Source organism: Arachis hypogaea, chromosome 3 (genome assembly GCF_003086295.3).
Source record: "Arachis hypogaea cultivar Tifrunner chromosome 3, arahy.Tifrunner.gnm2.J5K5, whole genome shotgun sequence".
In the NCBI taxonomy this organism is placed as follows: Eukaryota; Viridiplantae; Streptophyta; class Magnoliopsida; order Fabales; family Fabaceae; genus Arachis; species Arachis hypogaea.
The window spans coordinates 126727096-126798879 of NC_092038.1; the positions used below are offsets into that span (position 1 = coordinate 126727096).

Here is a 71784-nt window from a genome sequence, read left to right on the forward strand (position 1 = left end):
GCTCAGATTGGCTTGCACTTCTTGCAGCGGCTGTGACCTATTGTACTGTGTTCTTGAGTCATCATTTCTCTCATACCTGTACCAACAATTCTTAGCAGTGTGTCCAGGCTTATCACATACTTGGCAAATAGGTCTTGCATTGTTGAACTGTCTTGAAGACTGATTCCCTCCTTGAGACCTTGAACTATAATATTGTGCACCAGCCTGTCCATTTTCATTATAGGAGCCTCTGACACCTTTTTTGTTTCTGCCACCTCCTCGAGAACCACCTCTAAATCCACCTCTTGTATTGAAGTTCTGCGAGTACCCTTGTGTGCTGTGTGCTACATTCGCTTGCATAAACGAATCTGACTTTCTAAATCTCTCTAACATGCTTTCGTGAGTTAACAAGAGTGATTCCAGTTCTCCAACTGTGATACTTACCGGTCTTGTAACTACAGAAGTAATTACCGTACCATATTCCTCAGTCAAGCCATTCAAGATTGCATTGACATGATCACTTTCTCTCATCGGTTCTCCAACAGAAGCTAACGCATCTATGGTTCCTTTTAATGCTAACACATAATCACTCACTGAATTGCCTATTTTAATTGTGCTCAGCTTGTTCTTCAGCTGAATTATTCTTGTTCTAATTTGTGAAGTAAAATGATCATCTAACCTTTTCCAGATCTCATGTGAGTAAACACAGCCTACCATCCGAGTTGTGAAAGGCTTGGTCATCGAAGCCAGAAGCCAAGATTTCAACAGTGCGTCTTGTCTTTTCCAAATTGCAAATTCTGGTGTGATTTGTCCTGATTCATCAAAGCGTTGAGGGATTCTTTCTCCTGTGATATGGTGAAGTAGATTGTGACCTTCAATTGTGGACTCAGCTTGATCTTTCCACTGTAGAAAGTTATCATCATCAAGTTTCATTGAGATTGGAGAAGAGGTGAAGTTTGGAGCTACAGCTGATTGATTCATTGTAACTTCTGTTGTTGATGAGCTTTCTACTATTAAAGAAGCTCTGATACCATGTAAAGGTATCAAACTAAAGAAGAAGAAGAAGAGTAAGAAAGGTAAGAGCAGAAAGGGTTGTGAGGAATGAAGAGCAGAGTGTGCTCTATGTTTCTGAATTGAATTGAAAGGTAAAGTTGAGAAGCACTTGTGAGTTTAGTTACAATATATATATCACAGCTGTCATCACTCGTGTGAACCTACACGTGCTTAACAAACATGTACTAACAAGACTCTAACTAATCTAACTATATGAATTAGCTGAAACTGTATTGAGCTAATTGTGCTGAGCTGGCTAACTAACTCTCTCAGCTTACTCTATCAGTGACTATCTATATACTTTTTATATTATAAATACATATATAAGAATCTAATAAATAAATTTATTATTATTTTTTTCAAAAAATACAAAAATTATGGTACTATATTATTGTGCAATTAATAATAATAATAATTTTTTTGATGGAGAATTATACTATGTCTAACGAAAAAAATGTTGGGAATTAATTTGTGTATTAATTTTTTTTAGGACATATCCACTTTTAAATCTTTGGGATTGATATGGGTAATTACTTTTTCGAAAAATGAACTTGGAACTAATTTGTCCGTCTGAATAAAGTTTTAGAGATTGATTTGTATATTAATTTTTCTTAATAACTAAAATGTCTACTTTTAAAATCTCTAGGAACTGATTTGCGTAATTATTCTAACTTTTATATTATTAATGTCTATTATAATATTTTTTAAATTTTAAAAACTATTTTATTAAATGAGTGTATTATTGCTTGTGTTTGTTAAAAATTATTTTTAACTTAATTTACTAAATATAAATACTATAATTTTAAAAAGTTATTTTTTAAAGATAAGTATTATAATATTTTTAATATTGTATCTAACTTACTAAAAAATTAAATAGATAATATTTAATAAATTTTAAATATTTTATTTTTATTTTAAAAAAATTAAATAATTTAAACACTACAATAAAAATACCATAAACTTTATCTTTTTTGAAAATTATACTTTTAAAAAGTAAAAATTTTAAAAATTGGGGGAGAGAAGTTGGGGAGGTAGGCATCAAAGTGGTCCCTGAAGTTGTTCTCGAGGATCAAAATAATTCCTGAAGTTAAGATTTGTCTAGATCGTCCCTGAAGTTGATCTCCGGTACTCATAGTGGTCCTTCCGGTGAATTTCATCCACCTGGCGCAACCGAAAAGCTGAGCTGGCATTGTTGGTGACACGTTAGCAGCCCAACGGCTAGCTGACGTGGCCTAGTAAACGTTTTGGAGTCAATTTGGTCCCTAATTTAAGTTTAAAAACCCTAACCCCCAAATTGAGTCTGTTCTCCTTTCTTCTCCGTCGCACACGCTTTTCTCATCTTCTCTCCGTTCCTCTCCATCGCACCAGAGGTGAGTCTTCGGTGTTGTCTTCATCATCGAACACCAGTGTTGATGGCTAGCGCGAGCAACGCAGTTGGGAGCTCTAACAACCCAAGATCATTTGGAAGCATCATGAGGATGATGAATAGAAACAGAGATGCACGTCTGCCAGAATGGTGTGCATGCGGGGCGAGACCAGTGCTGCGATGGTCAGCAACGGATTCTAATCCAGGGAGACCATTTGTGGGTTGCCCAAACTACAATGTAAGTGCTTGATGCTATTCCTTGTGGTAAATCTAGAGGTTGGTTGATTTACTTTCCTGGGTTTAGACTGCAGGTAAGAGGTGGTGTGGGTTGTTTCTTTGGGTGGACAAAATTCTGGAAGAAGATGCGGTGACATGTGATGGTAGAACAAGCTCCTCAAACAATAACGAAGAATGAAAGATGAAGATTGATTGGAAACTTGGAAGACTAGAGTCTGAAGTTAGAGTTCTGAAAATGGGGGGGATTTTCTTGTTTACATGTATGCTGATGCTGCTGGTTACAGTTGTTGTGCTTGTCTTAAGATTGAATAGGCAGCAGAGTCAATTGTATTTAGCCAAAAACTAAGTGAAATGTGATATGCATATCTTGTTCTGTTCATGTAATTTCACTTGTCATTTTGGTTGAAAGGAATGCAGATTAAACTGTTTTACATGACTGTCTAAGAGTAATTTGGAATCTAAATAAAGTAGAGGTTATATGTATACATAACTGTTCCTACAGGACTAATGGAATCCTCAAATTTTTTTAATCGTAATGGCATATTAGAGAACAACAAAAAGAAAATATGGTACAGCTCAAGTTCAATGAGGCCATAATAATCCATAATCATATATTAATGCAGTAAACATATACAAAATAGGCAAGGAAGAGCCAGGGCAATATTGTGCAAGTCTGTCAGCAGTTCTCACATATTGAGAACACAAGTTTTGAACAAAAAAAATCCCCAACACTTGGGTTCTAAATGCAGAAAGTACACTGCTTCATCAAAAAAGTTAAACAAAATAATGTTCTGCTAAACATAATAAACCTAGTCTTCATTTTTTGTTTCTTGGTGGTCTGAATCCAGGATTCGGAACAAACTTCATGAAGTTAAAAAGTCTTGTTACGGTCCCTTGTGATGCACCTTGCATAGGATGAGCCGGAGGAAGAGTTGTGGGTTGAGTGGTTGCTGGTGGGGTGGCAGCAGGTGGAGTGGTTGCTGCTTGAAAGCTGCTTCCTGAAGTTGCCTTTTCTTGTTTGGATGACTTCCTTTTGGGAGGCAGTTTTGGTGGCCTCACAGGAGGAGGCAAGACCTATTAGTGAAGACATGTATAATAGTTACTAAAAGTGGAGAAGAACATGTACATAATAAGATTGAATGTGATATAATTTTGTAACCTCTTGAGAGTCATCGGTTTGTGACAATGGTGGTTGGCTGGCTTCAAGTTGAATTTCGGTGGGGGTTCTGGGACAACGCTGGCTTCACCACCATTAGCAGCTGAAGGTTGGACAGCAGCAGCAGCAGCCACCTCATCAGCAGCTCTCTTTCCGCAATTTCTCTTGGTGTGTCCCGATTCACCACAATAACGACAGTGACCTTTTTGATAGATTCTTTTCATCTTCTTCCTCTGCTTTTTACCCCCACTTGCCTCCTCATCTGCATCCTTTCTTCTTTTTTTTCGTAAGTGGACCTGGTTTCTTTTTAAATTTAGGTGCTTGTGGTCTATTATGTGGTGACTTTTCCCATAGGGTTTGACCTGGAATTGGGTTGATATGGAAGGCATATGTGTTATTATATGCCTCCATTGTCAGCCATTGGTGACAAAACTCATCTGGTCTTCTACCAACCCTTGCCAATGCAGCACAAGCATGCACACACGGCATCCCTAAATAACATTATCATAAGTCCAAATATTACCAATATTAAGCCAACAGTCAAGAAAAAAAATAACAATGGAAGAAACTAGTAAAAGTATCTCACCACTCAATTGCCAAAAACCACATGTGCAGAGCCTCTTTCCCAGATCAACAACCATGTTAGTCGGCCACCCGTGAACCTCGAATTTCTCGTACTCAGAGTCACCAGACCACATCGGGACCCAACTCTTTGACTCCTTCCTTATTTTTTCCAATCTACTGCGCTGTATAGGTGGTAGAATACCATTGTTGGAATTAAGCTTCACTTTGTTCCTAGCGATTGACCTCATTGCATACAGTCTGACTTCCTCTAACAGTGTAATGATAGGTTTGGCTCTAGCTTCTTTGATCCTTGAGTTGAAGACTTCACAAGCATTGTTGCAGATATTGTCTATTTTAGGTGCGTTGCTGAAGAAAGCCCGGCTCCAAGAGTCTCTAAGCCACTTGTTCAAATACTCCCAAGCTTCCTTGTTAACCCTCTCAATCTTTTTTATACTTTCTAGGAACCCATCTTGGCTGGTGCACCTTGCACACTCCCATAGCAACCCTCTCAACTGGAGATCTTTCCACTGCTTATTGAAGTTCTTCCATAAGTGCCACACACAGAATCTGTGATGGACACCAGTAAAAACTTCCTTAACAGCATGGATTAGGCCCTGATTTCAAAAAAGAAAACAGTGACATACAAGTTATCGAGCATCAAACTGATCCCTTTAGTTTTATAAGTGACATCTATTTGGTCCCCTAAGTTTTATGAGTGACATCAACTTGGTCCCTTAAGTTTCATAAGTGACATCAATTTAGTCCTTATTCGTTGCAGTACATATCAGTTCAATATATATATACCAGTTCATCCAGCAGTAGTCCATCTATTTAGGCAAAGCATTTGTACATTACAGCAAAATTATACAACAACACAGCAGTTCATTACAACACAGCAGTTCAGCAGTTCAGCATATGTAAAACAAAATTATACAATAACAAAACAACAAAAACATGGACCAGCCTATACAAATAATATCAGAGCAGCCTATACAAATTATGTACTCTATGCAATTACTCATGTTAAAATCAGAGCAGCCTATACAAATTATACAACAACAAAATTTAAATAAAAAAATGGATAAAACGTACCTTCTGCATATCTAAAATGAAGCAGAGCTTGTTTTGCTTATAATCTCCCAAGTCTTGGTGAAGTAATTCCAAGAACCACCTCTAATTTTCAGTATTTTCAATAGGGACAATTGCATATGCAATCACATATATGTGATTGTTTGCATCTTGTCCAATTGCAGACAAGATCTGGCCACCATGCTGGGTCTTCAGAAAAGCTCCATCCAAGCCTATGAGGGGTCTGCAGCCAGCCAAAAACCCCTTCTTACAGGCATCCAAGCAGATGTACATCTTTTCAAATATTGGTTCATCATCAGGGTTGGGCTGAGGGATAACTCCAACTGTGACAGTAGAGCCTGGGTTACTCCTAAGCAGTGTCAGCCCATAATCCCTTACCATCCCATACTGGGCAGTAGCATCACCATACACAACAGCCCTAGCATCTCCTAAGGCCCTAGTCAGTGAACACTTGCTAAGTTGCAAGTCACATTTTGTCTTAAAATACTGAGCAGCCTCACAGTGTCTTAAGTTAGGATATTTTCGTAGCTTCTTTACCAATTTCCCCGCCAGCCACTTCCTATTAGCCAATCTATTTTTGGTTTCCCTTGCACAAGTGTGATCATCATTGAACGTCTTGATCTGCCAGTAATTGTTCTCAGTGTTGTTAGCAGCATAGACAAGCCATCCACAGTTCTCATCCTTACACACTGCTCTCATCCTTACATTATCATTCTTTTTAAACCAAATCCTCCGACCCTCCTGTATACAATATTCACGCACAGCCTCTTTGAACTCCATCTTTGTAGTAAATGTCATTCCAACAGCAAGCCTAAGCTCCCCAAACCTACCTACATCTCTAAACACAGGGAAAACCTCATCCGAATCAACCTCCTCCAATTCATCCTCAGAATTTGGAGGAGTCTTTAGTTCTTCTGAGTGCCATGAGTCTCCACCATCAGATTCCTCATAACCTTCATCTTGGGCATCATCATATGTTCCCATGGACCCGAACCTAGGAATTGGTCCAAAAAAATGTGCATCATCCTCAGAGCCTGAGTCAGCACACACGGGACCATCATCCTCAACCATTACATCCCTCTTTTGTTTAGAAGTTTTCTTAGCTTTTCTGGTTCTCTCCTTCACATTTGTCTTTTTCTTTCCTGCTAATCTCTCCACACCCACATCTTCGTCACTAGACACTAAATCACCATCAGGCCGATATGGTTCATCCTCCTCACAACCATCACTCGCTTCACTATCTGAGGAATCCTCTGAACTAGACAATGCAACATGTTCTGTTTGGAGCTGTTTTCCTTTACCATTACCTCTTACACTAGCTCCACTAGCAGCTGCTCTTGTTAATGGCCTCCTTCCACATGGTTTTGGTGCTGCAGATTTTACATTCCTAGTCCCTCTCCTTGATACAACAGACTTCTTGGACTCTTTTGATTTCGACCATGGTTTAGGCATTTCAGTTGGTAGCGACATTTTTTTGGGTGGATTTTTCGGCTTGGTCTTACTGGGTTGAGTCACTATTTTTTGGGGTGGATTGGGGTTTGGCATAGGAGTTGCAGTGGGGTGGTGGTGTATTTTTTTGGCTGGTTTACTAACAGTAATTGAAATAGGTGGAAGCTTTGTAGTTGAGTCTGGTTTTTCGGTGGGAATAGTGCTGTGAATTGGTGCAGAGGTTGTAGTAGATGCTGCTGTGGTGGAAATTGGCTCTGCATTATCATTGGTGGTGGGGTTTGGGGTGGGATTCAAATCCTGTATCACCAAGACCTCCTTCCCTTTAGATGAAACTGCCTTTGCTTCCTCAATGTAAAGAGGTTCTGAGACTCCATGTTCATAGTAAACATGAACAACCCCCTTGTTCTGCTGACCAAGGTAGCACATCTCCATCAGCTCCTTGTCATTTGTTAGAGCCCTTAGACCATTTTGCAACGGCCTATTAGGAACCAGCCACCATGTTTGAGTGACCTTGTCATATCCAAGATCCTTGTGGTAGTCTCGGACAAAGAAGACGTCCAGTTTGTCTGTATCAACTCTTGGAAACTCAGAGACATCTCCACCATTGTAAGTCACACCTCCATCATCTGTGATGAATGATCCTCCATGGTGAAATAGGATGGTAAGCAAATCATCACCCATCTGCAATTTAAAATTTTTTTTATCTTATATCAGCCTCCCTAAACTTCAAGCACATTACTAACTTACTACCTCCATAACTAAAACTACAACAGCACTAAACCCTTGGACAAAAAAACAAGTTTCCGTCTTAACAAAAATCCCCTTACTTAGCCTAGCCACTAAGAAACCTCCTCCCGATCAAACCCTAGCCAATACCTCAAAACACAAGCATGCATTCCAACACAAAACACTCCAAGAAACGTTTTTTTCCCTTCTGAAGAATAGATTAACAACAAAATTCAAAAAACAGAGCTTCACCACACATTTAAATTTTTTTTGCGTACCTTTATCAGAGAAACCCGTCTTCACAACTCTCTGCCTGATGCAGATGATGAAGGCGATCCTCTGGAGCTTACATTCTCCACCCAAATACGCTCTGGTGAAGGCAACAGCACTGACGCCACTGAAGAGGGTAACGGAGAAGAAGAGAGCTCTACTTTGTGTTGTGTTTGTGTGTTTGAGTGTGGGAGACGAGACGTTAGTGAAACGTTGAGGGTGGGGGTTTTTTTCGCATAAAACGACGACATTTTATGCCTTTTTGGCGCCACCCAACAAACGACGTCGTTTTAGCCTGCTAACGTGTCACCAACGATGCCAGCTCAGTTTTCCGGTTGCGCCAGGTGGACGAAATTCACCGGAAGGACCACTATGAGTACCAGAGATCAACTTCAGGGACAATCCAGACAAATTTTTAACTTCAGGGATTACTTTGATCCTCGAGGACAACTTCAGGGACTACTTTGATGCCTACCTCAGAAGTTGGGTGAGGTAGAGGTAGTGGCCACCTTGATTTTGGAGCTGAAAATTATGGTGGGATTAGATTTTAGTCTTTAGAGGAGGAAGAGAAGAAAATTAGAAAAGCGAGGGGAAAAACAAAAGAAATTGATAAGGCCGTATAAGATAATGTTTTAAAATAGAGTAAAAAATTATTTTAATTTTAATTTGTTTATTATTTTTATTTTAAATATTTTATTTATTTTATTTTTTTATTTTAATCTTTTGATAAAAATTATTCTTTTTAAATACTTTTTTTCCTTGTGAAGAAAAGATAAAAAATTGTAATTATAGTGTTTATAGTAATTTTTGTAATGATTTGAGAATAAAAATAACAAAATAATAAAAAATAATAATAACATAGGAAAAAATAATATTAAAAAAATAACTAAAAAACTAAATAGGACTAAATAAATAATTTGAAATAAAAATAAAACATTTTAAACATTAGAAACGAAATTAGGACCCAATCTAAATATTAGAGATTATATTGATATTTTATTCTTTAAAATATATAGTTGATATAAATGTTAAAAAAAATATCTTTTATTTTTTTATTATAAGCCATAGAGGTTATAGGTAATCCGAAAACAAAGAAAACAACGAGAAAATACTCTTGGCAATATTTTAGATGCACTTCCAGTAGATCAGGCAGGTACTTCTCCAGTAGAAAATTGTAAATTATCATTTTAACTTTTAAAAAATACATTTTCATAAAATAATCATCTAAAAAATTATATTTTGACATATAAAGATAATTTTAATTTGATAGAATACATTTTGTTTATAAGTAGCAAATATCTTATATATTTTATCTAATATTTTTTGTTGAAAAATTTGAAAAATTATTGAAAAAGTAAATAAAAAACTGATAAAATATCTCAATCCAAACCTACCTTTTGAAGTTGCTTTTGATTTTTTTTTCTATTCACGAAAAAAAATACTGAATATTAAATTACTAAATTTAAATTATGAAAAGATCTTGTTTAATTTGTAAAAAATTATGTCGAAATATGATATTTAGAATCTTCTTTTTTATCTATATCTCTCTATATTTGATGCATTTTATCAAATTAACATCGTTATTAGAGAACCAAATATTTTTTATTTTTAAAAAATTATTTTATCAAAAATTAAATACAACCCTCAATCCTAAATATAATACACACCCACACACTCTTTACATACTTACCAATTTTTTCTTTTTGGATTGCAGCTGATAAGACTCAAATCCAAAACTTTTGAGATGAAAAAGGGACAAATTATGGCTCATTGGCACATATTTTAGAGGTTAAAAAGATAAATTCCTCTTAACAAAAAACGAGATCCAACTATGTGGAAGGCCCACTTATAAAGAAGAAAAGAGCTTCTTTTTTCTGTGTCTCTTCGTAACATTTTTCCATTGCAGATTGGCACACATGTTCGGTGAGATTTTCTTCATGACGACGCTTGGATCCTGTTATATGGTCTCAGCTGCAAATAGCCGAATACATATATCATGGTTAATAAGTATCCAAATTATCTATGTATTACTATCGTAATATCTAAAATGCACAGTTTTATTATTATTATTATTATTTTTGGACTTGCATAGTTTTATTGTTAAAATCCTAAGTTTAGAATTTAGATCATGTTTACCAAACTGGGCTGTACCAAGCTCACTTGTAAATATTTTATGGAAGTTTGTTGACAATAATGGTATCATAACAACCAAGTTGAGTTAGTTTAGTGATTAGCTCATTAGTTTGTTTAAATAAGTATTAAGGTAGCGTTTGTTTTGAGGTACTGAGACAAAGACTGAAAGACTTTCTGTCTCTGTCTCTAAAATTTCAGTATTTCAGTATCTCAAAAAAATAGGGACAGAATACTGAGATTTATTTCAATCCTTGCCTCTTAGTTTCTGTCTCTCAGTATCAGTTTTTTCGTCTCTATCTCTCCACCAAACGCTACCTAAAAGTTCAAATTTTATTTTGTGCATGCAACAATTTATTTACCAATAATAAACTCTTAAATAGAATTTAATTAATCTTTAATATTTTAGACTGAAAAATACAGTAAAAAAAACACAAAAAAAATAATAACATGATACAGTGACAATGACAGCCAGAATAATAAAAAAAACTAAAATTTATATAAATTTTTTTCATTAGTCTAATTAAAAAAAAAAGGGGCTCAAAACCGAGACAGACGATAATACAGAAATTGTTACCTTCGAAGTAGTACCATCAGTTGACAAATTCTATAGAACTACTTTGATAAAGCCAAAAAGTTCCACTGTAAATTTTACACTAATTGGGATGGATTAGTATAGACATCCTATAATTATCCAAGTGATAATACTTAATACAAATCCAATAATCCCTTCAGTTGTATTTTACTTTTTAATCAATTATCCTTTCAGTTGTCACTGTATAAAACATATGAAGGAATATTTATTGTCGATTTTGTCCGACAATTGAATAAAAAAATCAAAAGATTCCTAATTATTATAGTGCATTTATAAGTTCTAATCAGCCCGCAGAGGCGAAAAAACATGTGCGCCGCTAAGCAAAATATATGAAAAGCTAAAACAAGTATTTATTCAGAGACGGCTTAAAACAAGTATCAATTATTATGTCACTTTATTCAGAAAGCAAATGATGATTTCTATATCCAACCAGAAATTGATTCACAGAATTATAAATATTTTGTGTATCCTTTAAGCTTTGGAACAGTATCGAAATAAATCATTACAAGAGATAATGGAAGAAAGGGAAATAAAATAATATTGAGAAATAGAGTTAATCATAGAAGTGGAAGCTTTAATCATTTTATTGAACAGAGCACAAAGAGTATGCAGCATTAAACAGCACACACTCGAACTTATCAGATTAGAAGGGTCTAGATTTCCCTCCAAACAAAATCACTAGAATCTTCTCTCATTTTCTATTTTTTTCCTATAGAGATTTACAGAAAGATTACAGAACAAGCCCATAGCAATCTTCAATGAAGATTTTGAAGATAAGGACTTGTTAAGATTCTTAAGACGTGTGAAATCAGCTCAAATCCCTTCCTAATCTAGGAGTAATCTACTAATTCAATATACAAACAACAAACACAATCTATTTACACAGCAAAGGAAAAAGCTGTGATCATATCATCACTTTGTTCTCTTTTCCCTTGACTTAATACTGTTCATCATCTGATGCAAACAAGGCCACTGAAATTGAAGCCAGCTTCCCACTATTCAGCCTTGACTTGGATTTCCTCAATGGTGCCTTTGGAGTTACAATTTCCTCAAACCCTTTTGCATCATTAAAATTAATGGAAGAATGAAAGGAATCAAAAGTTTTCTTCTTTGGAGTACTGTACTCAAAGTGGAACCTCTTTGCAACTTCAGCCTGCAATAGAATAAAAATCCACCATCAGTTACCAAATTAGAACCCTAAACAAAATTTAGAAACACAAAAAACAAAGAAATCACACTTAGAAATGGTACTTGATACTCACTGCTTCGCTAATCGTTTTCGAGACATGCAGAAGCTGCTCCAAATCCTCATGGTCCACACCACACAGCACCCTAATCTGCAATTGACACAATTAGGGGTTACAAAAAATTCAGAATTCTGCATTTCATTCAAATCAGTGAACTTGAAAATAATAATTAAAAAATAAACACAATTTTTAGAATTACTATTACACCATCAGAATTGAAACTCACCAGAATATCAAGAGGAAGGGCTTCAAGGAGAGACCTTTCAGAGTTAAAGTTGAACCTCCCACTACACACTCTCTTCAATGGAGCCATATCAGTTTCTGAATCAAGAGGAGAACCTTCTACATTGCCAGAAACAACCCTCTTCCTTCCAAGCGATCGTGTTCTTGTAAAATTATAGCCCTCAAATCCTATCGCCATGTCTTCCAGTGAACCCTAGTAATCTCCAAAATAATAAACTTAACAGCGCTAAAACTTCGAACTTTCTTTCTCTAACCTGCAAATACCCAAAACCTTAAGGATCAGAAACAGGCCACGAAGTCACAGCACCGAATGAAGTATTTAATTACAGAATATTGAAACAAATTTTTGAAAAATCCAAAAAGCGGGAACGCTACGTGCCAGTTTCAACAAACTCGGGAAAAAAAATAGGAAGAAATGAGACAGGAAACGTACCTAGATATACGAGGGTTTCCAATGAGGAAAGAAACCGAGGAGATTGAGGGAAAATGGAATTCTCTTTGGTGTTACTGTTGAAATTTTCTGCCTTTGATCAAACTCAACTACTCTCTTTTCACTTGCCTTATTAAGATTCTTCGTATTTTGGGGGAACAAATGAGTCCTGCTCGTTATATATGAACCAACTAATTTGAAAAAAGAAAATGAAAAAATGAAAAAGCTTTTGAATTTTTTTTTAATAAAGCAATTGCCTGTGAACAGTAGAAACGCGTGGAAAATTGGCGAAATTTCGGAGAAAATATCTACTCTCTTTTTTTTAATCTCTTTCTATATCTCTCTGGAAATGGCGGTTAAAAATTAGAGAGAGTGTGGAAAACTAGCCGTTGTGACGGGACACGTGGCGAAGTGGGAAAGCTTTGGGCGACACAAGTGGGGTGATGACGTGGTTCATGGTCGGCTCGAGTCGGCTTTGTCGGTTGCTTCCTGACCACGTTCATGAGTACGTGGACGTAGGGATGACCTGGACCCTCACCGTAGTGGATCACACCCCACTATATTATACTCTGTCTGCGGTGACACGTGTGAAAGGTCCTTGATCAACGGTGGAAAGTGGTTAAACTAACTGGATAGTGGGACCCATTTGAGAAAGTCTTTGGTGTTTTTGAGTTTGACGTTGTATTCCAAGTAGGCGGCTGGCGGCTTTTGCTTGTTTGCTTTGGCTGTTACATGTTTTTATTTCGGGGTAATTTGTGTTAATTGCTTAAGGAGTCAGAGTAAAACAAATGTTGAAGTGCCGATGCTAAGTCAACAGCTGTATGAATGAATGTATGTATGGGAATCAATCATTGATGATGAAACATGGCATCGACATCTTCTCTGGACAGGTGTGGAAAGCAATTAAGCAAAGTGGGAGTGTGGTGAAGTGAATAAAATCAAATGAAAACAATAGATTAAGGAAACTTAGCGGAGAGCAGAGTTTCTTGAATCACATGCCGAAAGCGAGTTTAGGATACAAACAACTTAAATGTGACATTGTATACAAAATAATTAAATCTAATAATAGATTTATCTTCTTGCATATGTATGTTATTATCACAAAGTACTTAAGAGTGTATTATTGAGCTAAAAAAAAATAGTGACATAAGTAGTCATATTTTTTTTCTTTATCTTTTAGGGAAAAAAAAATTTTTGTATATTAATATATAATTGAATATATGTAACAAAGTTAAACTTCAAGATGAAGTCTGGCATCAAACTAATTCCTCAAACTGTGTACAGTTCTAATTTGAAAAGAAAAGATTAAAAGCTTAGAGAAAGATGCTTTACGAAATATCGTTAGCAATAAGCTAATAAAAACTAGAGAAATAATTTGAATATCACTCTGTTCAATTTGAAGTAAACATTTATCCTCTATAATATAAAATAGTACATTATATATATACACACAAGACACAATCCTATTTATCTATATGTATAATCTTTTTCAAACCGAAAATATTACCATATTACCATTTTATAGGATACACTGTTACAGTACTTTCGGTTTAATATTCACATTTTTGCCTTATGTTATTCAATACCGTGTGTAACTGTATTTTTGTATTGCAATTCTTATAAAATTATAATTCAGGAATTAGGCACGCAGTGGAATATTTCTTCTTTTGCATCGGATTCCTTGGCACCTTTAATTGAGGGATTAGGTGGCGGAATGGCATTTTACTTTGCCTTGGATTCCTTTGCCATTTTGTGATCATTAAGAAGCCAACCAATCACCAACTTTATGAGGGTGCCTAGATATCTTATATTTTATGACCATAAAGATTTTTCCTTACTTGTAATCTTTGCAAATACATTCACCCTGCCTAATAGTTTTTGTCAATCAATATCCACCGACGATTCGAATAAAGAAAATAAATAAAAATCCAACCAAGAGCATATATTCTTTCACATAATTACTTTGTTCCCCTTCGCATTATTTGCATTTTTTAATTAGCGATCGGTGCTTCTTCACTACAGTGGAGATGCCGGAATGTCTATCCTATTATTTTTTGTTTGGTTGGAGATGATTTTACATAAGCTTTATCCGAACGAATTCATATGTAAATTTCAGCAAAAAAATAATTTGGATAAAATTTACTTTTTCTTTTGTAATCCTTGTGATCAGGGATTAAAATTGCTCAATACTCACCTAGGAAATTATCCAACCACCAAGCTAAACAAAACCGCCTGTAGTTTACGCGTGAAGGTACTCATGGTTATTACAAAAGGGCTCCAAAGTACTTTCAAATGCCATATATAGCTGAGGCCAGGTGGTTGCCCACTTTGACCAGGTTTTCTTTCTTTCTTTTATTGGTCGCCAAGTCCACCGTCATGAAAAGGAAGACGAACGCGCTGACGCCGGCCGTGGGGTTTCAAGTTTGACTCGTGCCTAGAACTTTGAAAGCAATGGCACATGAAATACCGACCACAAACGGGGTCCATCTTAAGTCAACTTAAAATTTATATTTGTATAAAATTATGTACGCAAAACTTTGATTGGATCAGGCTTTTGTCTAATGAATCAGACAATGAACCGTTTTTATCATTGTCTCCCCAAAACCAAAGGGGTTTTGTTTTCCTCATTGGTACAATGCGGATTAAGAATTTGAGTCCAAGTTTTCACTTTCAGTGATCCATGAAATTGCCATCCTCCTTCAAACCAAAACTCCACACCGAGACGCAGTTTTCATGACCTACATTAGACATTAAACATACTCAAAATTATCAATGAAGAGCAATGAAATTGGCAAATAAGCCTCTACATATATTGAATCTCAGAATTCCATGAAATCTAAAAGTATATCAGCGCAACTGTTAAACTTATCAATTCCATAATTCAAATATTGAATGAAAACCGTATAAAAAATAGAAGAATCAACACAGGAAAAAACCAGTGTCAGGATCAAAATACCACTCAAACTCAAATCTTCATTGTCGTCATCAGGAATTACAAATCTTCGGTGACCTGAGGAAGACACCGCATGGGGCAGAAATGGATGGAACGAGAAGCCATTAACTGTGTCTGCAAAAAAAAAAGAGGGGGGGGGGGGGGGCTCTTATAAACAGTTATGAGAATGAAAAAATGTGCACAAAGAACACCTGCGGCCAACTAGCTGGTAAAAACAATGTTAGTGGACTTGCACTCCCCCCACTTTTGATAACTACCAAACACATTGGGACTTAAAAGAATGAATGAATAACAGAGATTCAAAATTATGTCTCGTTAGTCGTTACATTATATGGGGCTTGCAATTATTAGATTATCTGCAAACAGAGGAAAGGAAAATGGGGGAAGAATTCAGCCTTATGCAAAAATCAGGAAATAGACAAATAGTACATGGAACTAGGATAAATGGGGTAAGCACAAATAATCAGATCATGCAATTAAACCACCATGACTAATTGATTATCTCTCATTAAAGAAAATTCAGTTCACTGCCATAACGCCACTGATATTTTGATGCATGTAACAATCAATCCAGAGTCAAAATACAAGGTTCACAAATCACAACAAAAACATAAATAAAATTAGAAGCTGAACTAAAGGGAACACGAGGAAACAGATATTATCAAAATGGTGGAACCCGACAAGCTATGTGAAAAAAACCCACAATGGGTAAACAAGTGAGATGGTTTCGCCCATTACATAGTTTTAACTCTGAACTTCAAGTAATGGTGGAAGAGGAAGCAAGACCTAATTTTTAGCATGAATGAAACATCACTGAGCATATGCATTGCAGATGTGATCCAAATAAGGCAGCATACTTCAAGAAAACTGATAGGTCAGATAAGTGTAAAAGATGAGTTATCAAAGCCCAACAATCATCATTGAAGAGTACAAGAATTAAGTACCTAATGCAGCCTGGAAGCCTGATACCCACTGCCCAGTTTGAAGATCGTATATATGTACTAAGCCATCCTGAAGGGATTATCATTTAGAACCATAAGCCAAATATTAATTGACTGTCATTGATAGAAAATAGGAATGGTTTAGAAAGAAACCTGGCCGCCTGTACCAAGATGCTGACCAGAAGGGTCAATATCAAAAAGTATCCGCTGATTGGTGCTTTCTGATGATCTGTATAACCTAGTAACATGGTGCATACATGCATCTTAGCATTGAACATGTATAGGTGTGGTGTAAATAGTACATTAATTCCTTGGGGGTGGGAATCTAAAGATCACAGGAAACAAGGTGCTTGGAGTCTGTCGATCAAGATTTCATATGAACGGCAATTTATACAGGCAAAAAAGTGGGTCATCATGAGTTAAGAAATACTGCAGCTATATTAGCTATGGATTTCACAAATTTAACTACATTGTAGCCAAGCAGAGTATGTCACTCATATTATCTGCTTCTTTAAATGTCTAATAATGGGGAGGTCTTGACAATTTCAACAAGTCCTTTGTTTTCAGGGAAGCACTTGCAACTTAAAAGTAGGTTAGACTTTGCTTCAGTTTTGTTCATTAGCATCTATACTCCATACCATTATACTTAATATTTCAATCCACATATAAATAAAACACAGGAAAGAGAACCAAGAGAATAGTACTTGAAGACACAGTCAACAGCTTTGCGCACATCCCAGCATAGTATGTAAGGGTCCTTCAAGAAATTTGAATATCCGATATTGGTGAATAATCATATATATAAAATATATGACAAGAAACAGTGGTAAATGCAACCATAAAATAAGGAATGGGAGCTACATCAGAGATATTTAAGTAAATTAACCAAAAAAAAAAAAATCATTCATCAAGTTGAAAACAACCTAGGTAGAGAAGGAAATATGAAAATCTTACCTTCCGACCTCCAGTATATAGATAATTTCCATCTCTGGAAAACTGGACCTGAAGGAGGGGGAATTTTAGGCTTTCTTCTTTATTTCATATTCAGAACCAATTAGTTACAAGCAAAGGTGACTTACATGCGTAATCCCACCTTCTTGACCATGCAAAACGTACAAGAGTTCCATGTTATCTTCCCTATAAATGCCAGTAGTTTGACTGTATGAACCCAAAGCAAGCATTCCAGTATGAGATGGAGAGAAGGTCATTGCAGATATGATACCTGCATGGTGAAAATTTAGGGTATAGGATGAATTATATGCATACATTTGGGTTGGAGCATGTTCCCATTATTGCACAATGATTACCATATTTTTTCCCTAGATAAAAGATTAAAATCTAATTAATATACCTAATTTGAAAAAATACCTGTTTGGCCTTCTTTTTTATCTTTTGCTGTCGAATACAATTCAAAATCTCTGCCAGGACGATGTAGATCAAACATCCTGATACATTTGTTGTATCCAGCGAATATCCTACAAAATAAACAATAGATTTAGGTTCATCATCTAATTATAAAAGTCATAATTTAATTCATCACACTGATCACCACAATCAGTCAGAGTAAAAAGCTCTACCACATTGTGAAAAACAACATCATGGATGGGATATGTGACTTTAGATAAAACAGGCAGAAATCCGAAGCATTGGTCCATGGCGTTTTAATTAAATAAACCTAAGGGGTGATAAAATGTTTAATTGTCCCGAAGAAAGTCTCTTTTTAGGAGGGGGGGGGGTGACTTTCGTGGATGATATATAAGGTCTCTTTCAGATATATTTAAAAAAATGAAGCACAAGTTGTCAAAGGAAAAATGCATTACGTATATGTAAACTACTGGTCCTCAAAAGAAACATGTTACTTACTTAGTCCCGGCAGGATTAAAAGCAACTGAAAATGCCGCAGTAATCTCATCCATGTTATCATAAGCTCGATACGTACAACGTAGCTGCATGTTGAACCCAAAAAAAGAAAAAGATAAAGGATCAGAAACTCCAATAATAGCACTATAGGAAACAGAATGTGTAACGACTGCTCAACATAAGCTGGAACTGACACTTGGTATGAATCTCATAACCACAGTACACTCGTGATCAATTTGACATGCTTCTTTTTCTTTAAAATGAATAAATAAATTTATCGGCACAATAGAGGTTTAATTTGAAGATTTTGGCATCAAGCAAAACAAATGGAGCAGACGAGCTTCGTAGTTTGCAAATTAAGCTCATGAGTGAAGAAGCAGTACCTGTCCTAAAGTAGCATCCCATAGATGAATAGGATGGTCGCGAGTGGTAGTTGCAAAAACATTGGTCACAGGATCTGAAACATATGCAAATTTTAATGCCAAATCTTCGTTCATATAGACCAATAAGCATGATAATCAATAATCATTCAAGATATAAAAAAAGTTCTGGAGTTTAGGAAGGAACCTGATGCAGACATGTAAGGATACCAACAAAAATCATGTATAGGCTCTCCTTCACTCATAACTAGACTCGCCGCAAAGGAATCTACAACCACCAACAACAACAACAAAATGATTTGACTACTACGCTTGCATGCAAAAGCATTCAAAACAGCAAGAATACGTCAACGTTGCAGGTAGCATACCGTCATCAGATTGTGAAGCATCAACCAGAGTGGCGGCTTCAGGGTCCGGTCTGAAAGAGTAGAAAGTAAAAGCGAATTCGGTGCATTTTACGAAATAAATAGATGATAATGGAGGAAGAAGGGAAGTTATTTTACAGAGTGAAGATGCGGAGAGTGTTGTCGTCGGAAGTGGTGAGGAAACAGGAACCATCGGGCGACCTGAAAGAAAGAGAGGGAGAAAAGATGAATGCGAGGCATGAAAGAGAGTGTGAAGAAGGTGAGTTTATTAGTCAGTTAGTTACCATTTGACGGCTTTGAGGAAGTTGTTAGGGTTAGAGGGAGTGACGAACTGATTATGGAAGTGGTAGGTTCGGTGAGGAGGGAGATCGAAGCGAAGGCGGGGCCACGAGTAGCCGGTGGAAACGGAGTGTTGGATGGGGCTTGCTACTTGAAGCTCCTCTTCTGCTCCCATGGCTCTGCTCAGCGCCTTTTCTGTGGCAATTACAACCGCCAAAACTCACTCTCCTCTTCGTCATGCTTTCTGCTCTGTTCTTTCTCTTTTCTAAACGATTAAAAAAATATTAAAGATTAAAAGTTTTCTTTTTCAACATAATTTTTAAGAAAAAGGGTCAACTAAGTGCAAACGTTTTCTTGGTTAATATTAATAATTTTTTAAAATGTAAATCCTAAATTTTTAACTTTAATCCTAAATCTTAATCTTAAATCTTAACTAATTAAAATTAATTATCTATATTTATTCTCTAAAAGAAACAATATACTATCACATATAGCTAGTTTGTTATTTTATTTATTTCTACAGTTTGTTTAATATTTTATGATCGAATAAAAATCTATTTAAAATTATTTTATCTTTAAAAAATGATTCCTCAATAGTCTTTTTTTCTTTAGTTCTAATGATTTTTTTTCAAAAAATATAAGAAATCAATTTTTAAATAATCAATATTAGTTAATTGTTTATATTATAAAATTATTTTTTAACTTTTATTTTAATAAATTTACGTTGTAGAATATAAAATTTAAGAATTAGAATTTAAAATTAAAAAAATTTAATGTTAAATGAAAAAAAAAGCCTAGGAACTAGCAACTTTTGTATTTTCTAGTCAGCACTTAACCATAAAAAAAAGTGAGTGATTTCTTATTATTAAATATAATCTCACACCATTAAAAATACTATTGATGACCAATTGATGATTACAAAATACCAAAGTTGATGCCTCTAGCATTGCTCCATGAGAGATTATCTCCTTAACTGAACTTTTTTTTCTCATTAGTCATTACTACCAATATTCAAACTTAATTAAAAATATTGTGACGATAATTTTTTAAAGCAATTTCCCATTAAAGCCAAAAGTTCTATACACTAAAGAAAAAGAACAAAAGAACTTGCCTATTATTCTTGGTTGGAAATACATTGGCATTCAACCGTAATTGCCTTTCCTGAATCAAAATGCATACAAGTCTAGTTCCATTTAGGGTGGCAAAAGGACATTGGAAAACATCTTCATAGTTTATTTTAGTACGCACTGTGCATGCATCTTACATGAATTTACAGTACCTTCCTTAATTATCAGTTGATTGTACGATCCTTTGTTGAATTAATACGTGGCAAACTCTTTTTGGAAGGAAGAAGAGGCTTCCAATCTCGAAACAATAATAGCAAACCAAATTCAGGGGGTTTTCCTTAATGAGATTAGTAAAATAAAATATTGCTAAGAGCTTCTTAAATATGGATCATTCTTGTAACTTGAATACAAGGGAAGTTCAAGAGCCTTCTCAGCAATTTCACCGTCTTCATGAATCTTAGCTATTAAGCTTTCAAGGGATGGAAAATTGGCCTATATATGCACACAATGCCAGGTTTTAGCGAAGCTTAAAAAGTATATGCAACACAAGTAACACAAGAAATACTCATTCAGCTCATACCTCAGGACGAATGTAACCAACTATAATGAGCCGAAGTTCTTCCCCATAGAAATCCTCATCAAACTTGTAAAGTATCCAAGGCTCCTGTGTTGATAGAAAGGTATCATCAAGAAACTTATGAGGCAAATAATTCTTTTACTGCATATGAATGATCAGATCAGAACACTTACTATAGTCTTTTCTTTGTTGTCAAAATATGGATTCCAACCAATACTCATGACCATTTTAAAAACACCTCTGGATGATAATCCAGCCCAACCAAAATAAACCCCCGAGGGATGCTCTGCAAGGAGATCTGAATAGCCCTTTGTTGATAAATTAGCTGCAAGAAAATGGTTTTCTCACTACTATTAGTACTAGACCAGAATTCGTCTGCAGATGAGATATATTCAAAGGCAAATTACATCAACCCATCAACCCTCCCCCGCAACCCCAAAAAAGAATGGCAAATTACAAAATCAATACCACATCTGAACCTATACTACAGGAAATGAGGAAACCACAAAACAGGATTGTTATCTCATAGAAACACTTATTCTTTTGGTTCATACCAGAAGTTTGAACTACTCTTGCTTATAAAAAGATGCTTCTTATTATAAAAAGCAAAATAATAGTACGAAAAATCTAATGAAGTGGCATTATGGCATCATTTACACCCAACGAATAATATTGCATTACATCCATTCATCAAATTTAATACTAAATTATTTTTTGCTGGGTAGCAAAGCTCTTTGCTTATCAACCTTATCTTCATTTCAGGTAAATATCACAGTACAACAGTCAATACAAGATGAAATGTACAACTCAATTTTATTTTGCATTTATAGCAGAAGAAGGGCACATACATTTCCACTAGACACTAATTGTAGAATAAGTTCTCACAAACCTGTAGGGATCCCGAGAACCTTTGAGCCACGACCAAATCCCTTGATGACAGGACCCCCAATATACCAAGGATCTAATGGCAAAGTTCCATCAACCCCTGCAAGAATTTACAATACTAGCTCTTTATGAATGAGATACTGAAAAATGAAATACAATATACACAAAGAATACAAACTTAAGGTATTAGGGGATTACAATCTTCAAATGGTGGTAGACCCCACTTTTCAGGTCGCAAATCAAGTAGGGAATTGATGACTTCATCTGCTGCAGTATACAGATGCGACTGTTTTGGAAGTGATGGTACAGCAACCACTTGCATCTCAGCAGCCTTACCTGCAGTAACACCAGGACTGATGTAGCCAGATAAACATTTGTTCAGAAAAACGGTATGGAGGAAAGGCAGCATCTATTAAGAATACAATCTGGCTTGAAAAATCATCATTCATGCAAGCATCCAAAGTAGAAACCTCGCCGGAAATAGGCAATCAGTTTTCAACTATTATGAAGTGAGCTGTCTCAGATAATCAGTTAAATTACAACAGAAGAATAAATGTATACTGGACATATGAGGCTAACTGGGCAAGTCCAAGGCTCAGTTCAGAGCATCATAGTTCGAAAGATATAGAGATCCCTGGGAGGCAGTTTTTTCAGATAAAGATGTGTAAGATCCAAATCAATTAGAGTGGAAGGAAATGTGATAAAAAGTAAGTTTAAATCATAAACCATAATTTACATGAGAATTCAACCTGAGAGCAAATAATATACAAAAGAATATTGTGAAGGAATTTAGCCAGGACGTAAAAAAAGGGGTTCTAAACAGGTTCTCTCTCTTTCTCTCCCTCAAATATGCACTATAATCCTTCACCAAATTACCTAAGCACAGAGAAATTACAGGAATCTGATAAAAGTATGCTTTTAATCCTTAACAACTAGCCATCATCCTTAAAAAAGCAAAAAGATCATATAACTTTGGCTGGCTAAGTTATCACACAACAGTTCTATGCAGCCAATACGTGATGTATTTGAAAGTTAAATATACGAAGAACATAAAACTGTGAGCACTAGGCTACAGAAACCTACTTGACTCACTGGGAAGAGGGGAAAGGTAGTAACATTATCTTCGTATATTATAAATATAACCAAAGGGAATAGTATATTTAGGGAGATGAGAGGTGACCAAAAAGAACGTGTAACCATCAAAGACTTGGAGCTACCACGGAAACTGTATACCAGATACAATCAATACCTGGTAAGAAAACAGAAATTGAGGAACTTACAGAGAATCTTCAATAACAAGACAGCTAGAAGGCTCCATGCTTAATCTCTTAGCGGCTTCAAGGAACCTGATGATATTAGGCACAATATAAAATATTTAGAAATGGAAGAGGAAGAAAAAAGCACAAAGATCTTTCTTATATGGACAAGCAAGCCTCGGTCTCCAAAGCTAAGACCACATTGTAGCATCTCACATGTCAGGAGAAGGCTTCCCTGTTCTGACTTCATCACCACCAATTATGACAGAGAAAGAGCTTTTCCATCCTACACACAAACAAGCTCATTCGTATAATAACACACAACCACGAGCAAAGGAGCACAAGAAGCTAGTGATACTTAAATAAACCAACCATCATGATAAGATATTTTGGCTTCAATGCTCTCCTTTGGAGAGTTTGATGCTAATGCCATTGGAACCCCATGATTCTTTAGATGTTTAAGCAAACGATTGGCACCAGGAAGGGCTTTAATGTTGCACCACCTAAGATGAGAAAAGTGCCAATGTAAGAGAATATTTCCTTCAGCCAATTCGGCAAGAGTTCAATTGTTCAACCAAATAAGTGTATCTATTAGGGAAAGAAAAAAAAAAGTTATTGATGTGTCCAATACATCAAATTTTCAATTGAATCAAGTCCACCAAATCAGGATGAATTTCCCGAACGATTGACTTCATAAGTATTCATGAATTTCATAAAGTGGATGAATCTAATGAAAAATTCCCGAGAAAATGCAGCCAGAGGTTTTAGGGGTAATGGAGGCAGTTATAGTTAATTATTCGATGATAACTCGAAACTTGCGGCACTTCACATTCAAATTTTGATTGACATATAAAAAGAACAATATATTGTAATAGAAAATTACTGATCGGAGAACAAAGGCGAAATTTGGGAAATAAATTCAATAGTTGAGCAGGGAAGTTGATAATCCTCGACAACAGCAGCAGCAGCTTCAAAAGGTGTCTTCCCCAAAATTTTATGAGCTTCCCTTCCATCCCATTGCTTTCCATACCTACTTAGTTGAACCTTTAATACGTTTCCCACAATGCCATCTGTCATTGAATACTCAAATCACAGTCACCTGTGTTATTATCAAACAAGTAACAAAATTGAATCTTGACAAACACGAAAGAATTAAGCATGTAAGCTGAGAAATGAGAAAAGTGACCTGTATTAAGGAGGGTGCCATCCAAATCAAGAATAACGCATCTAACCAACTTGGTCAAAGACGCTGTTGCCATCTTTTCAGTCATAGGAGCATCTGAAACACATAAATAACGATATATGAATACATATATACTACTACTGCTGCTGCTGCACAATTCAATTACCATATGACACATCATAAATTCATAAGAAGAAGAATTAAATGGACCCGTTACGAGGCTGAGTTGCAGTGAGGGAATAACAGCCTCCCAATTTATTTTCTTTTTCCGATAAAACCAAAAAACAGTATGGAGAAAGCTGATCAGGGGTTGGCAACGGGTCCCCATGGAGGCGGCGACATGCCCCCGCCCCCATCCGCCGAGGACCTGGATCTCCGCCAAATCGAAAAGAAAAAACAGAAAAAGAAATTTAACAAATATATCTTGTACCTAGAAGCACGAGGAGATCGAAACAGCTGCGAGCACGGGCAAACAAAGGCCAGGAGAGGCCGAGACGGCAGTCTGCAATCAGGGAGTGGAAGGCTGGAAGCTGCTCTGATAAGTATGCTTTCTTTGGAGAATTCGTTATCGTTATGTGAATTTTCACCCATGTTTTACTCTCTCAATTATTTAATCCATTAGATGCGACACTGGCATGTCCCATAGTAGTAACATTTTCTATTTTTCCATTTTATACTTCTTTATTAATTTTTTTAGTAATTTCATTTTTACTGCATATGATTCCAGATTTTTAAAAACAAAACGAGTGTAATTACACGTCATAGAGTGATAGGATTGAAATTATAATTTTAAATTATAATAATTTGATTAATAAAAAATTAAAATGTTATGCATTGTTTGTTTTTTTTAAATTTAGTATTAATTGGATTAACTCTAAAATAATTATTAATCGATTTTAATAATCTACTTTCTTCAATAAATCAGACATATATATTGAATGTGATAATAAATAATATAGTAATAGTTAAATCTACCCACAAATATATTGGCTATTATCACACTCTAAAACAAATTAAATATAAGGGCTATTAGCACGCACTTATAAATCTATAAAATCGCACCGTCTTTAATTCGTGCAAGGGTTTATTTATCAAATAAATTTAAAATATAGACAAAAAATATTTATAAAATGGACCTAGTATCACTTAAAATAATCATGGAAAATAATCAACTTACCTTATCATCCATAAGAACCATTTCTATGTAAGTCGTGTTGTTCTTGTCAAATTTGAATGAAACTTTTCATAACCTTATCATTCTTGCCTTTATTTTTCAAACTTTTTCATTACATAATATATCATAGGTAATATTGTTGATAGAGTCGTAGTTAGTATCCTTTAGGTATGAAAAAATAATAAACAGAAGAATTTCTATATCTGAGGTACGAATTTTTTAGATGATAAATAATTGTAACAATTTACTATTAATCCTTATATATATATACACACACTAATTATACACAGTAATAGTTAACAAATATTTTCAAGAGATACTTACTCAATATATATGTTATCGACATTAATTATATGCCAATATTTTTAGGAAAGAGCTAAAAGAGGAGATACATGAATATATATAATATTATTGCTATATAGGAAGCATACATAAATTGCTACATTTTTTTATTATATTATACAACTTAAAATTATACTATCATGTTATTATTAATCCTAGATACTTGCTATAGTTATATCAAATTTAATTATGAATCTAAATAAATAAAATAGATAACATTCAATATTATTTTTTTCTTTTTTACATTCAATATTATTGTAAATATAAAAAATAAAATAATTAATGAAAAATATGAGCAGAAAATAAAATATATTAATTAAAATTCAATTTGTTATCTAATTATTCTTGTGTCCATACGATATAACTTTACAAAAATGTTATGAATCACAATCTTTTTTATTCTACAAAAAAGAAAAACACTATATGTAGCCTTTAGTAGTACAAAATATAATTATAAAAATTAATTATTGATATTGATATTAATCATAATTGATTATTAATATTTAATACTCTAATTTTTTAAAATATATTTTACCTTTTTAAAATATAATGCATGTTCCGTGTAGACTTTATTATTATTATTGTTGTTATCCACTAATTGATATCAAATTAAATGGGTCATTATTAATATGTGCATCAATTATCTCCTAATAAAATTGTTGCAGTTGAATGAGAATTAGAACTATATCAATTGATATAATTAGAATGATTAAAAATATTGATGATTTATAAGTAGTTTAATAATGCATTAAATATTATTTTGATATAATTATAATATAATCATGCATTATTCATGAGCTAATTGTAATATAATTAAAATAAATTTATTTGAAAAAAAATTCATGTATAATTTTCAAAAATTATAATAATTTATTTATTTATATATACGTATATATTAATTTTGTTAAATAATTATATATATATATATATTTATAAATAATTATATACATATACATAAATAAAAAATATATAAATTATATTTTGTTAAATTTCATGTTATCAGCTATTAAAAACATTTAAATCACATGTATTAATTTTTTTTGTTATAATTATTTTGTTTTATATATATGATTATTTTTTATTCTACAATCGTGTAATAATATTTTTTTATAATATTATTGCTATATATGAAGCAGCTTTATATTACTATAATTATATCAAATTTAATTATGACTGTAAATAAATAAAATAGGAAACAATCAAAATTAAATTTTTTATAGTCAAAATTTACTGTAAATATAAAAAATAAAATCACTTATGATTAAAAATTTGAGTAGAAAATAAAAATCCATAAGCTAAATTCAATTTGTTAACTAATTAATTTTATGTCCATATAATATTATTATTATTATATATTGATTAAAACTGTGAATACATACTAATAAAATTATTACATACAAATGAGAATTAGAATTATATAAATTATATTAATTATATAAATTCAAAATTATTATTATTATTATTATTATTATTATTATTATTATTATTATTATTATTGAGTAATGATGATAATTCATGTGATAATAAATATTACCTATAAAACATCTAAAATTAAATAATATTCAAGTATAATTATGTGACAATTATAATTAAAAAATTACTGTATATGAAGTCACGTAAATTATTATTATAATTGATATAATAATTACTATAATTACTACATATTCTCAATCTTATCGGTTGTATCAATTTAACTATATCAATTATATTTAAATTAGTAGTCAATTATTTTTATGAAAATTCTTGCTATAATTAGGTTATACTTATGAGATTATCTGGTATTAATCGTTATAATTAATTTAATAAAGATATTTATTAAGTATATATGTTATCTATATTAATTATATGCCAATATTTATAAGAATGAGTTTAAAAAAAATGATATATAAATATATATATATAATATTATTGTTATATAAAAAATAGATTTAAATAATATATTAAATATTAATTTGATATAATTATAATAAAAATATTTTTCTAAAATAATATAATCATACATTATTTATGAGCTAATTATAATGCAATTAAATGTATAATATTATTCTATATTATTTATTTACCGTCATGATTTGATTTGATTGTTTTCTAGTTTATTTACTTACATAAATGATTAAAATATATAACATAATTATCGTAATTATTATAATTTTATAATATAATTATAATTAATATATTTTATCATAATTAAATATTGATTTGATATAATTATAATGAAAAAAGTTTCCTAAAATAATATAATCATACATTATTTATGAGCTAATTATAATACAATTAAAGATATTATTATATCATAATGTTTACTTATTACTATATTAATATAATATCAAAAGATACATGTTTCATTATTTTTTATAGATAAAATCGATTTTTATTGGCAACTAAATTGTGTTTAGGTCAACAAAAACTATATATTTAGGTAGAGATTTTTTGTCAAATATAATGAAAATACAAATAAAGAAATAAAGGATAAAAATAAACTTAAATAATATATATGACACCACTTCATTTTATTAATTATTAAATTATTTAAAAATAGTACATCCACGAAAAATACTCATAATATATAAATTGAGGCAATAATTTAAAATTTTCTAATTATAATTTAATCAAATACTAATATTAAAACCAAATTACTTAAACAATATTGAATCTATTCTAGTTCTTAGTCACGTATAATATAGAGTCATTCTCGTAATGATAACCAACTGAAATAACATCGTAAATATCAACATTTAGAATTCGTGCAAATTCAAACAATTCTCTTGTTAAATAAGCTTCATCATTCGTTATCCATGCAATGCGGCAAGGTATAGAATTGCCACACTAAGAAACCAAACTAACCCTTATTCCTCTCAATGGCATTGCATGCATGCAAAAGAAAGCCGGTAATTTATGAAAAAAAATCACAATATGTTATAAAATTATTTTAATAATGAATAATTTAAAATAAGAAAATTTAAATATATTACCAATCGTTGAAATTGCATATCCGAGTTTGTCACGAATTTAGCAAAACTGAACTTAAACTGAGAGAATTCAATCTCATTATGTACTCCACTTTGAAGATTTTCGGGCAGACGTAAAAAGCATAGAGGGGATGGAACTTGAACTTGCCCTATAAAATTACATGGATGCAATTCCTCAATCAAAAATCGAGCTTCTCCCAAAAAAGCTAACTTTAACCACATTCCATTAGGTTGGTCATAATAGGTGAGTAGATCCAACCATCCTTCGGTAGAGTAGAGATTATTGCCCCTTCTTTGAACGCTTACATCCATGTAGTTGGAACTTGAATTAGTGAAGACAACTCGATGAGGTATTTCTGGATGTGGTGCATTGTAAACGATTGTGGTAAAAGAGAATCGAACTAGAACATTAGACGATAAGAATAACTTAGAGTAATAACAATTAATAAATTATTAAAAGAATAATATAATAGAATGAGTATATGAAAAATATTATAAAAAATTATAAATTGTACCTTAAAATGATCAATTTCAATAAAAAACGAAAAATACATTCTTATTCTATGAAGTAGTAAAAAAATACTAAATATAAAATTATGAGCTGACTCTCAAATTTAGATTCATGTACCACAGAAAAATACTATTTATAGACATTAGTAAAACAAAAATAAATATGTAAATTACTTATTATTAAGGCAATTTTTTATTATATACAGTAATTACGCATTATAATTGATAAGTATTTTAATAGTGCATTAAATATTGATTTGATATAATTATAATGAAGATATGTTCCTAAATTAGTATAATTATATATTATTCATTAAATATTAATTATAATATAATAATATAATTATAATAAAGGTATTTTTTATAAAATAATTTAGAATAGATGAAAAATTTCATTCGTTTTGGAGGGAAAACGGACTCACGAGAGATTGACACGTCACCCTTATTAGATGGGAAAAAACGTAACTCAGTTTTAGTATATTAAGTAGATACCTCTTAAAATATAGAAAATAATTCATATATTTGAATTTTTTTTTTAAAAATATTTAAAAAATGCATAATAAAAATTTAAACAAAATTTAAAATTCGATTCTCTAAACTCTTTGTATATTTTTTTATTATTATTTGTTATTTACGTAAAAGATTACCAAATAAGTCTACTTAATGCGAAAATCATAAAATGTCAAAAATATCCTATTGACTCGGGGAATTCTTTTATTTTTATAAATAAGTTTATATAAAATGTTGTCAAAAACTTGTTTTTAAAGTCATTCTAGAGTATTAAGGGTCCGTTTGGGAAACACCAAAAAACAACTTTTTTCAACTTTTGACTTATAGAAAGTTACATTAATGTGTTTGGTACAATTATTTAGATAAATTTTTAACTTTTTAAAAAGTTATTTAAGAGTTTTTGAAGAAGTTAAAAAATGTGACTTTTCCTATTTTCAAAAGTTATTTTATCACTCTTATTTAATGCACAATTTTAAAATAAGGACTTTTATAATAACTATCCAAACTCAAAATAACTTATTTAAAATTTATTATTAATAAAAGTCCTTATATTTTAAGTTCCTTTTTCAAAAGAACTTATTTAAGAAGTTTAGTCAAACTGACCATAAATCTCACATTGTGGTTTGTATTTATTTTGTCCACGAGATAATTTTTGAGAAATCAAAATATCAATATTTTAGCGTTCATTATTATAGATGTGATTTTGAGAAATCAAAATCAAAATTTGACATTATTATACTGATCCTTTTATTTTATTTTATTTTTACACGCCTAAATCTAAAATGACACTAAAACAGTTCAGTTGAATTGAAACTGTCCAAATATTACAGTTCTCTCTTATAGGTGTGATTTTCCTCTAAAAAACGTTCAAAAAATCTTCTAAGTCTAAGGAGTTAGAATTTATCTTCTTGTGAAGTGATTACATCTCCACAAACTCGAATAACAGTACATGGCATATTTTTATGTTTTAAAAAAAAACCTTCACCAAAGTACATGATAAAGATTTGGTTTAGTTTTAATTTTTATTTTTTATTAAAATCCATATTCACTGTCTGGTGTGTGCATCAAGGAAATATCGTAATTGTAAAAATATGTATTTTTATATGGAGGAATGAATTGTATATCCACAATTTCGAGTATATTGTAATGCATGGCTGAATATGTGTGAGCGAGGCTGATGATATATTGATATTGGAGTTGATCTCAGAGAAATGTAATTTGTCCATTGCACGTTTGTGTTTGTTCTCTAAAAGAATGAATTTGAAAGACCTTAAAGTAGCACGCAGAGTTAAGTGAAGCACATACATTTGTATTATTTCAACATATGAAAGTAATATATGTATATATATAGGAGAAGAAAATTAACTTAGCTTCTCTCACAAAATCTGTGCATACATTCCAATAATCAAATATTTATGAAATAATACTAATTATGAAGAAACATTTATATTGTTAGTTTTCTCCATGTTTATTCGTACATTTTTTATTGTAAACTTGGATGAAGTAGTTGGATTCTTATTAGAGCATGCGTGCATTATTGCATAGAACTCAAATTAAACCAGTTTGCCGTTGACGCAGACCCATTGACCCACAAAGATAGTATTACAGTTGATATTAGGGTTAATTTGAAGGAAATGGGGCATGTCTATGCTGAAGTCTTGGGTGAGGCTAGCGCATGTTTCCCCTTGTTGAACGCCATGAATAACCTTGCATAACGGCACTCCTGCAATATTAATATCAATCAACACCAATAATAATGTAATTAAGGTAAATGCATGCAAGCTAAGGTTATAATAATTGATATTACGTACGTGGAGATGGTGTTGGTTGACCTGCTGCCACCATTGGTGTAAGCAGCATCATGAGAAGAAAAGAGGAAATCAGAATGGAGCTAATGCTGCTGTCAATCGTCTTAGCCATTCTCCCTCTTCAATTCAAACCTCCTCTTTTCTAAATTATATTCTCTGTTGGAATATATATTTATCTCCTTGAATGTTTTGAGTTGTGGTTTTGTTAGATATTGGGGCTTATTAGGTTATTTATATTAGGAGCCTTGTATGCATAGGACAAGTATAGTTCTGGAGGTAAGTTACTATAGCCGGCTTCATCTTCTTATCTTATAAGGTATAATATAATGTTGTTAATAATTGGTAGCATACTTCATAGTTCATACTTGATGTGGCACATGCAGGCCTTAAACTGTAGCCGTTCTACTACCATTTCTTGATTCTACCGAATATATTATTATACACAAAATATTGGACATTTTGTTGGAGCCAACATTATTCTACTTTCTAGGAATAGATTGAATCTAAATTGAGAATGATATTTATACTACTGTAACTTCCTGCTTGCTAACTTTCTTGAACTTGGCCTTGTGCTCTTTCCCTCATGCTTTATTTCTCAATCTCTTGCCATACTTCAAAGTTTTTGCCTATCCTTACTAGAAAAGCACCAATTCAAACAACAAACATATACAACAATATGTGTAGCCTATCCACTTGAGTTGGTCGAATAATTACCTCATTTGTCTAATTAAATAATTATCGGCAATTTGAATATTTTTTATGTATACAACAACATCTTTATCAATGATAAATTATTAAATAAAATTTAAATTATAACAAATTAATTATTAATTTATCAAATTAAAAAATATCATAATAAATATTTTGTTCATAATATATCCAATAAACTTAGAATATTATGTGATATCAGAATTGTATAAATTAATTAGGACAAGATAAAATTAAATGGGTAGCCTCTTCCTTCACATGGTTGCAAAAGAAACACATCGAATTTTCAATGTGATAACTCCTTTATCTTGAATATTGACTTTGCACCGATCAGAAAAAGAAAAAAGAAAAAACGGGTAGTATGTTTCTTGCATTTCCATGTGAAGATTTTAACTTCTGATTGTAATTTTGATCTCCATATATATTTTAATCTTCTTTATTTGTTGTTGTTTAATTTTGTTTTCTTCTTCTTTTTTTTTTCTCTTTGTTTTTTGCTTATTTTTATCATCATTCTCGTCATTTTCGTCATTTTTTTCGCTTATAATATGTTTAAAAATTATATCATAGAAATTTTAATACATAATATATAAATTTTGGTGCATAAAAAAATTTTAATATATAACATAAAAAATTTTAAAAATACATATCTAAAATATTAATATCCAACCAATAAAATACGTATATTACACAAATTTCGATGCATAATACATAAATTTTGGTACATAACACAAAAATTTTAGTGCCAGCAATAAAGTTTTTGAAAGACCACATGTTTAAAACATTTACACTCAACCAACAAAATACTTACAACACATAAAATTTAGTATACAATACAGAAATCTTAGTGCATTATACAAAAATTTTTAGAGAATTACATATTTAAAATATTAATTCACCCAACTAATAAAATATATTCATAGCAAAAATTTATATAATATGTGCAAATTTTTATGTACTGTGTGCAAATATTTTTATATTATATCCATATATCGATAAATTTATAAATTTTTTGTGCTATATTAATAAATTTTGTACTCTTTAAAAAAAATTTCTAAAAATAAAAACATTTTTTCGCTCGACTTATGCCAAGTTTATTAGCTTTAGTTACAAAACACTTGTACATAGGAATGACAACGGGACAGAAGCGGGAATACCTTTTCGCTCTCTGTTCCCGACCCTAGATTTATTCTCCGTGTCTGTCCTAATTCCCGCCATAGAAAAGTATTACCCCGCATCCTCATTTTTTGCCAGTCTCATTTTCCATCTTCCTATATTGATCATTTATATGAAAATTCTAATAAAAAAAATCAAAAAATATTATTATAACATATAAGGACACAGTCACACAGCAGTGAAAAGGAAAAATGACGTCGCGATAAGAGATAATTAGATGGTCATGGATAGTAACTGGGAAGTGAAACGAGGCAGCGTTACGGTGAAAAAAGAAAACACTTTTAAAATTAGGGTTATATTTTTCAATATATATAAATTATTAAAGATATTTAAATAAATTTAATAATTTAAAGATTAGTGGGAATGGGACAGAAATCTTCACTCAACTCTCGACATATACTTCAAAAAAATTTTAGTCTCATTTTTCATTTTCACAGGAAAAATTATCCATTTTTAAAATTTTATTTAAGATCATTTTCACAAAATCTTCGCACTTCAAAGAATTTTGCCATTTCTGCTTCTGCATTAACATCACCCTAATAATAGTTTAGAATTATTTGGGCCTTTATTTATTTATTTTGTCACTTTTTAATTTCAATATGGAGTTAAAATTTGGGTTGAACGCGGTTATAGAGAAGGGGGTGCTTGACTTGTGTGTGGTGTGGTGTCAGCCAAGCCACAAATTGGACCATGCATTTTTAGTCAGCCTTCTCGGACGGTCCGAGTTGTAGTTGGGAGACAGACCATGCGAGTTCTGGCTCTCCATCCACGTATCGCACGCAGATGACTCCCCCAACGGTACGGTGTCCTTATACCCAACATTAACCTATACCCAGCATCCGTTTTCACTTTCATCTTTTTCTCCAAAGAAGAGCCACTACTTCTTCTTCCTTTCTCCACTGGTTCTTGGTTTGTATGGTGGAAGTAAGTTCAAAATGCCAAAAAAAAAATGTAGAGATGTTGATCGTACATTATCTTAATCATTCAAAATATGTAAGTTTTTTTTGAAATTTTTTAATATTTTTTAATTAAAATTATTATTGTTAAGAAGTTAATTATTATTATTGTTGTGAGAACTTAAGTAAGAATGTTTATTATTGGTTTTTACGTGATTATGTTATACTCTTCTTTGAAAATTTTTAATATTTTTTAATTATAATTTTTATTATTAGGAAGTTAATTATTATTATTATTATTATTATTATTATTATTATTATTATTATTATTATTATTATTATTATTATTATTATTATTATTATTATTGTTAGGATTGAATTTAGGAATGTAAATGATTATTATTATTTTTACCTGATTATGTCGGGTTTTTTTTTGGAATTTTTTTTAGTTTTTTATGATTATAATTATCATTGTTAGGAAGTTAATTATTATTATTGTTGTTAGAATTGAATTTAGGAATGTAAATTATTATTATTATTTTTACCTGATTATGTTATTTTTTTGAAAATTTTTTTAGTTTCTTATAATTATAATTATTATTGTTAGGAAGTTAATTATTATTATTGTTGTTAGAAATTGAATTTAGGAATATAAATAGAATAATTATTATTTTTAAAAAAATTTAGAAATATATGTAAAAATAATAGTTAGAATATTTCTTTAAATGTAGTTAGAATATTTTTGTAATAATTTTTAAAGTTATCATTTTTAAAGTTATAATTAGTTAATTAAATTTTATAATTAGTTTTAGATATTATAACATTTTTTTGTGTTACCGTGGGTAAATAAACAACTAAGCTAGATTGTTAATTAAATAGGAGCATTATTAGTTTAATGAGAATTGGAATTATGTATTAGTTGTTATTGTTAATAATTAGTTATGAATAATTTTTAGGATTATTAAGTTAATTTAGAAGTTAAAATTATTTGTTTTAATTGGATTTAGTAAGATAATTTATGATAGTTGTGTGGTTTCAATCAATATGTTGTTGAGTTAGTTGTGCAGATTTTACTAATGAGAGTTAATAAATTGGTGGGTTAGTACATGGTTAATACTAAATGTTGTAATTAGGAAAAAGCTTAGCACGAGTTTGATATTTTAGTTGCTCTAGTAGTAAATTAGTAAATGTTAACGAGTTGACTAATAATAATTTGTTATGTGTTTGTAGAGTTTAAGGATGTTGACATGTGATCACCCAATCCTTCCGGATCGGTACAATGAAAGGGTGGAGGAGCACTTACGACAAACTGGTTTTTATCATGCATCTCAGATTGGAGTAGTCCAATATCAGAAAGCACTGGTGAATGCTTTAATCGAAAGGTGGCACCCAGACACACATACCTTTCACCTTCCGATCGGTGAATGTGCTGTGACGCTTGAAGATGTGGCAATAATTCTTGGTCTTCCGACGGACGGTCTTCCAGTCACAGGGATGACAATGAGTAGTTTTGAAACCTTAGAGGCAGAGCGTTTACACCGATTTGGATTTGCACCTAGTAAGTCGGCATGTAGAGGAAGCTGCATAAAACTGACCTGGTTGCGGGATCTAAAAAAAACTTACAGTTGACTGATGAAAACAGTATACAGAGGTACGTAAAATACCACATTATGTTGTTGATCGGAACGATCTTGTTTGGGGACAAAGTCTGGCGCAGGTGTGCATTGGAAGTATCTACCACTGCTTCGTGATTTTGGGAGTATTGGACAGTACAGTTGGGATTGACATGCCTAGCACACCTATACATGGCGTTATGTAGGGCATCTCGTTATGACTGTAAGGAGATCGATGGTCCATTAACACTTCTGCTTGGTTGGACTTGGATCCGCCTGCCATATCTAGCGCCACTTCCTAGGAAACCCCGCAGTTTTCCGCTTGCAAACAGGTAATATTATCTTACAGTCACCCAGTATCTTATTATTTAGAATCCAATTGTGTTAATGAAATAAGTCATATTAGGTGGTGTAACTGGGAGCATGGAGACCGTCACTATAGATATCTTACGCTTGTTCATTTTAGGAAGGCCTTGGATGATCTTCAGGAAGGTCATGTGTGTTTTCATTAAAGAAGAATTTGTTTCGGGTTTAGTGTTAGTATTAATCTTATTGTTATTTTTACTATTATTGTCATTGTGATTGTGAAGTGGATTGTAATCATGAGTTTACTTTATCTTTTCCAGTTTGTGTGGGTTGCTTATGCTGTCGATCGTGTGGATCCGGACATAATTTCTCCAGACATCTACATGCACTCGGTCTGTTGGAGCTCTACGATGCCGTTGGTTAGTTTCGAATGCATTGAGTGGCATGCAATTGATAGGTATAGACGACAGTTCAGTTTTGTTCAGGGAGTTCTGCATCAGAAACGGATTCTAGACAAGGCACACGGAGAAGTCCTGACTGGTCCTAAGAATCTTAACTAGGCCACGGCCACGACTCATTCATTTTGGGTGATGCAGTGGACAAATAGGTATAATCACGTTCTTACTAAGCTTCCCATGCCTTCACAACATCCCTTGGATACTTACAAGTACTGGTATCGAGCAAAATTTGGGGACCGTTTGAACTTGTCCAATCTTGTGGTTCAAGAGAATAATGAGGGTAATTAGGATATGGATGTTGACAATCAATAGCAGGAGCCACAATCACCTCCACCACCCCCTCCACTTCCGAATCCACTTCCACAAAAACAACATATGTCCTCAAACCAATATGTACCTCAAACACAGTTTACCCCATCGTACCTAATACATCAGCAGCATTGGGGTATGCCACAGTTTGACATAGGAGAATGAGATTATTTTAGCCAGTTGCTTGGTTTCATGGCTGCAGATGCAGGACAATCACAATATGCCTAGCAGCCTGATTACTTTATGGCGGGTAGGTATTCCTTGGATGCGTGGCATTTGTTAGCCACTTCGTCCGGTGCTTCTGGAGAGTTTGTATCTGTTGGCTCTAGTAGGAGTGACGGTGGTCGTGAGATTCTTAATAGTCAAAACCCTAATTGTGTTTCAATGAGTCTTATTCAAGAAAATGCTAACACACTTGAACAATAGACTGATGGGTATCTAGTAGATGAACCGGATGACGAGGACGAGGACGATGAGGATGAAATAGAGGAGTCCGACGAGGATGAAGAATCCCGTAATGATGGTATTATATTTTTTATACATTGCTTTACTTGTTTAATGAGTTGATTATATTGTGATTCAGTTGACTATATGGTATACTTGGTTGGTTTGTAGAACTTATTATTATACTACTATGGTCTTTCTTCTAGTTTGATTACTTTATGTAGTTGTTTAATTAAATTGGATACAGGTAAGGCACGTACTCCAGATGAAGCAGGAAAATGTTACAATCTCAAGGTTGATCTGTCACGTCGTAGCGCTAGTCGATACACTCATGTGTTCAAAAAGACCACCAAGAAATGCAAGAATCTTGTGAAGGATATAAAGTGGGCAATGAGAAAGTAATTGTTGTGTAGTTAACATTTTGTATTTATCAGTAAACTTCTTTATGTATTAATTAACTATTTCAAGTTCTTTAGGTATTAATGAACTGTTCTATGTATAATTACTATCTATCTCATGGACTAGTTGCTATAGTCATAATGTTTCAGATATCGTAACATAATGTTTCAAATATCATAATATGGAGGAATGTTTGGATAATACATAAAGTCACATTTGTCACATGGTAGATTGTCATAGGTTACAAAGGTTCAGATATCACAACGTATTAATCTACTGAGCATCTCTATTGGCATTTGCACTAGCTGTCTGACGGCATCTACTACGACTGTGTCCCTCAGCCCCATATTGCCTACATCGCCTGGGACGACATAACATTCGCGTATCCATCTCATTCAAGAAGCGCGTTATCCTGGGCCGACCTTTGGAAACGCGTCTCAGAAACGGATTCGGTACGAATCGAGGCCCATTGTAAGCGGCCCATGTAGTTGGATTTCCCAGTGGCCTAAACCTAGCTCGGTACACCCGCCGAACTTAGTTCATCTTATAGACATCATGCACATAGGCTTGCCAATCCAGTCGTTGATTTGCACAACATGCAAAGACATGTCGACAAGGAATCCGGTCCACCTGGAACTCTCCACAGTCACATCATTGTTGATGGAGGTCGACGGCATATTCCAGTCCACTTGGCATCTCACGCACCTCAAAGACCTCATTCTGCCGGTCGAAGCAACTGACCTGGATGTAGGTACGGTGCCTTGAATTTTCTCAGAAAATTTGACTCTATGTGATTGATGCAAAACATGTGGAAAGCTCTGGGAGGTTCCCAAGCTTCGTTACTGCGTGCCACAGATGCATTAATAGATTCGTGTCGGTCAAATATCAGCCCCACACCATCCCGAGTGACAACATGTTGTCGCAGGTTACTGAGGAAAAAGTGCCACGCATCAGAAGTATCTTCCTCCACAATAGCAAATGCAATTTGGACGATATTGTTGTTGCCATCCTGTGAAACTGCCATCAAATGCTCTAATGCAGAGATAATAACTCCAAAATACTCTATGCAATACCCGAATATCAATCAGCAAGTCATCGCCTTGATATGCAAGCATAGTCTCGAAATGGACGACAGTTGATGGCTCCTTATGACACATGGCCTCAAACCATATAGGCAATATTTCGTATAATACCCTACCACATAGAGCTTTACGCTTAAGTCATAAAACAGAGGTGATGTGGTATTACGACCTCTAGAATAAAATGTATATATAATAGCAGAAGAATTATAATATGTTAGGAGCTTTGAAGAATAGAGGAAATAAAAAATCGCGAAATAAAAGCGCAACACTCAAGGTACGAGTTAACTTGCATGCTAAGAAAACTAGAACTATTAAATATAAGATAACAGAAGTATGAATAGATTGCCAAAGATACACAATAACAAGCTCCTAACTCAACCCACGAAGTCAAGATTGGCCGGAGAATATTTACACATATATACATACATATCCAAAACCCAGAAGTACATATACACAATCCTGCCTTTCCATAAACCTCTAAGAGGATAAAAAGGAACAAGTTATACGGAGAGAAAGCCAAGTACATATATATACATCATAGCATAACAAAATAAACCAGTAACCACTCCACTTCAATAGTCCAGACGCCTAACGAGATGTCTCTCTATTTACATCTGAAAAACAACAACATAGTATAGAATGAGAATCAGAGGTTCTCAGTATGGTAAATGTGCCACACACATAATACATAAGGTCCTGGGAATGCTAGAGGCAATCCTAGAACGCCGACACTCAGATTATAGAGCTTAAAGTATTAAACAGGAGCCTTAAAAGGTGGTTTTCTAAGAATATTTAAACCTAACTTAACCTTAAATCTAAGTCCTATACTGCCATTCCTCCATACCTCCATCTTCGTCAGCATTTCATAGACAAATAAACAGATAAAGACAGACACAAGAAGGTTACAAATACTGCAAGTAACAAATATACATTTAGCATGGCAAGTACACTTAGGCACACCCAGTTAATGCACAACAGGTATTCAATTAGAATGCATATGATGCATGCCTGTCTTATGGCTGATGAGGCTCATCTGTCAGTTATCCAGCCAACCCGACAAGTCTGAATTGAACTTAGACTGTCCCCCGAAGTGCATCCCCAAGAGTCTATGCATAGCTTTTCTCAAATAATTAATATTGCTCAATGGGGGTAACATTCCCGGGAATTTATATAGTGCCCGGTCACACTTACGTCGCAGGGTAACAGAGTATCGAGCTTTCAACCTGGTACACGTGGTGGCAAGTCACGGTACTTTATCCAGGGAATCTCATATCTCAGATCATTCAAATTCATAAGCCATATAAATAATTCAATTATAATTCATCAACATCCACATCATTCTCAATCGCATCTCATTCATCATCATACATCAATCATATTCAATCATTATCCTTCATTATCGCACCTTCCATTCCGTCCATCAATAGTTCCAATTCAAAACATAATTCATTCTTTTCTAAATGAATCAAACTTAAAACATATTCATTTTCTTAATAACTCAAAATCAAACCATATAACCTTTGAATCTAAATCTTTTTAAATAATCATATAAACAAAATCTCTAATGTTTATAAAATTTCTGCAGCATCTCCTCTAAAACTCAGACTTTGCCACTCTTTTCAGGTCCAAACCTGCATTCTTTTCAATTCAACATACCCTTCCTCATCATCATAACAATCACCACAATAAATCTACCTCAGATCAACAATTAAACTTATACAATATTCAAATCCAACAACCAAATTCAACTAACCAACCATGTTCATCAACAGGATACTAAGTATTAAATATACACATGCAATCTAACTTGTCTTATGGTCATCTAGCCTAAGTTTTCACAAAACATTATATATTAAATGCAAGAAACCTAAACCATACTTTGGTCGATTTTCACGTAATGACCAAAGCAAATTATTTAAAACCAAGGCAGCCCCTTCAAAATTCAACTAATCAGCTTCCTCCAATTTTCAATATTCACAATTTCAAGCTCCAATTATTTATTTACAACCTAATACACATTCATAATACATATATATCCAATTTAATACTCAAAGCTCAAATTCAATGAAAATAAAATAGAATTATCATATCCTCACCTTACCCAAACTTCACATAAGCAAGAGTGAACGTTTTTCTCAAGCTAATTGGATCCTAAAACATCAGAAATCAAAGAAATTCAACCTTCATATTCCTAATTTTGAAAATTGGGGGAAAGAAGAGGTTGAGGTGAAATAATAAGTTACCTATTAAATTGTTCTGGTAGAAACATAGAGCTCGACACGGTGAACATGTGGCCGCAAACAGTGCGACAATCGGAGCTCGGACGGAGAAGTTACAGCTTACGGAAGATTGCTGTAAGGGTTCAGCGCAACTTCTCTTCCCTAGGTGCTTCACGCTGCATTCAGGTAAAATGTGGGAGAGAAGAGCTTTTGGGCTCATTTAATGTGATGGCCTGGTTGGGCCGATGGTCCGATTTGGACCCAGTTCAACCGGTTCGGCCCGTTCGGTCCAATTTTAGATCGTTTTCTTCAAAATTAGTGTCAAAATTCTCGTTTCGATGAGCTCTATCCTAATTTGATATAATATTCACATTTCTAATCTCCCTTATTAAAAACTAATTTATTGACTAATTATCTACTAATTTAACCGGGATTTACACTTTGTACGATGCTTCCCAACCTCCGTATATTTTTTCCACTGCGTTTTGCTTAGCCAACCATACTTTCCGATAACTGATGGTGTAGTTAAACTTCGATTGCACTTATGCAATAACTGATTTTACCTTTAACGAGGGGTCAGCCTCGACCAACAGCTTGATGGCTTCTGCAATTGTGATCGAATCCAGCTTAGAATGATCCTGAGAAATGGTGGCTCTGGCACAGGTGTGACTACCATTATACCTCCTTATAACCCAACAGTGCTTCCTGCTGATCATGCTAACCCTGACAGCCAATCACACCCTGACCCATACTGTGTACACTTGGCATAAAATGTCAACGGCTCCGACTCATACACCCGGTAGTCTACACTTCTTCGGATAGTATATTCTTTCATTGCCTTAATAACAGCTTCCCTGGAACTGAATTCCATCCCAACAGCAAATTCATCGTCTGCGACAATAGAAATTTCTGCGGCGAAGGCAGCCGAACAGAAAATACTTAATAAACGAATATTTAATAATCAAAACTAGAAGTAAATCAATACTCATAGCATCAATTATGATATAAATAAACTGTACATCTGGTCATTATCTCATTATAAACAAAATAACAACACAAACACATAATTAAATACTAATTTTTTAAACTAAATCACTAACTAACTAACAACATTATTACCTTAAACTTAACTAAATAAACCGATAAACAAATGCTAGTTGAGTATCTTTTCACACTTCACTTAACTATTTGGTCCATCGATCAATCTAAATTATTACAAGCTTCTAATCCTATTTATAAATATACACAATCACGTACCTGCACTCATATATTCCGGAAACTCCGGAACATGCATGGCATCTAAATCTAAAACTCGGCATGAAATATGGCTCCTCAAACGGCACTTCGTTTGCAAGTGCATTTGCTACGTCCGTCACATTTGGAGCCATGGTGCCGTCACCTTGATCTTCATCACCGTCTGAATCAACAACTTCGTAATTGCTTTCGAACTCTTTTTCACTGTCACTATTGTAATCTTCGCGTACAAGATTCCGATCGGCCTCAGATTGTTCGAACTCAACGTACAACTCGATGAACGAGATTTGAGCACGACGTTCAATATACGTTAAACATATCTCTTGCAAACTAGCTTCGTTCATTACATATTTTACTTGAAATTAGACGAATCCACCAAACACCGGTATGAGATATCTGTATAAAATACAAGATATTTTCCTTGACATCTCAAAATTTATCTTCTCACAGATCACACCTTTTAGCTCTTCAAATGAGATTGTGAAGGGAATAACATCTAACGGATTTTCACAAATGAATTTTACTCCTTCAAATGTTTGTAACAAAATCTGACCAAAATAATACACTTTTAAAAGAATTCTGTCATCCATTTCTCTCACTCCACTAAATAACAACAGAAACTACACTACCAAATTTTTGAACTACATACCAAGAGGGAGAAAAACAAAAATGGAGGAAACTAGAGGAAGAAGCGAGCAAGATGAAGAAGAAGTAGAAATTTGAGACTCTTCTACGAGTTGAACACTTTTATATATACAATAGCCCTAAATCGGAGCCAACAATTAGGAAGAGCTGATTCAAATTAAATTTAAAAAATTAAACTTGGATCGTGCGACTTCATTCTAATATTTAAACAAAAATTCATATATATATATAAAATCCACAGTCCGATTTGCATGTTATGAAATTCAAATTTCAGTAATTTCCAAATCAAACCCTTCGAATTGTTCAAAAATTTTTTCAAAACAAAAAACTTAGACCATGCGAGTTCTATCTCCTGCCAATCACATAAAACTGTCCCACCATTTATTCTAGCACGCCCTATTTCAATATCCAAGCACATCATACTCATGGTTCCATAACGAACAAAATTGAGCCTTATTTTGTTTATTACAATTATTAATACATTTGAAGTGAACTAAAAAAAATTATTGAATTGAATATAAGTGGCGAAAAGAAGAAAAACCGCCCCAGCCCTTGGTAGAGTTTGTTTGAATTTAGCGGCAGAGGCTTTCTACTCTCTGAGTTTCTCTGCCAATCAGACTCAGTAGTTCAATCTTTCATTCTCACTCATTCTTCTGAACGCATCGTTTTAGGGTTTTGTTTCACTTCACTTCCTCTTTCAGCAGAAATGGAAACGGAGGAGTCATGTCGCGTGGTTCCCTTTCAGCTCCAGTTCGATAAACCCCTCCCTTCTCATGTTACAATGGCGGAGTGGAATCCCGAGAAGGACCTCCTCGCATTGGTCACCCACGACTCCAAGATCTTGCTCCACCGTTTCAATTGGCAGCGCCTTTGGACCATTTCCCCGGGAAAGTCCATAACCTCCCTCTGTTGGCGTCCTGACGGCAAAGCCATAGCTGTTGGACTTGACGATGGAACTTTGTCACTCCATGATGTTGAAGTCATGCTTCTTTTCTTCTGATGCGCTTCATAGTTAATTTTACTTAATGTTTTTATGCCAAAAAATTATCTGATTTTTTTCCTTTTTTTTGTGCAAAGTAGAATGGAAAGTTGTTAAGAAGCTTAAAATCGCATTGCTCTGCTATTATATGTCTCAACTGGGAGGAGGACAATCACCTAGTTAGGGTATGTTTCTTATTTAATAGCTGTTGAGTTTTATTTTATTCAAAGTTGAGCAAGTCTAGTACACGCTAAACAGAAAATCTCGTATATTACATTCAGGCCAACTATACTTGGAAATTGGAATAAAGAAAAAGGAAGCTGGGAAACAATGATAAATCAACAAAGCAATAATTACATTTTGTTGAATTATTGTTTGTCTTTGTCCTATCTCCCCTTGATTACTGAACATTCGTAATAAAGCTAGAAAAATGAATTAGTGTCTATGCATGTTAAATAGATTCACACATTATGCAGTATTAGATCTGAATCAATACTCCTTTTGTCAAGCGTACACTATTTACTTAGAGAATATTCCCATTTCTATTGTTCTGCATTTGTGTTTCTGTGCTCTCTCTTGGGATTTGGATTGCATAATATTGACTGGCTGTGTCTTCATTTTTCTTTCTACTATTTTAATCTTCACATTCCAGTTTGCCTTCTAGGACGACTGCGGTCACACTTCAAAATATGAAGATAGAACCTCGCGTTTCTTTCCTCCTGCTCCAAAAGCTCCTCGGATGCCTGGACTAGTATCAGGAGATAACGGCTTCATGGATGATGGTGAAGAATCATTTCAGGAGTTATCAAATTCTTCTCTCCAGCGTTTCAACATTCTATGCAGTGGGGATAAAGATGGAAATATTTGTTTTAGCATATTTGGTATATTTCCTATATCGAAAATTGTAAGTTATTGTCTACCTGAGAAGCTGTCATTTTTTTTTTTCATTTCTCCAATTCCTATTGTGGCATGATAGAAGATGGCACTCTAATCTTTGTGCTTGTCAAGTTGATGAGATGAAACATACATGATCTTATTGTTAAACACTTCTCTTGCCTTTGGATGTTTCAGAACATATATGATCTTACTTTTCCACTTTCCCGCGAGGGTGCAGAAACTACTTACAAACTTTTAAATGCTTCTATACACAAGGTAGATTCTTCTTCTATTGATCACTCTACTTCATTTGAGGTCCCACTCTCCCATTTATTGGGGACATAAGCATGAAAATGCAAAACAATGCTTTGATGCCGGAGATCGACTAGTATGATATATAAACATAAGCATGTGAATGATTATGATCGACTTAAAGGAGCAGTTTGAAATAACCTTAAGTGGTACAATAAGTTATATCCAGGAGGATAATCGATCTTGGTATTTGTTCAAAATATCACTAGAGGAGTAATGAATTATTGGACCAAATGCTACCAAGTGTACCTCTTAGGAAAAATCAGGTGAAGGAGAGAGTCCATGTTCAACAAAATCAATGCATGAATAAATCAGACAAGAAAGAAGTTGAAACAATAACTTGCATAAGTTTCTTACTACTCTTATAATATACTTGTGGAAGCTAATGTTGTTAATATCATTAGGTTGCCTTATCAAAAGATCTTTGTAGATTGATAGTCATGTGCTCAGGAGACCTTGTTGTGGTTGGTGATGAATTGAAGGATGTTCACTTGGCTGGGCACAATGAGCATGGCCTGCATTGCCTAGCACTTAACACATCTATATTCTGTGACAGGTAAATTTTCTGAGTAATGCATATTCTACTAAAACATGAGATAAGTTAAGATGTGTAATCTAATTCATTATGATATGGTCTTTAATTTCTATCACATTCTTTTATTGTTAATGTAAAACTGTTCTCTGAGACAAACACAAATGAAAATGATGGTACCATGCTTTCTAGGTTTGCTTTTTGTTGGATATACATTCTGCATCATATTTTCTCAATGGGTTTCCCTCTTCCTTTGTGTAGGAAAAATGAGCTTCATCAAGTAGCTCAACAGGCTTCTAGCATTGAGGATTTGACTGAGGTTGTCCGAACATCTTTATCAGTCATGTGTAGGCAATGGTCTGATGCGATGCACACATTTCAGGAGAAGTTCAGCTCTTTGTGTACTCTGATTATAGATCATGGTAACTGAATTAACAATGATATAATTCATTTGCATCATATCTTGTAACTAATTTGTTCAAATCACTCATAATTAGGAATTGATTCCTCTCCTCAAGAGGAGTTTCTGAGTCTTTTGGGTGGTGCAAGGACTAGTCCACCAGTTCATCAATTCCTTGTTAACACTCTTAGTGAAGTGGTATACAGACAACCTTATATAGCTTGTTACGTGTTCGTTTATTACTGAGCAGTTTATGAATGCTGTCTTCATTCAGCAAGTTTATTGCTTTACAGGGTGTCAAGCGCATTTCAAAGGTTATCTGTGGTGCTGGCAAAGAACTCCAAAGTATTGTCTTGGACCACCTCCAGGTATACTATTGTACTCTTCCTTGTGCTGCAATATTTACTGATTGCATAAAAATGTGTTACTAGTTGAAGCAGGTGGAGTTCAATATCTTCCCAAATAAATAAATAAAAATCTTTCACAAAAATGCATGGAGTTCCAGTTTTGATATCCCAAAGGAATCTTAGTATTTTTTATTTATTTATTTTGTTTTAAAGTTAAAATAAGAAAAAGAAAAATTCACCTACTTTAATATTAAAGGTGGAGGTTACAATCGTAGGACCAATTATCAACTGGTGTATGGTAATTTATTGTATCAATTGTCAAGATGTCAAATGTAAACCATGCCTAGTCGCCTAGTTGATTGAAGTTCTAGGATGGTTGGTTTTCCCATTAATGACGTGATATTAGAAGTTAATTGCTGTTTTAATCTACTCAAAATAGTCATTCAATTTCAGTGCAAGCTACTATATATGAAATTGAATCAATAAATATTTTTGTAAGCCTGCTGCGGAAGTCATTGGATTCAGAATGGGAGAACTAAGAGGGCTTTCAAGATGGCGTGCACGTTATAATGGCATTGGCTTGGATGAGTCACTTGTTAACAACGCAACAGAAAAGGCTGGTATGCTACTTGTTCAAGTTGAACGATTTATGAGGATTCTTTCATCTGTCTTGCAGCAGGTGTGCCTTTTTATGTTTGAAATGGATCATAGTAGGTCTACTTTACTATTTGGAAATAGTATTCTGTAATTTTGATAAGTTATATACTTCAATGAGATTTGCAATAATGAGATATGAATATTTCTATGACCAGAGTGTATTAATAGAATGATAGATTGCAGTATGTGACCCACTAAAGTATAAAATGAATGGCAAAAATCAACACATGGTATACCATTTTAATAGCCTATTGTGTCTGTTGATTTTGTTTTTAACTGGCTGCTAACATTTATTTTGCCAGTATGCAAATTTCTTCAACTGGCTCTTAAAATGTATAAAATTGCTCATGTCAGAACCAAGTGACCAGCTTCTACCATATAACAGGTTTGTCTAACTATTCATCAATGCTTTGGGCTTAAAGATGTTATTTATCTGATTTTTCTTTTGGTGTTGGCAGCGAACTTATTGTTATATTCCTGAAGTTTTTATATGAACAAGATCCAGTTAAACAATTGCTGGAAATATCAGATGCAGACTATGATATTGAAATTGATGTGTAAGTTTGTTATCTACCCCATACTCGGGGTTTTTTTTTTTTTTTTAAATCTATTAGATGTAAATTTCCACTGTGCGTGATATTACATATTTATTTATCCTTTTGGCTCAACTATGGCTTGTACAGTTATTAACTTATTATGGGACTTTGAATGTAATTGATACTTGGCAATTGAAATTTTCAGTGAGCAATGTAAATAGTAAGATATTAGATGGTCTTGAGTGTCCTTGTTTTATAATAGTTTAAGTTGACATGACTTCGTGATGTTAGTTGCATTTTAGATTTAATAGAATAAAACTTTTCAGGGAAACAATGCAAAGAATTCGGGAATTAGTTCAGTTTGGAGGATGTTCTGACACTGAATATCTAAGAAGAACATTGGCAAAAGAATTCCAGCAGATGGAAATAAGGTATTATCTTCTTCCGTTCTAGCCACCAGTTTGGATAAGTCTTTGCTTTGACCTCTTCTTGTTTTCATTCTTTGATGATGTGGTGAACAAGATAACAAAAATGCTGAGAAAATGTTGTGAACAAAACTATCTGCTTTCTTTGTCTGTAATTATGCTTCCACCAGAATGAAACCATTGTGAATTTATTCTTAGTTGTATGACGTGGAGAATTGGCATTTGAGTATCATTGTTTGATCCAGTTTACATGCTGAGCTTGAATGGATGGCACCTGAAAATAGCACTAGTGAGGAAGGTGCAGCTTCTTGTTTAGAAATTGCCTTCACTTAAAAATAAAAGAAAATAAATGTCCATAATTTCTCTGCAGAGAAGCAAGTCATGTCCTTAATCCATAAGAGTAATTCTACACATACAAGTGATTTTCAATACAAGTCATTTATATTCACGCCGTTTCACGTATTTTTTTTGTGCCTCTTTTTCTTCTTCTTCTTTCTCCGTGCTTCCTCTTCCTCTTCCTCTTCCTCTTCCTCTTCCTCCGTGTCTCTTTTTCTTCTTTTTCGTAATTTTACTCTCTCGTTATCATCGTTATCAACACCACCTCTTCCTCCCACTTTTTTTATTGAAATTTCTTCTCCTCTTTTCGTTTTCTCTTTCTCCTTCATCAAAATCACCAGAAAAAACGAAGAAACATTATTCAAGGTACTGTTTTACTGTTCTTCTAGATTTTTTTTCTAGATTGTCTCTGTCATGTGCCTCATCCTTAACTAGCAAACATTAAAAGATTTCAAGAAGAAATATACTGTCTCCCCCTATATTGGGTGTATTTTTTAAATCCTTTGGGTGTATTTCTTAAATCTTTTGGGTGTATTTCTGTAATCCTTTGGGTGTATTTCCGTAATCGTTTGGTTTATTTCTGTAACTGTTTGTGTGTATTTCTGTAATCCTTTGGATGTATTTCTGTAATCGTTTGGGTGTATTTTTGTAATCGTTCGGGTGTATTTCTGAAGTTCCATCATCTTCAAAACAATTTCAAAGCTTGATTTCAGAAACCATGAAAATCGAAAAAAACAGAAGGAGATCGAAGGCAAAGAGAGAACGCTTTTCCATACAAATCATACAAGTCATTTATATTCACGCCGTTTTCACGTTTTTTTTGTGCCTCTTTTTCTTCTTCTTCTTTCTTCGTGCTTCCTCTTCCTCTTCTTCTTCTTTCTCTGTGTCTGTTCTTCTTTTTCGTAAAAAAGGAAACGAAGATGAAACACGCGAAGATGATTCAGTAACGCGCGTGTTAAGCCCAACTTGTAAGACTTGTAAATAAAAATGACTTGTATGTGTAGCACTCCTCAATCCATAAATATTCTTCACAGTTCCAATTATGTCGGTGGATTTTATAGATTCTCATTGTGACTATTACAGCTTTAGAGAGGCTTTTGAAATGCCTTTTGTTACGGTCTCAAGAAAAATATTATGCGAGGATTTTCTGCCGTTGTGTCCTCTTCCTTCTCTATCAAAAGCACCTTCATCCATGAGAATTCCCACTTCAGTATCATATTATGAGGTATTTATCTAATCTTCAATATGTCAGTCCCAGTTGTTGGGCCTTTTTATGTTATATTTGATTTGTATTTGAATTTCATCTCAGTTCTCTAATTTGACAGAAGTGCTGTATTCTTATCTTCATTACTTGTTTTCATTCTGTAGGATTCCTCTAAAGCTTCTTTGTCACATTACACCTGTCAAAAGCAATATATTGATTATGTATCTCTCCAAGTACCCGACGAGTCTTTCTCAGATATTGCAAATTGTATATGCATTGTCAGAGGATTTATGCACGACTCACACTGTCTAAAGAACGGCTATAGTTCTTTGGAAGCTGTGCTGTTATATATTCCAGCTGATTATCAATGTGTGGATCTGTCTTTGTATAAGGTAACAACGATAAAATTATAAATATTTCATACAACTTTTTATACTCGGTTTCTTTTATTTTTTCCAGACTTTTTGATCTAAATGTGATGTTTGAAACAGGATAGTCAAATTGTCATGCTGCTAAACAGAGCTACAAAGAGATCAGAAAGCGCTGTAGATGGCTGTATGATGATTATGCACGCAAGTGATCTACCATATGTCTCTATATCAAGATCTGCTTGTACAGACAACTGGACATTGCAAGAACTGAAGGTAAGTCACACCATGCCCATTGTCTTCACGATTGATAACGTAAATTAATAATCTCTGTACTAACAAATACGTGTATATAATGAAAGTACCATGAGTTGCTCTCAACTTTTAGTTTCTTCCAACTTCCAAATTCCACCAACCCTTTTTTGTAATTGTGTGCACCTAGGATTCTGTGGCCCACCTGAACATAGGGGACGAGAAAGCCCGCACCATTCCTCATTCCGTAGCTGCTCCCTTGGCAGTTAGTGGTGAGTACTCTCTTCTTTCTGTATGTGTCACTTAAATGCATTAGAATTCATGCGAGAACAATCAACCTAGTGAAATATATTAATGTTTAGGTCACAAGAATTTAAATGTAGGAAGCATACAACGTATTTCTAATAATAGTCAGGCCCTTGAAAACATATGTTCTCTTTCCCTCCTTATTGTTGAATTTTCCTATAGTCAAGCTGGTTAACATAATGTGGGTAACTGTTCCCTGTTCGTTGATATGTCTTGCTGGCAGCATCAAGAGGCGTGGCTTGTGTATTTGCTGCGAGAAAGCGTGCCCTGGTCTACATTTTGGAGGAAGATGAGGATGAAGTCTCAGATGCAGAATAATATCTAATTGAATTCTCATTCTCAGGATGAAGTACAACTGTCCAAGTATGGTTGTCAGATCTTAATATATTTATTTATGTAATTTAAATTTTTAAAATCATTTCTATTTTATATAAAGTTAATAGTGGAGAACCATTAAATGATGATTTAGTTAACTGATACTAAACTTATATTACTCTTATGAGATTTTAAAATTGATAATTTTATTAGATGATATGAGATATTTAAAATAGATAATGTGTTAAACTTAAAGCTCGAAAATCAATGTTTTTTTTTTCCCTAGTGCTTTGTGATTATGAAAACTCAACTTTTAAATCTAGGAGTTAGAGTTTCTCTTTTGTCCTTTTTTTCCGGATGAACAACAAAACCAATAGTAAAGAAAGAAAACATGACCAACTCCATGAAGGAAATTCTTCCACGCGTGTAACAGACTAACAGTATTATTATTCCGCAGCTAAAATTATTGATTTATTTATCTACAAGTACATCCACTATACAAAGCCGGATTAAGCATCTTTCTCTGACTACATATGATTATCAGCATCATCACAATGCTATTACCTCCCGACATGTTACGCTGACACATACAACTGCTGAAACACTCAAGCTACAAGTACAAATTGATTCCAGCTACGAGGCCACGGGGCCTACTACACAACATCTAAGCTACTGCACAGAATTTAATACATTCTGGTAAATCCTACTTTCCTTAGATTCCTGCAGTCCGCACGAAACTGTCGTCTCTGCGCAACTTGCAGGAAGGAATGTTGAGTGGAAAACATCACAAGTAAAACAGTTACATAAGAGTAGTTGCAGACTTTGCAGACCAACATTCCTACAAAGGCAGAGAATTTTATCGATTGAGGCAAAGTGGAAGCTTTTAAATTAACCCTGCACCAAATAGTAACATGCCTTCGGTCATGCTACAAAACTTCAGCACGATGGCAACTCTGCATGTTAGCAACAAAGACTTGGGTGTGTTTATGAGCATTGAGTTGGGATTATGGAAGTGAAGAGCTTGAAGGGTAAAATGGAGAATATTTTTTTCTTCAAATCCTTTCTTCCATCCCTTTCCTTTCAACTCACAAACACACTCTCAGACGCTAAACCCAGAATAGTTTATTAGATTATAACAGGTGAAATATGTATGCCTCCAATAGCATATTCTATGAGTCATCCAACTCAACAAGCTGTGCCCGTCTCTCAGCAGCCTTCTTCCTAACAAAAATGCCCCATCTCAAAGCTGCCTTAAGCTTGAGCCAGCCAACAACAGCTTTGCCAGAAGAACAGCCTCGCTCATCATCACAATTGTAGCTCATTGGGTTTGCGGCCATGTATGCAGATGAATATGAAAAACCATCTTCATGGGCATTAAGGGAACCATGAGTTTGACCTCCCATATTAAAGATACGGAGCAGATGCTGCATATCTTCATTTTCCAGCATCTCATGACTTCTAATACGAATCTCTTCCTCTGGGAACAATTCCTCAATTCCTCTACTAGGATTTGAACTGCTGGCAGCCTGAAAGCCATGAGTGGCTGATTGTAACAGACCATGTGTCACCATACTGTCATCTCTATGAAGCTGATCTTGGTGTGAAGCATTCAACTGATTTTGTAGCGGGCATGCATTATTATCAAATTGAACACAAGAATTAACATTTTGTGTATGTATCGGAAATCTGGTAGCTGTGCCGTCATGATAACCTGGAAATATTCACATGAGTCAGCAACCAAAAGATTCTTAAGGATTCACCATTTGTTTCAAAGGTAAAACATATCAGGAGTAAAAAAGCCTACACTGAAGAATAAAAGAAGCTTGCTAAATAGGTCATTTGGTTCTTAAACAGAATCATTCTCCTCTACTAACATTCACCACCTGGGTTGTAGTTTTTGCTGTGCAAGACACTACCAAAGCTATAATAACTATTTGATTGCCCAACAATCTAGTCTAAACATTGTTTGCTTACTTCATTGGTCAAATGATGGGAGAAGAAAGTTGGGAGGGAAAGGCTAGAACCTGTTCACCTTAAGTTGGTTTTGACAGAGAAATATGAAGAGAGATTGGTGTTATGGTGTACCTTATATGACAAAAGTAAAGAATTTTTTCCATAATAGAACAAAACAGAACTGAAAAATGCATGATGGACAAAAAGCGGGATATAACAAATAAATACCTCCAACTGTTACTCCTGAATCCACTGAAGGCTGCCCTGTGTTTACTGGAACTGGTAAACTTGGGACTGAAATCTGTTGGAAGGAGTTTGAATATTCATGAGAGCTTATTTGAGCTTGAGGATGAGATGTGTCCAAACTCTTATTATGGTTGTAATTTAGCAGAGACTTCCCGTCATACTCAATAACATGCATCCAATTTTCGTACGCCCTCTTCACCAATGTGTCAACATAGACCTACATAGACCACCAGTATTTTCAGAGTTTTGATCATATTATTTCCTCACAGTTTATTTTTAAATTCTTAATTTTCCATTTTTTGGATTTTTTATAAAAAATGATATAAAGGGGCCACATTTTTTTTTTCCAAAAAAATCTTTTGTCACATAAAAGTCTATATACATGCTACATATAAGAGTTGTACTAAGCCAAAGATGTACCTGTTTTATTCAGACATGCAGAAACATTAATTATAGATGCTATGCTTGAGTAAGGAGTTTATATTAACACAAAGTTCCAAAGAAAAACCGAGCTTTCATTGTATGGCATCAAGAAACATCAAATCATGAAAGAAACCCCACAAGGAGTGGTCCATAGTGAAAAATAAATGCAAAATTTTCTATGGAGATTTATTTACCTTTTGGCTCTCCGAAAGAGAATCAGCTGGATAATATTGGTCATTGGCAATTAAGCCACTTAGCTCATAGATGTTATTGAAAACAACACCGACGTTTCTTGCTTCGTCAGGATAGTATACATAAAGATTTCCACTGAGAACACAAGTCTTTGCATGCTCAACAAGAATATCCCACATCTTATTTGACATGCCACTCCCAAGAATCTACAAAAAGAAGGATAATCAACCAACAGAAAAATTCGACAGATAATTATAAATCATTGAATTAACATAAATTCAAAGGATCTCAACATTCAATCAAAAGATTGCAGTACTAGGCAACAAACTAAATGGACAAAAGTCTTATCCTTACATTGCGTAATCTCTGAGGGTCCCTGACCACAAGTCTTAGGAAGTCTTCAACGGTATATATTCCAGCTTTATTTAGCCTTTTGTGAAAGGAACCATCCTTGCCAATCTTCTCTAGTCTCCATACCTCATCAGTCAAGGCGGGAGGGTAGTGTTTCTTGTATACTGTAATTTCACAGACGTTTAATTACTATGAGAATAGAGGAAGATATAATATGAATAGACTTACATTCTCCACGATGATCCTTAACAGTGAAAGCTTCAGTTTTGGCTTCACGAATACGCATCCTCTCGCAGCAACCGGAGGCAACTTTCAGCCCCAGCCTGAATTTCCTACTTCTTATCCAGCTAGAATTATCTGTAAATGAGAGCTCACCCAGTGTTCCTATACCATCCTTCAGTGTAACTTGCAGATCGCCAGCAAGAAGAGGCCTTTTTCCTTCCCTCTCTTTCACAACATGACTCTCAAAGTCTTCTTCAGTCCAATTATCATCATCCTCATTATTGAAATCACCTTCAAGCACAATAACATCTAGTTTGGCACATGACTCTGGGCCTGATGTGACAATCTGGCCTGTGTTTGCATCAATTAAAACAATATGTATGGCGGCAGACCCTTGCTCGCCCTCCACTTTTCCACCAGTAAAGAGAGGAAGGGATAACCTAGTTTTGAAGTGCAACTGTAAATTTTTGCCATCTCGGCCTTCAATGCGCTTTGGAGAAGACCTGAATTTATTAGGGAGAACCAAAGTATAAATATCAGACATATTTCAGTCAACCTTGAAAAACATACAAATCATCATGAAAATAAGGGTCACTAAATTTTGAATTTTATGTTTGGATCTACAATGGCATGTGTCTAATACAATCATTCTATAGCAATAATGTTGTAGGATTTCTTGCCATGAAAGCAGTGAAAGAAAATAAAAGGGTCAAATTTAAAATGGTCATGCATGATTAGTTTACCTAATAAAATCATTCTATAATAACAAGCTGAGGAACAAAAAAAGTACCTTCCAGTAAGCTTGGCAGGGCCTAGTTTTGCCAAAGCACGCTCAACTTCTTCACTAACCTAATAAGCAACGAGCAAGAAAAATAAGAAGACACGTTTAATTTACTTATGAGAGAGAGAGCCTTGGTCAAACAATTTTTAAGCCAAGGAGCAGAATTCAGTTCATTTACAGAGTTCTATGAAATCTTATTTAACAACATTAAAACATATTTAGAGAGAGAGAGAGAGAGAGAGAGAGAGAGAGAGAGAGAGAGAGAGAGAGAGAGAGAGAGAGAGAGAGATGTAATTCAGTCTTGTCCTAAAAAAAATAATAAAACTAAAAATAAAAAATTTCAATCTTGTCCTAAAAAAATAAAAGTAAAATATCAGAGTTGTCAGATTCTAATATTGAGTTAATACCACAGTGACAGTGAAGTGAATTTTCTTACAACTCTGCGAAGAATAGGTTCCAGTGATGAACAAAGCTTCTGCAGACTGTCAACCTTCAGAGCTTCAACAATTACACTGCAAATGAAGATAAATGCATTCATCGGTCAGTGTAAGACAAATTAAGGTTTAACAGATGAAGATAGCGTGACTCAAGGCTACTTTATTCAATATTTTTTTTTCTGCTATCAGACTTCGTTTTAGCTCTTTAGAAGCATATTTCAAATAAATTTTGATATTCTCGCATAAACAACCGTTTTTTCCATCAACTTCTTTTTTCATTAACAGAAAAGCAGTATGATATAAAATTGAAAGCAGATAAGGTGACAAACATACATTGTACAAATTTCTCTATCATTTGCATGCAAACATTGCAAGTGGATAACAATAATTTCGAAGAAGAAAACCAATCCAGCTCAGCGAAGCTGAAGAGTAGTGAAAAATGTCAGAAAGCGAAGTCAGTAATACCTAGCCAAAGCAGGTCGCTTCCGATCAGGTTGTCCTTCGTCAGCTGAAGCTGAATCCAAACACCGCTTCTCTCTGCCGTGCATTGTTCCAATTCCTCAAACCGAACGTTAACCTCCCTGTTTATTAGTTGCTGAGAAGGTGAAAGAAAATAGTAACAAACAGCACGCAGCAGGCAGCACACACAGCCACGTAAAACTCAGCACTCAGCAGTTGAGTTTGATCTCGTAAATTCGGTGAAGCCAAAAGAAAGATGCGGAAAAGAACAAAGAAAAAGAAAAGAGAGTGCGTAACGAAAATTAAAGGAAAAATCTGCAGTTTGTGATAATTTTGCTTGGTTTTCTCAGCAGCCAAATAGACCGTGCCGACGGTGCAAAAGAATGAGAGGGGAGAGAGAAAGAGAAAGAGAAAAAGAAGTGCGAAAGGATGAAAAGTACGGAATCTGAGAAATTTCGGGGAAACGTATGCGAACTTTCTGTTTTGGCTTTAAACGCGATTTTTTGGCAATGGGGGACGGACGCTTATTCCCTTGTCGCACAGCACAAAACAAGTTAACAACGACACTCCCACTCACATCGCAATCTCCCTCCCACAATATCACTTTTTATTTTTCCTCTTCTTTTTCCTTTTCGCGGACCACATCATCGCCACATCTGGACCTTCCACGTGGCACAATCCTTTAGCTTAGGTCACACCATCAAGATAAAGAAATATGCCAATTAATTAATTAATTGCCTTCTCAACAAATAGAATTTCCTCAATCCACATGTTAGACGGACAATTAGGGGTGTCTATGGATCGGATCGCATTCGCAGATCTGCAGTAAATATCTGCATCCGATCCGAAAATTGCAGATACAATTCGATTTACAAATTGATCAGATCGGATCGGATCTGCATTCTTTGCGGATCGGATCGCGGATATCTTCTCTATATCCGCGTATCTGATCCGCAGATCCGCAAATCCGCACAATAATAATTAAAAATAAATAAATATATATATGTTTGATATTATATTTACTTGTTTGTATGTTTTAGTTAGTAATTATTATTCATATATTGTATTATTTTATTTTTGTTATTTAGAAAGAGGTTGATTAAAAATATTTTAGGAATAAATAAGTTTAAAAATATAAAAGAAATATTTTTATTGAATTTGTTTACATAAAAATATGATTAAAGAAAGAAGGTTTAATTATGCGGATATATCCGATATCCAATCCGATGAAAATTGTGCGGATCGAATAGAATTTTTGACGTTATCCGATCCGATCCGATCCGCATACACCCCTTCGTATGTTAATTGAAATATTATTACAATTTAAAAAACTAATGTTTATTCATAATTCAGATGACTTCTCAAATAAAAATATTTTTATATAGAATAAAAATCGTTAAATAATTTGATATATAACTAAATAATTTAATATCATAAGTATTAACCTCTTAACTATTATATTATATAAAATTATTTTATGTGGGGTTTTGATCAATTTGTTGAGTCGAGTTTCAAGCCAACACATGCTCGCTGCGAAAATATTCAATCCAACGACAATGTATTTTAATGGGACCAGCAACTCAATTGATCATTAATTACCACTTCATATTTTGAAAGCTCTTTGGCAAAAGATAAGGAGATTTGGGGGCCGCCGGGGCCCGGGGGCATGCAAAAGATAGGGAGCTCTGGACCCACATAATCACTATGAATTTGGGCTTTGTTATGTGTAGTTTCCTTAGTTCTATAGAAATATGTGGTGTATAGATACACAATAACACGAGCGAAAACAACATTGGAACCGACATGTCGTGATATAATTGTATGCCTCGTAAGTGGTATAAATGTATAATTGTATCCCACATGTATTGGAATTTCGGACCCCATAAACAAAACATACACAAACAAGCAAAAAATAATTAAAAACGTGCACTAAGAAAGCAACAACTGTTCCAACAACTAATGGCTTCCTATTTAATACCCAACACATTAATATCATAGGCCCATTGTGTTTAACGCTAACCACACTCGGATGGAAAATGGAGGTGAAAACAAGGGAGATCTTTGTATTATAATTATTATTTCTTTTTTCCTTTCTAAATTAGTAAATTTTCATCCTTAATGAGCAAAATAAGAGGACACATTTTTTTTTTTTGGCCATGAAGAGGACACATTTGAGATTTGAAAATAGATTGATGGGCCATCTGGATCATTTAGAATTTAATGAGGTGGCCCATAAGCGTTTGTTAATGTGGGCTGTATTTATAAGGGTCGAATGTGAATTAAAAGCTATGCACACACTCAGCCAACCGCAAACAAGGACCGTGGAATTGTTATAGGAAAAAAAAAACAGTAATGCGGCGCCAGGTGTCAATGATTCATTGGCACATAGAGGACCAAGACAACATTATGGAGTGTAGCTTATCATTTGGCAACCGAGTATCTGTCGCGACCCCTATAATATAGCGACTTTAAAGATCCATGTTACTGTGCATGCTATGGTGGAGAGTTAAAATAATAAGAAAATGAAGAATTTTTTTTAATGAATGATTAGATAACTATTACATAAAATATTTTATTTTTGGAAAAAACCTCTTTACCTTAAAATTGACTCCATATTAGCCATTTTTTATTTTTGGAAAAAGCCAATACTTTTGTTCTCTTTCTATTATAACAATTCAAATTTTTTAATATTCTTAAATCTATTATTCTATTAGAGTAAACTAACATCCATAAAAATTGAAAACACTGTAAAAGATAGAAATTACTATTTATACAAAATCCTAAATAATTACATTGTTTTCTTTCTATTATAACAATTCAAATTTCTTAATATTCTTAAATCTATTATTCTATTAGAGTAAACTAACATTCATAAAAATTGAAAACACTGTAAAAGATAGAAATTACTATTTGTACAAAATCCTAAATAATTACATAAAATTTTTAAACTCTTTTTGGTGAGTCTCATTTTGTTCTCTCTCTCTCCTCTATCTTCGCATTTTTTTTCTTCCTTTTCTTTTTTATTGATGTTTCTCTCTTCTCTTTCCTTTGTGCATTAATAGTAGCTCCTCCTTTTGCTGCCATGAGCTCCATCTTCTCCTCTCCTCTCCTTTTTCAAAAGGTTTTTGGCTTCAAGAAGTAACAATTTTGAGTCCTCCATTTTCTTCAACTACAGCTTCTTTAGCACAATTCTAAGAAATTAGGATTTTATTTTGAATTTATGTACGTTCTAATCTTCGATTTAATCTGTGTTTGTTCCTTTTTGTAATTTTGAAGAGGATAATGGCTAAACTATGTTGATGTTCAAGAGGTGAAAGAGAAAAAATGAGAGAGAGAGAGAGAGAGAGAGAAAGAGAGTAGGAAGAGGAATGGTGCTGCGACATTGATGGTTCACGGCTGACAGAAGTGCTGCAGATAGTGAGTGAGTGAGTGAGTGAGTTAGATGGTAAGTGAGTAAAAGAAGAGAAGGGAGAAGGAGAAATTGTGACAGAGGGAGAGAGCTTTAGACGAAGAATTGAAAAGAATGAAACTCATCAAGAGTTATTTAAAAATTTTATGTAATTATTTAGGGTTTGGGTAATTTTGTTTGCAAAAGTCAATCTTACATGAATACGAACAGTAATTTTTATTTTCTATGAATAGATATAGATATGTCAACGTTTTTAATTTTTATGGATAAAAATAATAATTTATTCTTTTATTAGTTGATTATTTGTAAAATAAAAATAATTTAATTTTCTAAAATCTGTTATATATATATATATATATATATATATCAATTGAACAAGTGATATTTAGGTTTTATTATTAAAAATTCGGTTGACTTTTTTTGTAATGATTGTTCATAAAAAAATCGTACGTTTTGGATTCACCGTTTTTTTTTTTGGGTTGAACGGAGGCCAAAAACCTCAATAGAAAAAGCACGAACTTAGTGCAACTCTTTTTTTAAAGAGTAATACACTAATATTCCATATTCAAATTTTTTTATGAACTAAATCTAATTAAATTAAACAATAAATTATAAAATAATATTAGTTATAACTGATTTTTATTATATTAAATTAAATTAATTAATTTAATTAACAAAAAAAATTTAGATGCCTAATATTTTTATTTTTTGGGATTGACCCGTTTTAAGCCGGTGAATTGCAAAGTTCTAGAATGACAATTTATCCCAATTAAGAATTATGAGTGAGCTTGAATGGGTTAGAATTGTAGTGGTGGAATTGCTTGCCTAACCACAAGTGCTGCTTGTTGGGCTTGGCGTGTTTGTGTAATAAAAACCTTGGACCAAAAATGAAGAGGCAAAGAAATTATTGTGCGAGTCAGTTTACAACGCCAGCCCAAAATAAAAAGTCCATCAACTGAACTAAGGCTGCGTTTGTTTTTAGAGACAGGACAGAACATGACATTGAAACGGAGACAATAGGACGGAGACACTAAAAATTATCTTCTGTGTATTGTATTTGGATGCGATGGACAAGACACTAATGTAATGTCTAGTATTATGTTTGGATACACATGGACAAGACTAAAATATTATATGAAATGACTAAAATAGCCATGTGATTCCAAATTTTCTACATCAATACAAATTAATTTAATAAAAAATGAAAGTACGTAAGAGTACAGACGGAACTTGAAAAAAATATTTGATGAGGCAAAAAATTTTAATAAAAAAATATATTAGTATTTATATTAAAATAAAATTTATAAATATAATTATTTTATTTTAAAATTTATTATTAATATGTAGGAATACATATGGTTAAAATTAACAAAAAAAATAAATTTGAGTTTGATTAATAAAAAATTTTGTTTAAGTTAATAAGCCAAATTAATTTTAAATAAAAAATTAATTTAAAAAAATCCATTTTTACATGAAAAAACAATTAGTTTTTGCATATAAAAATCTATTTTTATTTAAAAAAACTAATTTTTTTTATCTAAAAACTGATTTTTCTTTATAAAAAAACTGATTTTTCTTTAAATTATATAAAATCAATTACAATTTATAAATTATTTTTTAGCATTTTAAAAGATCAATTCTACTTTTGATAATATTTATCTTTTAAAAGTTTTAAGATTAATTATTTTTGTTATTATTTTTATTACAAATCAAATAATATATTATAAGGTTAAAATGGTATTGAAGTAAAACGATAAAAAAAGAATTATCTACCCCTAATAAAAAATTCTACAGAAAGGAGAGAGTACTTGGAAAAAAAAGAGATAGAGAAAGAACAGGAAAAAAAAAGTATCTCTGAACAACGCGATAGGAAAAATAAGAAGGGGTAACAGTGGAAAAAAAAGAAAACAAAATTTATAAAATTTTTCGTGTCCACTCTTCCAAATCCCGTGTGCATCATTGTCCTTCGTGAAAGAGTGGACACAAAGGTATAAAAAACTGTCTCGGAGACAATATGTCCACTGTCCATGTCTCTACTTCCAAACACTTTTTAAACAAGTGTTGTCTATGTCTCCGTGTCCTGCCCTCGCAAACAAACGCTACCTAAGAGATTTTACACCACTTTCTATGATTTCATTATAACTGCAAAAGAATAAAAGAAATCCTGGAGGCCATGTAAACTCGCCATATGTCGTGTACCTAAAGGTGTGGTCACCATTATTTATCTATATTGAGCTCTTATGATTTTTGCAAACATGTAGATATGAATAAAGACCTTTAAAAAATAATTTGAAAAATAGTATATATTCATTTTAGTTTTTAAAGAATTTTATACCAGACACTTTAATTCTCAACTAAAATTAATTATTCGATTGGTCCTTAATAATTAATTCTGTCAGTTACTTAAGCCCTTGGCTCCGTCAACTCTAACGGAAGATAAAATGGTCCCTGACAACTCGAACAGAGGACAAAATGATCTCTGACAACTCTAACAAGGGACAAAATGATTCCTAACCCCTTTATTCAAAAACGACACTGTTCTTCCCCAATTTTTATCATATCTCGCATAATCCCAACATTTATACTCTCCTTCTTCACATTCACAATCTTCTTTTCCATCTTTTTCTTCCTCATCTTTAGCTCCAAGATTAAGTCATGGCGTAATTGTCACACGTGTTGCACCTACCTCAACATGTCATGAACCACACACTTTCTAAATCTTTGTGACTGGTACATCCACCTCCCCTACACTTCACCCACTAGAAGCATCAACTTCCACGTCTTCGATAACATCACTTCCAACCCCGATAACGTCCACGACATCCTCAAGACTAAGTTCCACAACTATTCCAAGGACATGCCTTTCTCCACTCTCCCGCAAGCAATATAGATTGTTGGACATTAGGACATCATGAGAAGATTCTCCTTCGACATCATATGCAAATTCTCATTTGAAATAGACGTCGAGTGCTTCATTCCTTCTTTTCCAGAGTCCAAATTGGCAGACAGCTTCGACCTCGCATCAAAGCTATCAGTACAACGAGCAATGTCACTGTTGCCGCTCATATGGAAACTGAAGCGATTATTGATCATTGGTTCGGAGAAAAAGTTGAAGAAAGAGATCAGAGTGGTAGACAATGTGGTCATGGAGATGATAGGGCAGAGGAGGAGGGAGATGACAACGACGACGACGAGTCTTAACAAAGCAGACTTGCTATCTAGATTGATGGGATCCATCAAAAACGACAAGTAGTTGAGAGACATAGTCATTAGTTTCCTAAATATGAATTGGTTGAAAATAAGTTGAGAATTTTTTTCTTGTGAACATTAAATTTATAAAGTGTGCATTGTGTAGCTTGAAGTTACAGTGTTAGATTGTTAGTGTTATGCGAGATATGATGGAAATTGGAAAAGAATAGTGTCGTTTAGAGTTATCAGGGACTATTTTGTCCTCCGTTAAAATTAACGGAGTAAAGAACCTAAGTAACTAACGGAGTTAATTGTTAAAAACCAATCGAATAATTAATTTTAATTGGAGACTAAAGTGTCTTATCTAAAATTTTTTTAGGACCAAAATGGATATATACTTTTAAAAAAATCTTGGTAATGAGACAAAGATACTAGTAGTCTTGAATTTTTCTCGTGTGATGCTTCTATTAAAATGCTGCAAGGGATATTGCCATTTTGACAAGTACTAATAACGTTATTTTGTTCTATTGTGTTTTTGGGTGTTGTTTTGTCCCTTCATTTGAATCAAGGGCTTCGGTTTTCCATATGTGATGGGGTCCCAAAAACACCATCAACACCTTTTTTATTTTGGTTAAATTTATAATTTATAATTTTTTTATTTCCTTTGTAAATTACTTACTACTTACCATAAGCTACAATTTGTACCAATGATTTTTGAGATATGTGTATGAAAATGAATATAGTAAACTACTCAGTAAATACAACGAAAATGAGTTTGATATTCTTACATATTTTTTTTAACAAAAAATTAAAATTTTAGGTAGAATTAAACCGTAGAAGTCTAATTCTAAAAGTTATATACTTGTTTAACTCAAAATCGTTGACCCATCTCTCTAGGTGGATAGACTTTTTATGTGGGAGGAATGAGGTGTATGCAGTGATCATTGATTCATTGTATGCTTCTTTAACAGGCACACCTAATTTAAGTAATTAACAATGATTGTGGCCCACTCATCATAGTCTATTGTTTATGTATTCTTGATGTCTGATTTATAATATTTACAAAGTATTATTGTTAAAACACAATTCAGTCACTAAAATTGACAAAGGTTGTGAAAAAAAAAAAAACTTGCTTTGTTGATTAGTATAGCAAGCCAATCTTTTTCTTTTTTTTTTGGTATTAAAAATATAAATCTTAACGGAAAACATTTTCAACTTCAATGGCGGTCGAATTTTTTCCCCCTCTTCGGTTTGAAGTATGAAGAGTGACAAAATGATGAGCTTTGAAAAAATGAGTTGCGTGATTATTGCATTGTCCATCTTATCCATCAATTCACGTGCTTACATGCATGATGCATGAATCTCTCATAAGAACATAAGATATTATATAAATTATCAATTTAGAATTTAGCTTACATGTGCATAAGAACATAAGATAAAATTATTAATAATAAAAAATTATTTTAATAAATATAAAATAAAATTATTAAAAACTTAAATTTTATATATAAACTTTTTAATTAATAACTTAATTACGTGTTTTTAAAATATATATTAACTAAATTCTACAATTAAAAAATATTATATAAATTATCAAAAAAATATTATATACATATATTATGTATCTATTTTTTATATCTTTTATTTTTTTAAATAATTAATAGAAATAAAAAAATAAAAAAAAAATATTTTTTATATTAATATACTCCTGATAGTTATATATCTTATGTATGCATGCTAAAGGCCAGAAAGTGTCATTGTAAGAGTTAAGTTTTAAAGTGATATCTGAAACTGGTGATATGTATTAAAATTTTTTCTAAGATTTTAATTTTACCATTTATATCATTGAGATTGGCAAAAATGCATTACGATAGTCCTTGATCCATTTTTCATTAACAATGTGCTAATGTGACTTGATGATGTGAATCATTAGCAACTGATAAACCCCATTTGTAGGGTTTATCTTGTATTGATTTTAGGGGATTCTATAACCTTTTACCCACATTTATCCATTGAAATAGCATGGTTTTATAACTTCTCCTTTAATTGTGCTTAAGAGTGAAAACATGCTTTTTAGGACTTAAAATAGCTAAATCTAATTCTTCTTGATTCCATTAGATGCCTTGATATGTTTGTTAAGTGATTTAAGGTTTAGGAGGCAAAGATTGGATCAAGGGAATGAAGAAAGAAGCATGAAAAGTTGGAGAACTCATGAAGAAATGAAAGAACCGGAAAGCTGTCAAGCCGACCTCTTCGCACTTAAACGACCATAACTTGAGCTACAGAGGTCCAAATGATGCGGTTTCAGTTGGGTTGAAAAGCTAACATCCGGGGCTTCGAAACGATATAGGATTTGCCATAGTTGCTATACGTATGGTGGCGCGCACGCGCGTAGTACGCGCACGCGCCGTTACTGCCACCTGGTTCACTTAAAGCAAAACGTGGCCAGCAAATTCTAAAGCCTTGTGGGCCCAATCCAACTCATTTCTGATGCTATTTAACCCAAGGAATGAAGAGGGAAACAGATGTTAGTCACTATTAGTCATAGTTTAGTTCTAGAAGTAGTTTCTAGAGAGAGAAGCTCTCACTTCTCTCTAGGATTAGGATTAGGATTAGGTTTAGTTCTTAGATCTAGGTTTTAATCTTTGCTTTCTTCTACTTCTACCTTTCAATTCCTTATTGCTACATTCATCTTCTTCTATTCTTTTGTTGTAATTTCCTTTATGTTGTTCTTGTGTTTTGTTGTAGATCTACTTTTGTTTCTTCTACTCTCTTTCAATTCAATCAAGGTAATTCATAATAAATGTGTTTCTTTTGATTGTTATTGTTAATTCATTTCAATAATTGTTGTTAGATTCTATTCTTGTTATCAATTTACTATGCTTTCCTTTTATGCCTTCCAAGTGTTTGATGAAATGCTTGGTTGGATTTTAGAGTAGAGTTTTATGTTCTTGGCTTGGAAAGGTAACTTAGGAACTCTTGAGTTACTAATGTCCAAGTAATTGATGATTGGGATCCATTGACTCTAGTTCTCACTAATTGAATTAGTGGAGAGTTAGGACTTATGGACTAGGATTGATATAGCTCATTTGACTTTCCTTTACTACTAGTTAGAGGATGATTTAATGAGATTAATCCTTGCCAATTCTCATATTGTGGTTAGTGATTAGGATAGAGGTCCTTGACCACCAACCCTTGCCAAGACCTTTTTAGGCCTTAGTTTACTTTCTTGCCATTTAACTTTTCATGCTTCTTATCTAAAACCCCAAAACACATCCCAACCAATAACAAGACACTTCATTACAATTCCTAGGGAGAACGACCCGAGGTTTGAATACTTCGGTTTATAAATTTAAGGGTTTGTTTTAGTGACAAACAACTTTTTGTATGAAAGGATTATTACTTGGTTTAGAAACTATACTTCGACGAGATTTTATTTGAGAAATTCTAAACCGTCAAAAATCTAATCATCAAAATGGCGCCGTTGCCGGGGAATTGCAATGGTGTTGTGTTATTGGCTATTGTATATATGTGAATATTGTGAATAGCTTGATTTTTGGATTGCTTGCTAGTTTTTGCTAGTCTTAGTATTTTGTTTCATTATTTCTTATTAGTTTTTGTTTCTTATTTTCTCTTTTCACCATGAATTCTCATTTTGGCTACGAGTGTGATTACAACTATGTTGTAGGAAGTGGAGATTACAAGGAAGATGTGTATCAAGGATGGAACAATCAAAGGTGGGAGGAGCCATATCCATATGATCAATCCTCTTGGCAACAACCTCCACCAATGCACTATGAAGAAAAGCAATTCTTTGATGCATACCAATCCAATGGCTATGGTGAATCACCTTGTGACTTTCAAGAACCACCACCATATGCCTATGAACCATATCCTCAACATGATCATCAACCATACTCACAAGCCCTTTCTTACCAACCACCTTCATATGACCCTAATCCATACCTATCCTACCAACAACCATATGAGCCATATGAACCATATATAGAGCCACCACAATTCCAACATCAATATTTTCAAGAGCCACCTCCTCCATATTATTACCAAGATGAACCACCTCCAATAAATGAAAATTTTCAACCACAAGATGAATTCTACCTTCCACCACAACCTCACATGGAAGAACGTTCATATCCATTGATCCAAGAGCCACATGATCCTAATCATATTATCCAAGAGGAACAAGAGTCAAGGGATCATCTCAAGGAAGCATTGGATCAATTTCAAGCAACCATGGAGTGTGTTGTGCAACAAGTGGAAAGAATGGATAACATTGAACCACCACAATTCTACCAAGAAGAACCATCTTCCTACTATGAACCCTTTCCCCAAAATGAGGAACCCTTTCACCCACCCCAACCTCTAATGGATGAAACCCTTGGTGTTCTTGTTCAAGGGCAAGAAGAGATGAAAAGGGATGTGCAAAATTTCATGGCCGCCTTGGATGCTGTAACAAATCAATTAGCATCTCAATGCTTGAACACTCAAGGAACTCCCATGGCTACATGTGGAGGATCAAATGAAGAATATAGCATGAAGGAGAGATTGGAAACTCCGGTGGGAAATGAAGGAAGTTGCTTTGTATTGGAACAATTGGAGGAAGCTTTAATTGTTGAAGACAAGGAAGAAGTGGTAGAAGACTTAGGAGATGCGAAGCCTCCATGGGAATATAGAGTTGAAGAAAACCCCTCCAAGATGATTGAAATTGATGCTAGGGAGGAAAGTGCACACCTTTCAAGGCATATTCCATATGAAGACTTGGATGGGATAGAGAAAGAATTGAGTTCCCTTGGTGATGAAGATCAAGCATCAAGTCTTAGTGGTGGAGAATCCTTTGAACTTGAAGAACCTTCTCCGGTTGGATTTGAAAGCGTTGAGGAGGTAAATTTCTCTCACCCTCCCTATTATGATTTGAGTAAAGGAAAAGGTTTAGATAAAATTGTTGAACAAAGGATTGAGATTAAGAGATCTTGTGAAGAGGTGGAAGTCCTTAGAAATAGAAGGATGGGAGTGGAATACGCTTTGTCAAGATCGTTGAACGCATCTTTGCCTAGGTTGTCATCTACTCCTTCACTTGAGTGGGTAAAATTCATTTCTATTAGCTTTATTGTCCCACTTGAGTATGGCTTGCTTGAAACGGATGGTCAACTTAGGATGCTTTGTGGGATGAAGCGTAAGCGAAAGATGTTTCGTGGTTGGCGTTGCAAATCAAGGCTCATTATGGTTGATGCATCAAACATGAGATATAAAGGTTGGAGTAGTGCTCAAATAGATGGGTCTAGGAGGATTGTTGGGCACTTCATAGATAATTCATCTTGTTCACCACCCGGATGGACTAATAATGATGATCAACCTCAAGACGGGTGCGAAAACAAAGTGTGGGATCCCGGATTACAAGAAGAGGACCAACTTTGGGAGCCCCAAGCTTGTGAAAAACTCCATCAAGACTTGGCTCAATCCATGAAGAATCTTGGGGCACAATGGAGAACCAAGCATTGGTGGGAGTTCCAAGATGAATACAAGCACAAGCCACCTTGATAAGAAGCTCCCCATAAGTCCAACTTGAGGACAATAAATAAAAGTGCTAGGTGGGAGACACCCCACCATGGTAAACTCTTTCCATACTCTTTTAGTTTGTTAATAAGTGAATTGAGTTGCCATTGTAGGTAGATTCTCATTTTCATTTTTATCTTTTGTAAATATTGGTAGAATTAGTTTAATTTCTTGTTTTTATTGTTTTATTAAGTCTAGTTAGAAGTATAATATGATAAATAAGGTTTTAGGGTGTTTTGGTAGCTGTTTGGAGGATTGAAAGGCTTGGATTGGTGCAAGAACTTGGAAAAAATTTTTTTGAAAAAAATAGAACACCATCCACGCGTGCGCGCACATAACGCGTACGCGCACCTGAGCATTTTTCAACCATCCACGCGGACGCGCACTGTATGCGTACGCGTGGATGCAAAATTTTACCTCCAGCCAAAAACCCGAGAGTTAGGCTTGCACTGTGCGAACATTGGGCCTAAGGCACAAGTCTATGCACGCGTGAGCGCACCTAGCGCGTACGCGCACATGATCTTAAATTGGCATGCACGCGCACACACACTGTACGCGCACGCGTCGATTGCACGATCCACACTCCTGGTACTTTTATCCGAGAGTTGTGCCAGACTTGGGCTGACATTATGCCTCCGGCCTAACTCGATGCACGCGTGCGCGCACCTGGCGCGTACGCATCCTTCAACCAATATGCACATCGACGCGTAAGCGCGCATGACGCGTACGCGTTGGTAAAAAAAAAAAGAGTTTTTTTTCTTCCCTTCCATTTTCTTTTGCTTATCACATTCGCATACTTCTACTCTTCCCATTTTCATTTAGTTTCTGCAGCATGTTTTCGATTTTTTTAAGTCATTTTAATACTGGTGTTGCATCTTTCTACTCAATTGTTGAGGATTCCTTGCATTACTTTGGTGCCTCTTGACTTATTTCATATTGTTGGGTGATGTTTCTCTTCAAATCAATGCTCAATCTTTTATGCACTTGTGTTCTTTGTGCATTGATATGACCTTATATTGTCTTTCATGGCCCACTCTCTCTTGTTCGCGCTTGATGCTCATCATGCTCTTCATGCTTTAACCTTACTCTTGCATCAAGTATCAGTGATATGCCATTCTCTCTTATTGTTTCCTCCTCTACATGTTGTAGCTACCATGTAGTAGAGGACCATACTCCTACTTGGCATTAACCCCCGCCTATGTTCTATTTGCTTTGATATCTTTGTCATAGGCTTAATATTCCTTTCCTTTTCTATCCTTTTAGGTTGGCCACCAAAGAGGGAAAAGGAAAAGTTTTTAAATGGGGCAACAAACAAGTCATCCGCACAACCTTTTGAAGGAGCTCATCAATTGTAGCAACCCATCCACCTTGCTCTTCTTTGCATGCACCGAGGACGGTGCAATCTTCAAGTGTGGGGAGGTCGTCCGACCGATCTCCATGGGTAAAAATCTCCTTTTCAACACCAAATTTTTTATTTTCTTTGTTAGATTAGCTATTGCATTGCATGATAGGTTGCATGTTAGTTAGAATTTGCACATATTTTTACCACTTCTTTCTTATTAAGACTACTTGGTTAGGGTGATGATTTCCTTTCCAAGAAACTGTTTTAGGGCACCCTACCAATTTGAAAAAAGAAAATTTGTGGAACTTGCTTGAAAGAATTTATTTTGGAACATGGTTTTTGAGCTAAGAACACAAGCATGTGAGTTTTGAGCCTAATTGTGTGGTTACATCTTATAACCACTTATTTTCCTTCTTGTGTGCAATTGTTCTCTTTCTATGATTGTAATCTTTGATTTGTTTGAATCTATATGTCCTATTATTCCTTGTATTCATGCATTTATATGATTGAGGCCATCATTTTATTTAGCTCACTTACCCAAAAAGCCTTACCTTTTATCTTCTTTTATTAGCCAATTTTGAGCCTACGATTAACCCACTTGTTCTTATTTTAGCACATTACAAGCCTTAAAACGGAAAACAATAAATGTCCTTAATTTGGATCTTTGATTAGCTTAGGCTAGTGTATGTGAGTATCATTCAAGTGTGGGAATCTTGGGATATTGGGTGAATAAAATGGTAGTTTTGTATTACTAGTGTAAATATTGGGAATTGGGTACATACTCATGTATTGATCAAATGTGAAACCTTATGCATTGATGCTCTTGTATATAAAAAAAATGAGAAAAAGAAAAGAAAAAGAAAAAAAACAAGATGGAAAAGAAAAAAAAATATAGAAAAAGAAATAAAAAAGAAGAGCAATAAAGGGGACAAAATGCCCCAAAGTGAAGCTCAATAAGAATCAATGCGTAAGTATTGTGAAATGAAAAGAAAATGCATGAGTATGTGAAAAAGTTAGGAATGGGTAGTTAGATTAGTACTTAATTGTATAGGTCATTATATATGTTAAGTGGGAAAGTTTAAGTTAATCAAAGATTCAAATCCTAAGTCCACTAGCCATATATGATCCAACCTTGACCCTAGCCCCATTACAACCTAAAGAAAAGACCTCATGATACATGTATGCGTGCATTGAATAATTGTTGATTGTTAGATGAAAAACAAATCTTGGAAAGCATGATTAGGGGAGAATTGAGTGAATCAACCCCAAACACCGAGCGACTAGAGTGCAAACACTTCCGGTGAGGGTTCGATGCTCAATTCCTTGATTCCCGGCTTTCACGAGCGTTCTTCTTGCAAGTCTATGTGAACTTCATGTTTACACTTGAATTGGTAGGATTCATGAATCGTCATATGATCTTAGCCCTACCCATTTATACATGCACTTGGAGGATTGATTTATTTTTAACCAAGTAGGTAAAACCATTTTGCATTTAGTTGCATATAGTTTAGGTTGCATATAGTTTATTTACATTGAATAAATGTTGATGCCCTTTGCTTTCTCTTGGCTTAAGCATGAGGACATGCTTGGTTTAAGTGTGAGGAGGTTGATAAACCCCATTTGTAGGGTTTATCTTGTATTGATTTTAGGGGATTCTATAACCTTTTACCCACATTTATCCATTGAAATAGCATGGTTTTATAACTTCTCCTTTAATTGTGCTTAAGAGTGAAAACATGCTTTTTAGGACTTAAAATAGCTAAATCTAATTCTCCTTGATTCCATTAAATGCCTTGATATGTTTGTTAAGTGATTTAAGGTTTATGAGACAAAGATTGGATCAAGGGAATGAAGAAAGAAGCATGAAAAGTTGGAGAACTCATGAAGAAATGAAAGAACCGGAAAGCTATCAAGCCGACCTCTTTGCACTTAAATGACCATAACTTGAGCTACAAAGGTCCAAATGATGCGGTTTCAGTTGGGTTGGAAAGCTAACATCCGGGGCTTCGAAACGATATAAGATTTGCCATAGTTGCTACACGTATGGTGGCGCGCACGCGCGTAGTACGCGCACGCGCCGTTGCTGCCACCTGGTTCACTTAAAGCAAAACGTGGCCAGCGAATTCTAAAGCCTTGTGGGCCCAATCCAACTCATTTCTGATGCTATTTAACCCAAGGAATAAAGAGGGAAACAGATGTTAGTCACTATTAGTCATAGTTTAGTTCTAGAAGTAGTTTCTAGAGAGAGAAGCTCTCACTTCT

General features: G+C 33.9%; 5 protein-coding genes across 12 annotated transcripts; 1 reads left to right on the forward strand and 4 right to left on the reverse strand.

Annotated features, from left to right (window-relative positions):
* Positions 1–11167: 11167 nt before the first annotated feature.
* Positions 11168–15220, reverse strand: LOC112791388 (F-box protein At1g61340). Its single transcript, XM_025834201.2, has 4 exons — positions 12538–15220; positions 12088–12358; positions 11877–11951; positions 11168–11767 (listed from the first exon to the last, which is right to left on the reverse strand). Exons 2-4 carry the CDS (start codon positions 12280–12282, stop codon positions 11552–11554), a joined length of 486 nt encoding a protein of 161 aa, XP_025689986.1. The 5' UTR covers positions 12283–12358; positions 12538–15220; the 3' UTR covers positions 11168–11551.
* On the reverse strand, positions 15023–20483 carry LOC112791386 (uncharacterized). Of its 3 annotated transcripts, none has more exons than XR_011880329.1 (15): positions 20424–20483; positions 19318–19577; positions 19172–19234; positions 19037–19086; positions 18856–18936; positions 18672–18745; positions 18292–18374; positions 17797–17903; positions 17508–17650; positions 17383–17430; positions 17133–17185; positions 16582–16666; positions 16432–16498; positions 15491–15843; positions 15023–15272 (listed from the first exon to the last, which is right to left on the reverse strand). XR_011880329.1 is itself a non-coding variant. In XM_025834194.3 (15 exons), exons 2-15 carry the CDS (start codon positions 19485–19487, stop codon positions 15205–15207), a joined length of 1203 nt encoding a protein of 400 aa, XP_025689979.1. In that variant the 5' UTR covers positions 19488–19577; positions 20424–20483; the 3' UTR covers positions 15023–15204. The 3 variants fall into 3 exon arrangements, 1 of the variants encoding a protein (XP_025689979.1); XR_011880328.1 differs by having other exon boundaries at positions 15491–16343; XM_025834194.3 differs by having other exon boundaries at positions 15491–15601.
* Positions 20484–20524: 41 nt separating this feature from the next.
* Positions 20525–24924, reverse strand: LOC112791387 (bifunctional riboflavin kinase/FMN phosphatase). 2 transcript variants are annotated; one of them, XM_025834199.3, is made up of 11 exons: positions 24711–24924; positions 24284–24376; positions 23981–24167; positions 23470–23600; positions 23314–23383; positions 23122–23187; positions 22040–22194; positions 21846–21941; positions 21130–21281; positions 20960–21043; positions 20525–20871 (listed from the first exon to the last, which is right to left on the reverse strand). In XM_025834199.3, exons 2-11 carry the CDS (start codon positions 24366–24368, stop codon positions 20746–20748), a joined length of 1152 nt encoding a protein of 383 aa, XP_025689984.1. In that variant the 5' UTR covers positions 24369–24376; positions 24711–24924; the 3' UTR covers positions 20525–20745. The 2 variants fall into 2 exon arrangements, with proteins under 2 accessions (XP_025689984.1, XP_025689985.1); XM_025834200.3 differs by having other exon boundaries at positions 23981–24196; positions 24711–24870.
* An 18628-nt stretch (positions 24925–43552) lies between these two features.
* On the forward strand, positions 43553–53341 carry LOC112791389 (anaphase-promoting complex subunit 4). Of its 5 annotated transcripts, none has more exons than XR_011880331.1 (18): positions 43553–44078; positions 44180–44263; positions 44743–44982; positions 45150–45230; positions 45671–45822; positions 46060–46220; positions 46296–46396; positions 46492–46566; positions 47045–47224; positions 47505–47587; positions 47661–47759; positions 48065–48169; positions 49583–49724; positions 49868–50095; positions 50200–50347; positions 50514–50595; positions 50853–50992; positions 51402–53341. XR_011880331.1 is itself a non-coding variant. In XM_072233474.1 (18 exons), the coding sequence occupies exons 1-17, from the start codon at positions 43806–43808 to the stop codon at positions 50945–50947; spliced, it is 2334 nt and encodes a 777-aa protein (XP_072089575.1). In that variant the 5' UTR covers positions 43553–43805; the 3' UTR covers positions 50948–50992; positions 51402–53341. The 5 variants fall into 5 exon arrangements, 3 of the variants coding, with proteins under 3 accessions (XP_072089575.1, XP_025689987.1, XP_072089576.1); XM_072233474.1 differs by having other exon boundaries at positions 50195–50347; XR_011880330.1 differs by lacking the exon at positions 51402–53341 and having other exon boundaries at positions 50853–51177.
* LOC112791391 (calmodulin-binding protein 60 B) lies at positions 51372–56583 on the reverse strand. The gene is made up of 8 exons (XM_025834206.2): positions 56015–56583; positions 55549–55624; positions 55122–55180; positions 54338–54834; positions 54113–54273; positions 53761–53964; positions 53126–53360; positions 51372–52655 (listed from the first exon to the last, which is right to left on the reverse strand). Exons 1-8 carry the CDS (start codon positions 56095–56097, stop codon positions 52114–52116), a joined length of 1857 nt encoding a protein of 618 aa, XP_025689991.1. The 5' UTR covers positions 56098–56583; the 3' UTR covers positions 51372–52113.
* Between the last annotated feature and the right edge of the window lie 15201 nt (positions 56584–71784).

Excerpts from the sequence above, each read along its gene's own strand:
- LOC112791387 (XM_025834199.3), bottom strand. The coding sequence starts at position 24,368 with ATGACTGAAAAGATGGCAACAGCGTCTTTGACCAAGTTGGTTAGATGC. Across the intron at positions 24,168-24,283 it reads TGGCACCCTCCTTAATACAG|ATGGCATTGTGGGAAACGTA; the intron begins GTCACTTTTCTC and ends ATTCAATGACAG. Across the intron at positions 22,195-23,121 it reads CTTGTTATTGAAGATTCTCT|TCCTGGTGTTACTGCAGGTA; the intron begins GTAAGTTCCTCA and ends TGGCTACATCAG.
- LOC112791389 (XM_072233474.1), top strand. The coding sequence starts at position 43,806 with ATGGAAACGGAGGAGTCATGTCGCGTGGTTCCCTTTCAGCTCCAGTTC. Across the intron at positions 44,264-44,742 it reads AGGACAATCACCTAGTTAGG|GACGACTGCGGTCACACTTC; the intron begins GTATGTTTCTTA and ends TTTGCCTTCTAG. Across the intron at positions 49,725-49,867 it reads CTTCAGTATCATATTATGAG|GATTCCTCTAAAGCTTCTTT; the intron begins GTATTTATCTAA and ends TTCATTCTGTAG.
- LOC112791386 (XM_025834194.3), bottom strand. The coding sequence starts at position 19,487 with ATGGGAGCAGAAGAGGAGCTTCAAGTAGCAAGCCCCATCCAACACTCC. Across the intron at positions 17,651-17,796 it reads TAAAAAAGAAGGCCAAACAG|GTATCATATCTGCAATGACC; the intron begins GTATTTTTTCAA and ends TTCACCATGCAG. Across the intron at positions 17,186-17,382 it reads TATATACTGGAGGTCGGAAG|GACCCTTACATACTATGCTG; the intron begins GTAAGATTTTCA and ends AATTTCTTGAAG.
- LOC112791391 (XM_025834206.2), bottom strand. The coding sequence starts at position 56,097 with ATGCACGGCAGAGAGAAGCGGTGTTTGGATTCAGCTTCAGCTGACGAA. Across the intron at positions 55,181-55,548 it reads AACCTATTCTTCGCAGAGTT|GTTAGTGAAGAAGTTGAGCG; the intron begins GTAAGAAAATTC and ends GTTGCTTATTAG. Across the intron at positions 53,965-54,112 it reads ACCCTCAGAGATTACGCAAT|ATTCTTGGGAGTGGCATGTC; the intron begins GTAAGGATAAGA and ends TTCTTTTTGTAG.
- LOC112791388 (XM_025834201.2), bottom strand. The coding sequence starts at position 12,282 with ATGGCGATAGGATTTGAGGGCTATAATTTTACAAGAACACGATCGCTT. Across the intron at positions 11,952-12,087 it reads CCCTTCCTCTTGATATTCTG|ATTAGGGTGCTGTGTGGTGT; the intron begins GTGAGTTTCAAT and ends TGTCAATTGCAG. Across the intron at positions 11,768-11,876 it reads CGAAAACGATTAGCGAAGCA|GCTGAAGTTGCAAAGAGGTT; the intron begins GTGAGTATCAAG and ends ATTCTATTGCAG.